The sequence below is a fragment of the Diplotaxodon limnothrissa genome, linkage group LG17, assembly GCF_057381915.1.
Source record: "Diplotaxodon limnothrissa isolate DT_005_m linkage group LG17, D_limnothrissa_male_GT1.1, whole genome shotgun sequence".
Classification (NCBI taxonomy): domain Eukaryota; kingdom Metazoa; phylum Chordata; class Actinopteri; order Cichliformes; family Cichlidae; genus Diplotaxodon; species Diplotaxodon limnothrissa.
The window spans coordinates 17256162-17324289 of NC_140612.1; the positions used below are offsets into that span (position 1 = coordinate 17256162).

The 68128-nt window shown below is 43.6% G+C and overlaps 8 protein-coding genes and 1 long non-coding RNA gene across 10 annotated transcripts in view; 4 read left to right on the forward strand and 5 right to left on the reverse strand.

Moving 5' to 3' along the window:
- drd4-rs (dopamine receptor D4 related sequence) overlaps nt 1-3224 on the reverse strand; it is a 6531-nt gene extending 3307 nt beyond the window's left edge. Inside the window, exons 1-3 of the mRNA XM_085375768.1 lie at nt 2985-3224; nt 2779-2891; nt 324-1012 (exon numbers count right to left, since the gene is read on the reverse strand). Of these exons, the coding sequence (XP_085231894.1) occupies nt 324-1012; nt 2779-2891; nt 2985-3224 (1042 nt within the window). The remainder of the gene's footprint in view (nt 1-323; nt 1013-2778; nt 2892-2984) is intronic.
- Nucleotides 3225-17465: 14241 nt separating this feature from the next.
- LOC146614820 (uncharacterized) lies at nt 17466-21442 on the forward strand. The gene is made up of 3 exons (XR_014907017.1): nt 17466-17553; nt 19238-19373; nt 20657-21442. It is a non-coding gene; the product is annotated as an uncharacterized LOC146614820 (long non-coding RNA).
- An 8608-nt stretch (nt 21443-30050) lies between these two features.
- Nucleotides 30051-31914, reverse strand: atp6v1f (ATPase H+ transporting V1 subunit F). The gene is made up of 2 exons (XM_085376255.1): nt 31706-31914; nt 30051-30440 (listed from the first exon to the last, which is right to left on the reverse strand). Exons 1-2 carry the CDS (start codon nt 31861-31863, stop codon nt 30239-30241), a joined length of 360 nt encoding a protein of 119 aa, XP_085232381.1. The 5' UTR covers nt 31864-31914; the 3' UTR covers nt 30051-30238.
- A 315-nt stretch (nt 31915-32229) lies between these two features.
- Nucleotides 32230-34001, forward strand: lamtor4 (late endosomal/lysosomal adaptor, MAPK and MTOR activator 4). The gene is made up of 4 exons (XM_085376447.1): nt 32230-32291; nt 32985-33068; nt 33443-33560; nt 33827-34001. The coding sequence occupies exons 1-4, from the start codon at nt 32289-32291 to the stop codon at nt 33922-33924; spliced, it is 303 nt and encodes a 100-aa protein (XP_085232573.1). The 5' UTR covers nt 32230-32288; the 3' UTR covers nt 33925-34001.
- A 3185-nt stretch (nt 34002-37186) lies between these two features.
- Nucleotides 37187-40523, reverse strand: LOC146614823 (ADP-ribosylation factor 4). Its single transcript, XM_085376389.1, has 6 exons — nt 40317-40523; nt 39718-39798; nt 38954-39063; nt 38250-38321; nt 38033-38158; nt 37187-37362 (listed from the first exon to the last, which is right to left on the reverse strand). The coding sequence occupies exons 1-6, from the start codon at nt 40381-40383 to the stop codon at nt 37276-37278; spliced, it is 543 nt and encodes a 180-aa protein (XP_085232515.1). The 5' UTR covers nt 40384-40523; the 3' UTR covers nt 37187-37275.
- Nucleotides 40524-41258: 735 nt separating this feature from the next.
- gcc1 (GRIP and coiled-coil domain containing 1) lies at nt 41259-44412 on the forward strand. The gene is made up of 4 exons (XM_085376160.1): nt 41259-41457; nt 41587-42038; nt 42162-42815; nt 42958-44412. The coding sequence occupies exons 2-4, from the start codon at nt 41673-41675 to the stop codon at nt 44215-44217; spliced, it is 2280 nt and encodes a 759-aa protein (XP_085232286.1). The 5' UTR covers nt 41259-41457; nt 41587-41672; the 3' UTR covers nt 44218-44412.
- Nucleotides 44413-45166: 754 nt separating this feature from the next.
- Nucleotides 45167-50089, reverse strand: dennd6b (DENN/MADD domain containing 6B). The gene is made up of 20 exons (XM_085375612.1): nt 49888-50089; nt 49046-49084; nt 48927-48969; nt 48734-48843; nt 48577-48657; nt 48387-48492; nt 48219-48298; nt 48079-48141; nt 47944-47999; nt 47733-47855; nt 47551-47646; nt 47316-47410; nt 47095-47160; nt 46958-47022; nt 46799-46888; nt 46640-46693; nt 46457-46566; nt 46275-46377; nt 46127-46201; nt 45167-45595 (listed from the first exon to the last, which is right to left on the reverse strand). The coding sequence occupies exons 1-20, from the start codon at nt 50038-50040 to the stop codon at nt 45464-45466; spliced, it is 1740 nt and encodes a 579-aa protein (XP_085231738.1). The 5' UTR covers nt 50041-50089; the 3' UTR covers nt 45167-45463.
- A 241-nt stretch (nt 50090-50330) lies between these two features.
- lta4h (leukotriene A4 hydrolase) lies at nt 50331-57375 on the forward strand. Its single transcript, XM_085375809.1, has 19 exons — nt 50331-50561; nt 52378-52508; nt 52586-52706; nt 53149-53217; nt 53372-53476; nt 53568-53620; nt 53703-53775; nt 53966-54106; nt 54200-54223; nt 54318-54388; nt 55021-55132; nt 55231-55375; nt 55453-55556; nt 55756-55826; nt 55906-55960; nt 56038-56133; nt 56199-56281; nt 56371-56475; nt 57078-57375. Exons 1-19 carry the CDS (start codon nt 50331-50333, stop codon nt 57214-57216), a joined length of 1929 nt encoding a protein of 642 aa, XP_085231935.1. The 3' UTR covers nt 57217-57375.
- Nucleotides 57376-60435: 3060 nt separating this feature from the next.
- Nucleotides 60436-68128, reverse strand: part of mical3b (microtubule associated monooxygenase, calponin and LIM domain containing 3b) — a 24961-nt gene continuing 17268 nt past the window's right edge. For both annotated transcript variants that reach the window (XM_085376879.1, XM_085376878.1), the window contains exons 20-34: nt 65251-65354; nt 64557-64623; nt 64247-64406; nt 63562-63719; nt 63406-63474; nt 62335-62910; nt 62186-62259; nt 61971-62045; nt 61767-61817; nt 61439-61684; nt 61271-61364; nt 61119-61169; nt 60940-61039; nt 60796-60869; nt 60436-60620 (exon numbers count right to left, since the gene is read on the reverse strand). In XM_085376879.1, the coding sequence (XP_085233005.1) occupies nt 60436-60620; nt 60796-60869; nt 60940-61039; nt 61119-61169; nt 61271-61364; nt 61439-61684; nt 61767-61817; nt 61971-62045; nt 62186-62259; nt 62335-62910; nt 63406-63474; nt 63562-63719; nt 64247-64406; nt 64557-64623; nt 65251-65354 (2084 nt within the window). The remainder of the gene's footprint in view (nt 60621-60795; nt 60870-60939; nt 61040-61118; nt 61170-61270; nt 61365-61438; nt 61685-61766; nt 61818-61970; nt 62046-62185; nt 62260-62334; nt 62911-63405; nt 63475-63561; nt 63720-64246; nt 64407-64556; nt 64624-65250; nt 65355-68128) is intronic.

Genomic DNA, 68128 nt, shown 5'->3' on the forward strand with positions numbered 1-68128 from the left:
TTAGACCTGCCACTATTTAAGATCTGGTCCTACTTTAGACTTGCTACTTCAGATCTAGCCCTGCCTCAGACCTGATACTACCTTTGACCTGATCCTGCCTTAGACCTGTTCCTCCCTTAGATCTGGATCTATATCAGACTTGGTCCTACCTTATACCTGTCACTACCTTGTCCTGGTGCCTCACAGTTGGACTGGAGAATCAGCTACAACTATGAGAAGGAAGAACTCTGAGGCTGGTCCTCCCCATAGTTCTAGGCGATTCCTGTCTCAGATTTAGTCCCACCTAAGACCTGGTTGAACTAACACCTGGACATGAGACTCACCTACAACCACGGGCAGGACCTTCATTGCCTTGCGCTCACGGCCGCTGACCCTGCTGGTCTTGCTCTGCCTCCTCCCCTTCTTTTTTGCAGCGCTGCCTTTCAGGCCATTCTCTCGACGGCTGCCACCCTCCCTCCTATCCGTGGGGTCACCATCCGACAGGCTGTCCATTTGAGTCGTCATTGGGTCACTGTCCGCCACCACTGCTATACCATCCTGGTGTTCCTCCATTACCGGTGTCACTGAGGGTGTTGCCATAGACACGGTGGAGGGAGACGTGGGGCTGAGCCCGGGGGGCGCTGTATATACCACTTTTTCTTGACTGCCAGCTGTCGTGGCTTTAGCTCGCCGTAGAGCTGAGCTGAGCTGTAAAGAGAAAACTTGCCGACCAGCCCGGCCTGCTTGGGAGCGGCTTCGCCCACTCCAACGCCGCAGGCCTCTAAATATCCAGTAATAGAGGAAGAGCATGACAGGACAAGGCACAAAGAAGGAGCAAACAGACGAGTACACCACAAAGCGATCGTCCTCTAATTTACACACACTCGGGTCACGATCCGGCACCTGATTCAGACCAAAGATGACAGGACTGGCCACACCCAGTGACAGCACCCAGGTCGCTGTGATGAGAGCCAGCTGACGAACACTGAACTGGTTCCTGTTGTACTTCAGGGGGACCACCACTGCGATGTACCTGCAATAGCAGAGAGACAGAGGAGGTTTTAGGTTTATAGGCAAGTATTTGGACTGACTTAAACCAAGAGATTAGTTTTTATACTGATCACAGGGAGAATCAGACCACATATAACAAAATCCATCTCTACAGGCACTCTACAGGGGCAGAATTACCTCAAGAGAGCAGCAACGACTCATCCAAGAAGTAATAAGAGACACCAGAACAACATCCAAAGAACTGCAGGCCTCACTTGCCTCAGTAAAGGTCAGAGTTCATAACTCCACCATAAGTATTGACTAGGCAAAATGGGTCTGAGGTCAAAGAAAAAAACACTGCTGACCAAAAGGAACATACTGGCTTGTCTCAGTTTTGCCAGAAAACATCTCGATGATCCCCAAGATGTGTTTTGGGAAAATATTCTGTGGACTGAGGAGACAAAAGCAGAACTTTTTGAACAAGAGTGTCCTGTTACATCTGGTAATGAAGCATTTCAGGAAAGGAACATCAAACTAACAGTAAAATATGGTGTTGGTAGTGGGCTGTTTTGCTGCCTCAGGGCCTGGAAGACTTGTTGTGTTAAATGGAACCATGAATTCTACCAAAACATCCTGAAGGAAAATGTCTGGGCATTTGTTTGTGACCTCAAGCTAAAACGCACTTGGGTTCTGAAACAGGACAATAATGCAAAACACAACAGCAAGTCCACCTCTGAATGGCTTAAGGAAAACTAAAATGTAGACTTTGGAGTGGCCTAGTCAAAGCCTTGACCTGAATCCAACTCAGATGCTGTGGCATGACCTTAAAAAGGTGGTTCATGCTAGAAACCTTTCCATTGTGACTGGATTGCAATAATTCCACTGTAAAAGTGCCAGTTATTCATTGCAGTTGTCGCTGCTAAGGGTGGCCCAACCTTGTATTAGCATTAGGGGACAATCATTTTTTCACACAGGGCCATGGAGGTTGGGATTTATTTTCCCCCTAATAATAAATACCTTCATTTAGAAACTGCATGTTGTGTTTACCTGCATTATATTTGTTTAATATTTAGATTGGTTTGATGATCTGAAACATTTAAGTGTGACAATCATACAAAAAGTAGGAATTCAAGAAGGGGGCAAACACTTTCAAACCACTATGTGTGTGTGTGTGTGTGTGTGTGTGTGTGTGTGTGTGTGTGTGTGTGTGTGTGTGTGTGTGTGTGTGTGTACTTTTTTCTGATTAATTCTGGAAAATGTTCTATACTAAGAATCTGGACACTGGATCCCCTCATTAGCTCTCAGGTAAACTGCAGGTGTGGGCAGAATGAGGCTGTATCCAAAATTGTGTGTGTGTATGAGGTGTCACCGCAGCCTCTTATCGGCTCAGAGGCTCTAAATAGAGACTGTAGCACCACTGGTAAAAATAGGTTTGGCGCCTGTAATCTCTGGCATATTTGACTCACTGTATTTCTTTTTCTCAACACTTTGTGTCAGTTGGTTCATTAACAGCTGCTGTCTGTAAAAATCAGGATGAAGTCACGTGTTATCTCATTAATGAGGTGTCAGCAGTGTGACTACAGCGACATGACTGAAATAAAGTTACAATGTGAGAAGAGAAGAAGAGCACACTTTTATTTAACGTGTCTCTTCATTAAAATCTATTAAACTGACTGAGGGACACAGCAGGTCACATGACTCTGTGATGAGGAAATATTTCCATCTCAGACAGTTCAAAATCTTAATTACACCTGCAGCAGATGTGCTAATGATCCTGTTACTTTGACCTGAATCCACAGCTGGACTCACCTGTCTACGCTGATGGCACACAGGTTTAGGATGGAGGCAGTGCACAGCATCACGTCCATGGTCATCAGAGCATCACAGATGTAGGTGCTCAATGTCCAGATCCCCCCCAAGAACTGCACACAAACAGAGAGAGGGCCTTCAGGTAAAACTGGGAGCACACCTAAGCTCAGAGCACACCTGAGCCCAGGCGGCTCAATCACACTGACCTCTGAATAGACGTAGAGCGGCAGCACGAGCACGGCCAGCAGCAGGTCAGCCACCGCCAGGCTGATGATGAAGTAGTTGGTGGCGGTTTTCAGAGAGCGCTCAGTGAGCACGCTCAGACACACCAGCACATTCCCCAGGATGATTACCAGGATCAGTGGCACCCCGAGAACCAAGGCCAGGTAGTTGTATTCCTTCAAGTCTGGCTCACCTGGAAGGGCACCAGGTGTCACATTGTCCATGATGGAGGCCCTAAGCACAGCTGCAGGGCTTTGCTCAACATCTGGACATGACACAGTTACTGTGTTATTGCTTCTTCGAAGTAATCTGAGCATTTAAACCAAGTACTCAAAGTAAGGCAGACTTACCTTGCTGCTTCCTGTACCGTCCGTGGTTTCAGGTGAGTTTCAGTGTCAGCACCTATTTGCTTCAGGTCTTTCTCTTTGTTCATCATTGTTGTTTTCTTCTGCAACTGTAAACAACAAACAATAACCTCTTTACATTAATTGTATTCATCCGCAGTTAAAAGTACTCCTGGTGTCTGCATCAGTGCAGGTGATGGGGGGGCACTTGTGTTGCTCTTATTTTGGTGGTTACATAAGGAAGTGGAGCCCGTTTTATTAAATGTCAGCCTATTGTTTGCTGAAGTGTCTCCTCTCAGAGACAATCACATCTTAGAGCCGCTCTCATCCTGCTCTTCATCCTCTGTTACCATGACGACCACCGACCATGGCGGCCAACATTACATGTAAACACACACACACACACTGAGATGTGTGTGTGCTTATTAACGGGCTCGATTTAACCTAAGGTTTTTTTTAATCAGCTGATAGATAATCAGCTGCGATATGTTTCTGAAGGATTTGTGGGCAACTAAGCTAACACGGGACATTTAACCATCATTTAACCATTTACAACAGGTGAACACACGATCATCTGCACACCTGAGACAGGTTTTTTTCACAACTGTTTGTTTCACAAGGGGTGGAGCCTGACCCACCTGACTCAGCAGCATATGAAAACACTGAGTTTGTGTGAGGCTGCCCTCCAACAGCAGCACAGTGAAGTGAGGTCAGGCTCTAACTGTGAACATCTGTGCAGCAGATTAACTATGTTAGGTGGAGGGAGCTGAGCTTGCTTTGTGTTTATGTTCACTGTAATCCTCACAGCAGGACAACGTCCAAGAAAGCTCCTCTTCCTACCTCCACCCAGACTCCCAAACACAGCAGGACGATCAATAATCAATAATGATGAGAAAGAAACACCAACAGCCTGTCTGTCTCCAGCACCTGCTCTCTGTAGGTCCAAGTTAGCATTATTGGGGGCGTGGCCTCTCTGACTGACAGGTGAACCTCTGAACTGTGTGTTGTTGGAGCCTTCTGGAGCATTTGTAATGATGTCACCTGACCAGTAATGTGGCTGCTGTGAGGTTATTGGACTATCTGATGTTACTGATCAGCAGGTGTGTGACTCTGTGAAGGAAAACTGATAACCAGAAAATTACCTAGCTGTCAGCTGGCGTCACAAAAATCTTTTACATACAGTCTGTGAGCTGAGGGGTAAAATAAACACAGGAGTTTAAAATCTGCACATAGGGCATTTTCACTCCTCGCCTCCTAGAAAGGTGCATCTGCATTTGAGCAAAAAACGTATCAAGTTATCGGTCTGTACCTGTGGATCTTTTATCTGAATATAAGCTAATACAGATCAACATCAGTTACCATGGCAATGTAGCAGATAAGGCCCACCATAATTGTTAAAGACCTTCTCCAGCTTCAAGGTGCTAAAGCTTCTTCCAGATGTTCTCAGTGGGGACATCCACACACTGAAACACAGTGCCACCTAGTGCATAACGTCCTCTGGCAGAAATCCTCCTCCTCTCATTAACAAGCGAATAAAAACAATGCTTCACCAATAATAATTGATAAGCTGCTGTCAGATGGTTTTGAGCTAGCTCCTGAAAAGATGTGACAATTTGTGAGAAAAAGCTTCATCAGAGTCACAGAATTGCTCCTCTAAAGACAAGAAACAGGCAAACAGCGCACCCACATGGCTGACTCTATGTGACTGTGACCTTTTTCTGCTGTCATTAGAGAAGCACTAATTTAGTTAAACTTTATTCATACTTATTTGGTTAGCGGCAGCTGGTTCTTCACCATGTAGCTACCACACACAGATTCTCTCTCTCTCTCACACACACACACACACACATGGACAGGTAGACGGGATGAGTCTGTCATGTTTTCAGCACGCTCCTTTATAAAGATGTCCTGGCAGGTTTGTGATCAACCTGTTGATTGGTTCTTGTTAGGTTTGTTGTGCCAGCAGCACACCTGCGTGTCAGGTAACAGCAGCCAGAGAGAGAGAGGAGGCGAAGAACACTGCGAGGAGCGTCACCTCCAAAATAAGAGATCTTTTTCCTAACAGAGGAGGAGGTGGACATGTTAAATCTCTGCGCTGAGAAACCATAGCAACTGACGTGAAGACGTTTCCACAAGTTAATCAGAGTGTGTCACGGAGGAAGAGTGAGGGCGTGGGCCTCAGAGATGAGCAGAGTATGTGCAGGGAGCAGCTCCGGGTGGATGGACGTGAGAGGATGCAGCGTGGGTTTTCACTCATTGTCTTTGTGTTTTCATGCTTCCTCCGAGCTGCTGCGGTGGCCCTCGCTCTCAGGTTTACGTCTCGTTACCTGAACAGGTACACTAGGCTCACCTGCAAACATCCAAACAGGACCCGACATACCAACCCAAAACCTCCTGGTGAGTCTGTCATAATAAAGACAGCAGGTCATGATGTCACCAGGTCACATGACACAGTCCATAATCCATAATCCATGAATGGGTCATAATTATGTAGCACATCTGTCACATCTGTAATCTGATTAAATTTAGGTCATCTCATAATTTCACAATAAAAGCCTTTCTGATGATTTTTTTTTTAATAAAAACACTAAACTTTATTTATAATTCTTCATTGACAAAATGTACACAGGCTGTCAGCACCACATGATTAAACCAAGTCATCCAATCAGCGAGAGGCGCCGAAAACCGTCAACGAGCCTCAAACCTGCAACCACACACACGATCATCACAGACACGCTTTAACCAACCTCACTCTGAGCCAGCAAAGGGTTAAAAACTCTGAGTGCTGGAAATGAAGCCATCTGAGCCCAGTGTGGAGTCTTCTCAGATAACACACACACACACACACACACACGTAGGTTTAATGTTGGTTATGAAATCCAGTTATAAAGCAATGAGATGCTGAATGATATATTTTCGTATAGTCTCTGAGTTAATGCTTCACATAGTTTTGCTCAATGTTTCATAAAATCATCTGCATCGCGTTACATCAGGTGTCGATCCTGATTAAATAAGAGGACATCACTTGTCAGCTTTAAATCCAGTTTATAAACGTCACTCACTGACCGGCCCTCACCTGTGAGAATAATCCGTGGCCTTGCTCAGATCGTTAGCGTTATTTTGTGTGCCTGTAAACGCAGCAGCTACAGCTCTGTGTCTGAAGCGGTTTGTCTGTTTGCCGACATTTGTTGAGAAAAGTTTGTGGTTTTCTGAACTTACGTTGCTCCGCTTCTTTATTGCTAGCTAGATGCTGAGTGTCACCACTGCAGCTTTATGGACATCTGCACCATGAACACAGATCGATGGTGAGAACAGGTCGAGTATCTCTATTCTGTAGCTGGACAGACCACCAGGTGGTAGCTAAGGGAAAACTAATCCATTAGTTGGTCCAGATCATTCCGGCCCACTTAACCCACGGTGTTGTCCACCATTTCCACTGGCTGATTCTTCAATCGCCTGCCTTAGAGGTGACAAAGCTTGACCTCAGGCCCCACCCACTGACAGTTATGGAGTTTCCCATCGCTGGTATCGTTCTGGGTTACACCGCCTCCTGAACCTGACCAGAGAGGTTTCGTCTCATAGCTTAAAGCTGAAAAAAATTGGATCCTACATATGGATAACTGAGTGAGCCTCGCATGATGTCACAGTGGTGAGATGAAATCCTGAGGGTCACAGCAAGGAGGAAATCTGGCATTTATAACTGCAGTGTCTCTGCTCATATCATTCGGTGCTTATTTAAAGTTAAACTAAAATGAAACTAATTTTAAACTAAACCAGTTTGGGCACAATCATGCTACAAGATACAAAAATGGATGTCGTCCTCAGAAGTGAGGTGACCTCACCAGTCATAAAAAAACTCAGCCTGTGGGGGTGCTGTGATGTCAGAGAGGTTTGTGAGCATGATCAGTGTTTTTATGACCGCACACAGAAGTTAAATTTAAAAATTAAAGTGCGGCAGAGAAAACAAACATGTGATGATGACAATATCATTAAAATAATTAAAGGCTGTTCGAGGCGCCAGAGGCAGACTGATGGGATTAACTGAAACCTGCTGCCAGATTCATTCTCAAACATCACGTCAGCTTTAATGCTCGGGTGTAAGCAGATTCACTTCAACTTTATTATGTTACATGATCTAAAACAATTGTGTTATATTTTATTAAATATATTGTGCGATATAATATGATATTATGTTATGTTTATTTTAATCAAAGCCTAACAATATTGTGGACAAAGAAACAAACTCACGTTTCAGAGCTGAAGCAGCATCGTCTGTTCCTCCTCTTCCACTTCTGTGAGTCTCTTTGTTTTGTCTATGATCCAGAGTTTGGTCATCATCCTCCTCCTCTTCCTCCTCCTGTGTGAATATTTTTCTCCTTCTGTGAATCTCTTGCTCCTTCCTCTCTTCACGTCTCATCTGACAAACTTTTGTCTCCTCGTCTATAAAAAGCTACCCACCCACCTCCTCCTCCTGGTGTTCCTGCTCTCTGATTGGCTAACAGTCAGCAGTGATATACTGACTCTCCTCCCTTCCTTCCTCGGTCATCAGGTGCTTTTTCTTCTTCTTCTTCTGTGGTATTTTGTATCTGCTGCTGTCATACCTGTGTGCTGTCAGGTGTGTGTGATGGACAGGTGTTCTGATTTTTATGGATCATCATTCAGATGAGATCAGGTGACCAGTCAGGTGACTGTTGATGTCTTTAAGGGCATTAAATTAAAAAGAGGTTTTCAGTGTGACTGAGGAAGGCTCCTCCTCCTCTGTGACCTTTAGCTGCTGCCTGATGGATGAAGACCGTCACCTCCAGCTGTGTCTGTCAGACCCCACTGCAGGCGAAGCCTAAAGGTGCCTGAGGATGCTGAGTCAGCATTGCTTATTTTTTTTAACTGTAGCCATGGGAATGGCACCAACCTGCAGGTGTTTCTGACCTGGGATCAGAGGCTGAAAGGCTCTTCATACTAATCTTCTTTTAGAAGTGCCAACGTGTAGAGACAGGAAGTGACATGGTTCTGCTCTTTAATTACCTCATCATTAACAAGCTGTTCACCTGTCAAACTTTTCCCCTGGACTTTCACGTTCATCTGTAACTCCACCTACTCCAACTCCTCTGGGGAAAAACCAGGCAAGAGTCCCAGCTCTCCTCCAGGTGGACAGAACACCTGAGTGAGCTCCAGTGACCTGGAGGTTCACGATCGATCGACAGCTCTCTGTTCGCCGCAATAGACCAGCTTGGAGGAAAAAGTGATGGGATGAAGACAGGACAAAGACATGCTGAGGAAGGGAGCCAGAGATTAATAATAACTAATGATTAAATGCAGAGAGCTGTATAAAGCCATATAAATACTCAGTGCATCATGGGAATCCCCCAGCAGCCTATACCTATTGCAGCATAACTAAGGGAGAATTCAGGGTCACCTGATCCAGCCCGAACTATATGTTTTATCAAAAAGGAAAGTTTTAAGCCTAATCTTAAATGTAGAGATAGTGTCTGTCTCCTGAATCCAAACTGGAAGCTGGTTCCATAGAAGAGGGGGCTGAAAGTTGAAGGCTAAATTCTGGATTTAACAGGGAGCCAATGAAGGGAAGCCAATATAGGAGAAATATGCTCTCTCTTTCTAGTCCCTGTCAGTACTCTTGCTGCAGCATTTTGGATCAACTGAAAGCTTTTCAGGGAGTTTTAGGACATCCTGATAATAATGAATTGCAGTAGTCCAGCCTAGAAGTAATAAATGCATAAACCAGTTGAGACAGGATGTTTCTAATTTTAGAGATATTGCACAAATGGAAAAAAAAAAGCAGTCCTATATATTTGTTTAAATATATGCATTGAAGGACATATCCTGGTCAAAAACGACTCCAAGATTCTTCACAGTGTTACCGGAGGCCAAAGTAATGCCAACCAGAGTAAGAATCTGGTTAGATACCATATTTCTAAGATTTTTGGGGCCAAGTACAATAACGTCAGTTTTATGTGAATTAAGAAGCAGAAAATTAGAGGCTTCATGGACAGGGGCGGATTTAGAGAAATTTTCTTAGGGTGGCATGAGGGTGGCAAAGAAATCAAATGGGGTGGCAAAATCAAAGCCTTTTTTTTTTCAAACACATATGCAGGTGGTTACGTATGGTTAAAATAATTCAAATGCAGTAAGTATACACGTTTTTCATATAAATATAGTCTATAACTTAATTATTGTCTGTAGCCCACATAATTACACACTTTAGTTACATAAAACATGTGAGTTTTGATGTTATGTGCTGTATAGCCTGTATAATAAATAAATATGTAGCCCAATAAGTATAAAATCCAGAAAGCTACACAACATGGGGCGGTTCATTTACAAACACAAGTCTAACTTAAGTTTCACACTGTTTTTTGTTAGAAAACAATCACATTGTTAGATGCTTAAATTACACAATGTCAGAAATCTGCACTGTCATGAAAATTTAAACCTAATTTTTCATGATTTGTTGGATTCACCCACTGAGGTCTGAAATACAAACGGCCATTTTTGACTCCTTTTGAGTTTACATTTGTATTTCACCCTCAGATTGTTTCATTTTATTTTTTTCCCCTTGCCTTGTTTGGTATCATTCTTTTTTTCAGCTCATCTGAATTTAGTTGTTTTTCACTGAAATACTGCATTAGTACTACTATTACTATTAATAGTACTATTACTGATCTAAAATCACACAAAAAACTTAAAATCCTAGTAGTATTTTTTACTGTAAAACAACCCCCCACCAGACATGTTGAGTAAATTTTTATAACTTGAAATGCAAATATAATATAATTGTACATTTTGTAAACATATACAACTATTTATCTAAAAATGCAGCCAATACACCTGCCGTTTTTTGGGGTTTTTTTTTTCATTTTCTACAACCATTTAAAAATATTACTAAAACCAAAGTGAGAGAACAATCAGGTGTTGCATTAAGATGCCCCACAAATGATGTGTGCCAGTAAAAAAAAAAAGAGAGAGAGAGGGGGGAACCGCACAGGGATAAACCTGCAGGCCTGACAACAGGAGGTGTATCACTCCGCTGGTTTTCTACTTAGTGTTTACGTTCCAAATGTGCCTTTGTGACATTCATTAGTGCCCTCACTGACACACAAAACAAAACGACTACACAACAGAACAGCTACACAAGACAACACAACACACTAAGAATCCACTCCACACTAAACGTCACAAATCTCCCACATCTAAAAACTCTCCCCCTCTCTCTCTCTCTCTCTCACTCACTCGCTCTGTCTCGCTGCCGTTACCGTCACTCCCAAAACGTTTCCCTCTTCCTAAACAACCAAATCCCATGTGTTGACTTTTTTAAAAAATTGGTCGACATGGTACGATAGGAAAGAGGTGGCTTTTTCTTCCTTTCTTTACTGTTTTCGTGCTGTCCTTAGAAAACGCTTAAAACACACACACACACACAAAAACGTGACGACAGTATTTAGAAAAAAGCGTGGCTTATATATATTATCACAATTCTGGATTTACTGGCCTGTAATTAAAATGTAAAAACTTTGAAGTCTGAACTTTCAATGTGGGCTGAAATAGAGAGTCAGCGTGGCTGCAGCTTTTTGCTATGTCAGCTTAGATCAGTCATGTGATTTGGAGGTGCAGCATGTCCGTGGACCACAGAGGGTTCATAACACTCACCTTCCTTCCATTTCCACAGTGTAACATCCAACCATCTGTGTAAAATCCGAAATTCCCATGGTGTTGTTCAAAATGTGCTCTGGCACAATCATAAACATGCTTGTTACTGAAAACAAGAAAAAAGCCGGTCCTGCTATGGGCTGAACCATTTGTTAATGGTGGAGGGGGGAACACTATGCAATGTATTCCATTTTAGCATTTATATTCACTGTTGAGTGTAACTACGCTCAAACTGTTAATGCTATCTTATTGTAATAAACAACACTGTTATATGCAAAACTCGCGTGGCACTTGGGGTGGCAAGGGATCATTTTAGGGTGGCACTTGCCACCCCATGCCACCCTTCTAGATCCGCCCCTGTTCATGGATAGATAAAGTTGGGTGTCATCTGTATACCATGCCTTCTGACGGAACTGCCTAAGGGAAGCATGTATAATGTAAAAAGAATTGGTCATAATTGTGTTTACCTTATACATGTCGATCACATGTGGAAACAGACAAGTGAGAAGTTTGTGTGTGTGCTACAGCTGAATGTTTGTGCCTGATCTCCTGTGTGACCCAGGGCTCCGTGTTGGTTGGAGATGATGTTATTGTTCACTGTGCAGAGCTTCATGATGAGAGCGCTGTTCATGTTAATGAGCTGTCATTTATTAGCATCTGTGAGAGGAAGCAGAGTCCTTTTATCCTGCTCATGCTGCTGCTGCACAAATGTGTCATACATGACTGATCTGGAGAATCTAAACAACGCTGTAACTCATTTGTGGATGAATCTGTCGCAGCGGGTGTGTTCTGGTCCTGATTCAAACAGGCGAGTCTCCGATTGCAGACATGAAAACATGCTAATGAGGTGCACACGGCCCTACTCACGCATTTCATTTGTTTCCTAATGGAGCCCAGCAAGTGCTGCCACTGATCTGCATAAAACCTTTGAAACAGTCTTAGAACCTCAGTTACTCCATCAGCCCTCACTGTCAGTTCATAGCGATGAAGCTCTGCTGGTTGAGATGAATTACGTCATTAATCGTCTTTGGGTCACACCTTAAATTTATTTATGTATGGTTTCTACGTTAACTCTGTGATGTTGTTCATATCAAGATAGAGAAAATCTCTAAGGAGCCTTTCCAGCTTCACGTTGAATCTGTGGCGTAAAGAATTATAGCAACTCTGAAAGAAAAAGGAGCACCACTCCAAGGTGTACTTAATAAAGCGGCAGGTGGGTATATATACCTGTCTGATTAGCAGTGTCATGATGTACACCTGAGATGCAAAACTGAGTACCTGCTTCGACCTGTATTTGGGGCGATCGTGGCTCAAGAGTTGGGAGTTCGCCTTGTAATCAGAAGGTTGCTGGTTCGAGCCTGGGCTCTGACAGTCTTGATTGTTGTATCCTTGGGCAAGACACTTGACCCGTTGCCTACTGGTGGTGGTCAGAGGGCCCAGTGGTGCCAGTATCTGGCAGCCTCGCCTCTGTCAGTGCATCCCAGGGAGGCTGTGGCTACAATGTAGCTGCCATCATGTGTGTGTGAATGGGTGGGTGACTGGATGTGTAAAGTGCTTTGGGTCCTTAGGGACTAGTAAAGCGCTATACAAATACAGGCCATGTACTTGCTCCACCATAAGTTTATATGCATTTATACACCTCTCTGCATTTAATCATTAGTTATTATTAATCTCTGGCTCTCTTCCACAGCGTGTCTATGTCCTGTCTTCTTCCCCTCACCTCCAACATGTTGCAGGAGATGGTCGCCCCTCCTGGTTCGCCTGGAGGTTTCTTCCGGTTAAAAGGGAGGGTTTTCTTCCCACTGTCACCAAGTGCTTGCTCAAAGAGGGAATTCTGATTGTTTCGGTTTCTCTGCATAATTCTGGGTCTTGACCTTCCAATGTAAAATGCTTTGAGGGGACTGTTGGTGTGATTTGGAAAATGAAAAAATAAAACTGAACTGAACTTGGTTCCACTGAAGTGCAATCTCAGTTCTGACAGTGTGTTACTCATAGTTTGAAGTAATCTGACTGAAAGCAGAGATGGATTCAGGACTGTGTGTGTGTCAGTCATATGTGTGAAACTATGAGAAAGGCTAATGTCTTGGTGAAAGCTGAGGATCCACTCGATGAAGAAGAGTGGTCTAAGCCCATCTTGCCTGTCTTTGCAGGACAATGAAAGCTGGTTCTTTCTCAGAGGAGGCTCTGAGGGTCTGCAGGTTTTCTCCAGGCTCTCCCTATGTGTGTGTGTGTGTGTGTGTGTGTGTGTGTGTGTGTGTGTGTGTGTGTGTGTGTGTGTGTGTGTGCTGAATCAGATCCAGGATCAGACCCGCTGGGTTTATTTATTTATTTATTTATTTATTTGTTTGTTTGTGGGAGGTGTGAGGACAGGAACGAGTCACATGACGTTCCATTTATAGTGAGAACAAAGATTCAGAGAGAACAAGCCTGTCCTCTTCATCCTCTTCTTCCTCTGTAATCAGTTGCTGTTGATCGTGTCAGGATGAACTGATTGATTTGATATGAAAACAGCAGGTGCAGACATGTTTGTTTGTTATTGATCTCTTCTAATAAATGAGCTGTTAGCCTTGCTGACAGCGTCTGATCGATTCAGGTCCATCAGAACTCTGACTGATTCAGTCACAGCGTTTCATCCACTCACCCCTGACTCACGTTCGCCTGCACTGACTCATTTACACTTTTAAATCACTCTGTGTTTGGAGGTTCGAGGGCTTAGCCAATCATTTCACTGCTCACACAGTTTCACACGTCATTTACCCAGAATTCAGCAGCTGCTGTGACAGGACGCTTTGAACGGAGCTGACAGAGTTTAAGATTTCACTGATTCCCCTGATCAAAGGTTGCTGAAGCCAAGCCAGCTTCAGATATATTACACAGCAACAGTCACACACCTCAGAGATGACACCTGATAGGCTCACCTCTGTACACACAGCAGTGATCCTACAGAACTGCTAACACGGTCACTACTCATGAATGACAAAGCTCATATCTGACCTCTTGACTCCTGTAACGTGGCCGACTGTACCAGCAAACACTCCCATTAAACTACATTTATTCCACTCTCGGACTGGAAAGTCCTTCCTAATGAGTGATTTAAATACCAAAAATGATCCTGATTATGTTTCTAACTGAATCCCAGGTAAATTTCTCTCTGCTGCTGTCTGCTCGCCCTGTGTGGGTGGGATTTAAGCAGTCTTGTGTAGTAAGCCTGACCCCGACCCACATGAACGTTACTCAGACGTTTCCAGTCAGGTGCTGGAGTGAGTGATAATTAAAGTTTAATTAATCTCCACACACTCTGCTCATCTGGTTTTTAAAGCTTACTCTGCCTTCATCATCCTCATCATGATTGCACCAGCTGCTCCTCCTCCCGTACTTCTGATAGCTCCTTCAGACAATTATCCAATCAGCAGTGACTCAGTCTTTCTGAGGAGCTGCAGCTGCACATGCTCACAGAATACAGGAAAACACATCTCTGTGTCAGCAAAATCAATACTGATTAATACTGATAATCTGATGGGCTGTGTGTGGTACAGTCCACAGTTCAGATTGTGACAGTAGAATCACAAAGTGGACTCTCACACTGATGTTTCTACTGTTCCTGTGCTGCCACCTCCAGGACAAACACGTTCTTACACCCAGAGGTGCCGCTATTGCTTAATTTTGAACCAGCTTTATTAACAAACCTCAGTCAAAACGGAAGAAACAAACCCTCTGATGAACTCCAGCAAGGAAACCGAAATAAAAAGAAAACATAATGAAATGTGAATAAATGAAATGAAAGATGTTCTTCTTTGTTTTTGTGCTTAGTCAACATAACACACACTCAGATATAACAGTCTGCACTTCAGACTGTATATCAAAGATGGTTAGTGTCTTGGAACCTGGACAGGAAGCTGAGATGTTCTTAGGGACACTCAGAGAAGTTTAACTGCCAGGATGAAAAATTCTTTTAAATCCCAAATTTGTGACAAGTCAGAAAACCTTAATGTGTTTTTATCATTGACCCGTGATACACGCAGCTTTTATATCACAGCCACGCATCACAGTGATTGTCCAGAAGGGCTTCAAGCTGCACTTTTAATAATCAATCATAGACTGTAAATAAAGATTGATGTAGGTAATATCCAGCACAGGCCAACTCCTCTGCTATAGAAGTGTAGTTGACCTTTGACCTCTGACTTTTACCTGTAGTCAGTTTTGTACATGCAGGGAGAGTCAAACTTTATTTAATACTTTATTGGAAACAGATTTTCTTTACATGGACACATTTCAGACTGTCACATTTACAGGTAGGCATTTTGCACATGCTCAGTGTGACTCCGACCAGCTCCACAGAAACACCAACAAACTTTGTTAATTAATAGCTTTGTTTAATTTCTGTCTCTGATGTCAGAGACACAAACTGACACGTAAAAGGCGACAGGAAAACTTCAAGTGATCAGCGACAGGCCCCTTCAAAATAAAAGTATAAGATGTAAATACATACTGGGAGGAGCTGAAAGTCATCGAGTCTCTGTCAATCATGTGCTGGACCATGTGACCACAGTTGGACTCAAACAGGTGAGACTGAAGATGGTTCTCTTTGGTTTCCACCTGTGGTGGCGTGCAGCTCTGTCACTGGATGTTTGTTGGTAAGATGGATCTTGAGAATTGTAGTTAACTTCTTTGCATCCTCAGATGTGTGAAGGTTAGGTTTTCTTGTGTTTTTCTCTCAGACAGGTGAGTGTGAGGTGGAGCTGATGATGATGAAGATGATAAAGTAGTAACAGGTGCCTCCCTTCACTTTTTCCCAGGACCAAAGGGGTCTGCGGTGGCGTCGCCAGCCTTCTCCTCTCCACCCTGCAATCTGTCAACTAGGTTCGCTGTCCCACAGGTGGCCAGGACACACCGAGCACCTTTGGCCCCATGAATCCTAAGAAAGGCACAGGTAATTGATTAACTGATTGATTAATTATCTAGGAACACCTTTAATAATTATTGATACTTATTTAGACTCTTTCTTTTTGATTGATCTTTCTGAGTTGTACTTCAGTGACTTCTTCCAAATAATCAGCGTGTCTTTCAGATCCCACACTGCCTGTCTCTCTGTCTGTTTTTCTTTCTGTTTGTTTGCCTGTTTGTCTTTCCGTATGTTTGTTTATCTGTTCACCTGTCTGTCTTTTTCTTTTGTCTGTTTGGTTTTCTGTTTTAGTGTTTGGCTGTCTGTCTGTGTTTGCATTCTGTCCATCTGCCTGTCTTTCTGCTTGTCTGCTTGTTGCTCTGTCTGTTTTGTCATCTATTTTTTTGTCTGTCTGCTTGGTAGCTTGTTTGTCTGTCTGCCTGTCTTCTGTTTGTCTATCTGTATGTTTGTTTATCTGTCTGCCTGCCTGTCTGTCTTTTTCTCTTGTCTGTTTTGTAATCTGCCTGCCTGCCTGTTTGTTTGTCTTTTTCAGTTGGCTGCTTAATTTTCTGTTTAGGTGTTTGGTTGTCTGTTTGTCTTCTTTTTGTCCATTTGTCTGTCTGTCTGTTTGTCTTTTGGTCTGTCAATGTGTCTGTTTGTTTGTTTGTTTTTCTGTTTGTCTGTCTGCCTCCCTGTTGTGACTTTGTGTCTGACTCTCAGGTAATTTTTGAAAACAAAAAACATCAGCAGGCTCTCTCCCTACTTCTGATGGTGTTTTCTTGGCCAATCAGACCATGTGGTGACAGATACATACACTGATTCTGGCTTCCTGAAACACAGACAGAGAGCACCTGTTCAGACCTGAGTGGGCTGCAGGTGAGTGAGTGTGTCAGAGTCTTACAGGTGATCCAGAGGAAGAATCAGTCTTGAATACAAGCAGAGGCCCTCTGAACTGGATTCACACCTAATACTTGATTTAGGTGCAACCTGAGGTTACTCACAAAAGCGTGGGGATGCTGTTCCCCATGGCATGCTCCGTGCTGTTCCCCATGTGGGTTCCCATGTTTTTTACTGTGTTGTTCCGCACAGCAATCTCAGTGAACCCCTCTGCACTGCTGTGAAAAATAAAACTTTAAACAATCTGATCCTCATTAAAGTTTTCACACAGAGTTGAAACAGCTTCACAGGTGTGACTTTTTTTTAGCCTCGAGTCTGAAACAGGAAATAGACTGGCTACATCAGGGGTGTCAAACTCAAATACACAGTGGGCCAAAATTCAAATCTGGAACAAAGTCGCGGGCTAACGTTAATATTTATTGAAAAAAAAATCTTCCTCCAGATATGAGAATGAATCTTTTCTTATGGACTCAAACAAGTTTTGCTGAAAAACTGAATATGGAACAAGCAAAGCTTAATACTAAACAATATACACTGTAAAAAAAATCCGTAAAAATACAGTACAATCTACTGTATAAACGTGAAGGAATTTTCCGTATTAGTCATTTACAGGTATTTTTCTGTATTTCTCAACTACTGCAATGCATTGTTGGAAAAAGAACCTGAAAAGGAGGGAAAAGTAAGCGCAAGAGCAGCCATTAGGCTTCTTTCAGGCTTCATCTGGATTTTGGATTCTGAAGTTGGAGAAACTGCCTTCAAATTTCTGTGGTAAGTATTAAAACTCATGTTTCGTTTTATTAAAATAATGTTTTTCAAAAGACTCCGTGTTTTTATTTAGAAAGAATTGTTAATTTATTTGTTAACTGGTTTCGGCTGTCTCCAGACAAGTCAGGAATATTTTGCTGACTCATTTTTTAAAATAATTGTTATTTAGGTTTAACATGACTTAAGCTTTATTTTAGTTAATGTTAAAATAATTTTTACTGTGATACCACCAGTTTTGCCCTTCAGTGGCTGAACCAGTTTTCATAAATATTATAGTTAGCTGTCTGTGTCTCTCTGGGTATTACACAGCTGTGACTGCTAACTAGCTAATTAGCAAAAGTCAGCGATGTGGATAACTGGGAAAGTGAGAACTTCATGGTCCTAGAAATTATTCTAGGACTCTAATAAGTACTGTATCAATACCTGTGTTTTACAGTTGGCTCTACTGTACACTTTAAAGGGTTTCAGGCAAAGTTACACTAACCCTAGTTTAAGCCTCAGACCTTCCTGGCTGACGCTAGCAAATGCTAATGTTAGCCTCTGATTTGGGCTGCTAAAGTAAAGACTTTTAGCTAGCTGACCAGCATAGATTATTTCGGTGGTTAACAGACTGTAGTGGTAAAATTATTGAAAGTATAGTTTCACCTCAGCACATTTACAATTACAGTATGTCTATTTTGTAGCACATAGAAATGTTTAGTTAATATTTACAGACAGACACATTTTCCCTGTAACTGTGTTTTTACTCCAACATTTGTTGAAAATGTAATTTATGAAATGCTGAGCAGCATTTCTTGTATGTGGAATATTTTTGTCACCCCACTGTGCTAATGTGATTAAATACTAAAAATTATTACTAAAAAAATTCAATAATAAATCAATAATAACTATTTCTTGATTGAACTATAATGTTTGTTTTTTTTGTTTGTTTTTTTTTTTTTGCCTGTCCCATTTGGTTCTTTAGCCATCAGAATTGTTGTCTGAAGACCAACAAGGATACCCAATGGATTTACTTTGCCAAATGGATCATCGTGGCATTGCCGTATTGGTCCATTTGGTCGATCTTTGTTTTTATTATTTATTATATTTTATTTTCAGATGTTACAGACGGGACAGACATGAGTGAGGGATAGGAAAGGGAGAAAGAAAGAGGAAGGAAAGGAAAAACAGAAGGGGAGAGGGACAGTGAGAAAGGGGAAAAAAATCTCCTGGATCACCTGTTGAGAGAAGAATAGAAAACAAGCAGAAAAAAAACAAAGCAACATACTAAACACAACACCATCGCATTAATCTAGCTAAGTGTAAACAGCAGTAAATACTAAATATTCAATGTTGTTGTGCAGCACGCAGGACAGATGTGCTTCGAAGTAGCAGCCAAGAAAGGTGTAATTTGGGTCTACGAGCAGTGAACACCCGTGTGCATACCTGTGTGGATCAGCGCGCTTGTATTCCAAAGGTTGAACTATAATGTAAGCGCAGTGCTGGTGTGCAGGGGCTCTATATGCCTTGTCTATATCAAGCTTTTAGCCAAATATAAGCAGAGATATTTGTATCTTTCTTAAAAATCCAGATCCTTACAGATTATTTGAGAAATGGATCAACAGCTATCACTACTTGAAGCACTTTAAGTCCTGCAGTGGAAAAATATCCCTTATTTCACCTTTGATCACACACTTTGGTTTTCCAGTGCAGAGCAATGGCCAAGAAAAGGAAAGACTTCCCCGAGTGGAAAAAAAAGATGAAGATACAAGCTGGTGATGATCCAGAGCAGCTGGTCTCAGGAAATGAAGAAAAACCCTGATCACCTTCTCTACAAACACAAGGTGAGTTTAATGTTGTGGTTGATTTAGTTTTTCAAGGTATGTATGTTACTTTAATTATAAACTGCTTTTGCTGCAACAGAATGGTGTTATGTGTATGCAACTCTACGTGAATTATAATCCTTTGTAGGGCTGCGTGATATGACCAAAATCTCATATCCCAATATAAGACGTATCTCTCCTGATAACGATATATATCACAAAATAGTGCATTTTCTGTAAATTCTGTGATTCTCGGGCAACTCGACTTATGTGAAATGTTTTCAGTTGGGCGTCGTGTACCTGGAGTCGAGTGTTTTGACCGATGCATGAAACTATACATTTTTAGACATGAGTTTAAATTGCCGCCATTTTCTTTCTGAGTATTTATTACACGGCGTGCTGCAAGGAAAAGCCTGTTCTAACGTTTGAGTCTAAGGATTATTTTGAGCACCTGACGACTCTTTTTTGCTTTTCATTCGTAAACTCTCTCGAAACTCTTTCATGTGATTCTTGTGTAGGTGGTTAAAGAGGTTTGTCGTGTTCGAGTGGTGGTGGGGACCAGTTTGTGGCATAATTTGCATAGTACAGTTTTCTGGGGCGTGTCAGACTTTTCATAACCAAACCATGTCCATGCTACAGAGGTAGCCCCTCATTTAACAATAAGGTCCTCGATTTCTTTTGACTGGTCCTTCTGGTTCTGCCTCATCCTTGCTGGCCATGCTGGTATTCTCTGTGCCTTCATCTGCGTGGTGACTGTAAGTGCCATTTATAGTTACTTGATGTTTTTATTTGAGGTCATTTGTTTGATGCATATTCTGAAATTTTATGTTTGAGAATAATGTATATCATTTCAGTTTAGTTTGAAAAGTCTCAACAGAAACTTGAGCTTTATTGTGAAAGGTTTATGTGGAAAATAAACAAGCGTACGGCAGAGCCACACGATGGTTTTATCCTCATTGTTGGTAACGAAAGTACGCGTAAAAACAGTCACTTGTCCGTCCATAGTGTGGTTATTTTAAGTATAAGAGAAGGAGAGAACTTTAAGAAATAATATAGCAGCTACAGTGACCATCAAAACCATGAAAAAAATATTGCCGTAAACAGTTTATTTTGCAACACCACAAAACAAAGAATAGTGTATAATATGAAACGATAGACATTTTTATATCGTAATCTGATATATATCGTCATATCGCACAGCACTAATCCTTTTTTTGTTTATGTTGTTTATGCTCTAGGTAAAAAAAAATTATAAAAATACAAACTTTTTAAAAATGTCTTGTTGTTTCTCTTTTTTTCCTCAGAATAAATTGCGACTAGTCTCAATGGCTGACACGGAGGAGCAACACAGCGACACGTTAACTCCGACTGCTGCAGTTCCTGTATGAACTGAGCAACTCTTAAAATCCAAGGAAAAGCTGAGTGTATTTTACTTAAAGCTCAGATGGACCTTGATGTACTAACATGCAGGCTGCATTCAGGACTTTGTCACACTGTTATATGAAGAGCGGTAACAAGACTTTGTAGTAATTTGTCTTACTATTGTCTTATTTGTTGTGATTTAGGGTCTGTGCGCACAAGCAGAGGTTTTTGTTTGTAACTGTAACCTCGTTTTCAGAGCCTTGTCTAACATTTAATGGTCATGAAATATGTCAGACTTTTTCCTCTACTTAACCAGCTTAGAGAATTTGAACACCGTGGAGAAAAAGGTGTGCATTAAGGATTTTGAACTATGATGTTTAAGTGTTGTCACTGCTGAGGATTCGTGGACACAGATCCTTATTCACTATGCTGCTGTTTACAGTTTAACTTTTCATCAGAACAAGCACTTCTAATTATACTTTGCTCCTCACTGACAAAACAAGTCCCGTAAATACACTTTTATCTTTAAGTTTGGGACAGTAATCTGTCTTAATTTATTATGTGTTGTAGTTATCATATGGGGAAAAGTCCTGTGGTTATCCATCAGTCCTGTTCGAATAAACCCAAAGTTCAGGAACATCTTCTTTAGATCTGTTCAGTTGTATTCATGTGGCACCACTTAAACAGTCAACAAATTTTGACTCAAGTATGTTATATTGTAAGGTAAAGAGCCCAAAGAGTTAATCTCAGACAAATGTTCACACAAATGTGAATTACATTCACTTCATTAATGAAGTGAATGCAATTCAGTAATCAAAGGTGTTTGGCTATAACTGACTACATGTGTATACTGTATCATAAGTGGACAGAGATGGATGTAAACCACACCTTAACCATTTGGCTGAGGCAAAACTACCACAAGGCAGTGATTCTAACTCAAAGGTACTCTGGATATTATTAAATGTGAACATGTCGTTAAATATGACATTTTTTGTTTGTCAGGTGTCCTGTTTGAAGAAAACACTTGGTAGCCACTTGAATGAATGTAAATAAACACATTTACATGAGGGCAACCTGATTTCAAGGAAATAAAAATGCTCAAATTTGAAAGCTTGTGAGTTATTTTGTTCATGTATCAGCTGTTTAGTAGTTTTATGACAAGATGGATGCTGTCATTATATTTTAGTATAGTGTTTGAGTTAAGGAGAATAAAAGAATATTTAACATTAATTGTACCAATGTTGTTGTGTACGAAGCACAAATTAATTTAAGTTTTAATTTATGAATTTTTGAGTACATGGTGTACTAGGTTGTAATTGCATAGAAATGTACGTTTAAGGATATAAAGAACTATATTTAATGAGTTACAGTGAAAAGAAGTGCTTGGAAATAGTAATATAAACAGAAATTTCAATTTTTCTATTAACGGAAAATATCAGTTAATGATACAGAAAATATACTGTGAATAAACGGAATTTTCTGTTTTATAGCTGAAGGAAATGTCCGTAAATAGTACAGAGAGTATACTGTAAATCTACAGAATTTTCCGTTTTATCATTTACAGAAAGGTCCGTCAAACCTCCGTAAAAAAACAGAAAATGTACTGGCAGAAAATTACCAGGACATTTTCTGTTTTTCTACGGAATATTTTTTTACAGTGTATATATTAGCTGTTTAATACCAGTAGGCCAGCTCTAATAGTAATTTGGTATGGCTTCGCGGGCCAAATGTAATTAGGCTCCGGGCCAAATTTGGCCCGCGGGCCAGAGTTTGACACCTATGGGCTACATCATCTTCAACACAAATCCTCTCTTACTGAGGAGGTGATAAACAAGTGGATGTTCCACTGACCGCTCACAGCGATCATTGTAACACAATTAAATATAAGTAAACATTTAGAAACATCGTGTGACAACTCAGTCGTTCAACAGGACGTCCGCTTTATTCCCACTTAATTCCAGTGTATTTGTGGATTATTCTCTGAGACCCTTGATGCTCCGGTGCGAATTGATATTTTTATCACATGAACACTAATAACACACATAACACATGAAACTAATGACTAGTTAACATATTGATCATCACAAGTTTAAATGGTTACTCAGAAAGTAACTCAGTAGGTTCACTCAAACTATAGTTACTTTTCCCAAAAAGTTGATTCTGTTCATCTCAATGTATGTTCGTGTTGGTTCACAGTCTTCCAGGTCATGGTAACCTAAGAAGCTTGGAAAGAAAAGAACTGGACTTCTTTAAGCTTCACCTCTCATCCGAAAAGCTTCTTCAGTTCTAAGACCAAATAGTGGAAAGTCCCAGGTATTTAAGCCCTGATAAAGACCCACACCTTTGTGATGAGGCAAGGTCTCAATATAATAGTAATAGTTGGTTAATGACCCTCTTAAGGGACAACCCCCGATGGAGCTTAAATACCTGGACTCACCACCATTTCGTGTTTCCAGGCTCCTTTCAGTGATTCATTGGGATGTAGTGTTTTCAGTGGGAGAAACATTTCGTCACTTAAAGTTTGGCTCTCATCATCCACTGGGTGTCATCAGGACACTACAACATAGAGCAAACACCATCCCACAGACACAGTGGCCAGCATCTAAAGAAAACTCCAGGCGATCCAGGAGAGAAGACGCAAAACTGCTGCCTAAGCAAAAACCCTAGTAATCTCTTTTGTGTCAGGAGTAGCGGAACAGCTGAGACACATTTTCTCCAACCACCATGTCTGTGTGGCTTTCAAACCCAAAACCCGCTGCGCAAAAAAATGGTTCCGCAAGGATCCGGTCCCCCAACACAAACAGTGTAACATAGTGTACACTCTTGAGTGCGCACAAGCCATTTACGTGAAAAGGGAAAGACCATCTCTGTATCGAGGAGGGGGCCTAAACGTACATCTTTCACAATCTTACAATGTTGTAATTGCAGCCATTCCCCACCTCTTTGTGAATGGCACTCATGGCCATTAACCAATAATCAAGAAACTGGCGTCACAGCTCATTGTTCGTCTGTGGTGCTGGTTTCAGTCATTAAGGCAAATGTACTGTTTATAAGGTTAGAAATCTGCAGTCAGCTGAGACTGAAAAGGACACTTGGGTGAGTGATGAAGTGTTTCTCCCACTAAAAAGGCTACGTCCAAATAAACAGAATCAACTTTTCCTTACTAGGATGATTGAGCATGCATCAAGACAGTTACTTTTGTATCTGTCAGAGTTTCACACCTGAAGATCAGTCAAAAAGATTTAATGAACTGATGATCAGTGAGCTGAATGATTGGAAATTATTAGTAAACATGTTGATTCATCATTGATCATTTAACAATCAATCAGCAGGTCGATTGGTACACATTTACTCCACCAAGTAATCTGATTTCTTTACAACAAACATGTGAAATGAGTAAAGAGAAGAAGAAGACTGGGAGTTTATCTGGATGTAGTTTAGCAAGATGACATGTTCATACCTGATGTTACTTCAAAGTTCTAACAAGCTGGTGCAGGAATACCCAGAGTTTCTGTCAGACTCACCTGGTGTTGTTGTGATCGGCCAGATGAGGATTTGACATGTTCACATTTTCACGTCTGTGGAAAGAACAGAAAACATCTCTGTAATCAGCACACACAAACAGGAAGTCCAGCTGACACCTGTACCTTACCTGAGACGTCCACATGGAGAAGGAAGAGGTGTCACCAAAACAAAGACCACCATCATCATTATCATCACCATCATCCTCTGGAGTGGAGCAGAGAGAGTCGTCATCCTCATCAGAGAGAGTGACATTGAAGGCATCATGCTGCCTTTTAAACCTGCTCTTTGTTTACACAGAAACATGTCAGTGTCGCCTGAAGGTCGGCTGAAGGCCAGCTGAAGGCCGACGGGAGTGATGAGTCGTTTCACTATTTACAGTGGGTTTTATCAGCAGCTCGACCTCGGCGCTGTTTGTTCTTCACGGGGAAGAGATCATTGGTTCACACGCAGTGATCTCACTGCGATGTCATCAGTTCTCAGTGTCTGTGGGAAACATCATTAAACATTTGAGTCACCTGCAGGTGCGAACTCAGGTGTTTTCCTGTGAAGTCACTGTGAGGTAAGAGATATTCCTGTGTGTGTGATAAGGCTGCGCCTCCTCACAAGTCACCTGCAGTAATTCCTGCTGTGAGAACAGGTTCATCAGCTATTTGATGAACACCTCTGTCCCACTAAGTCACATGCTGACTTCCTGTCATACTGTGCAAGTCAACCTGCTAAAATGTTTCAACTAGTAAAGGGTCTTAATGGATGCTCAGTCATCCTGGTAAGTAAATCCCAAAAGGTTTGTTCTGTTCATCTGAACGTTTTCAGTGGGAGAAACATTTCGTCACTCATCCAAGTGATTTCTTCAGTCTCAGCTGACTGCACGTTTCCCCAACATTATAAAAAGTACATTTGCACAATGACTGAAACCAGCCCACTGAAAGAACAATGGGCTGTGAGGCCAGTTTCTTGATCATCAATATGCAAATTGTCATGATCATTGATCAAAGACCACTGATCAATTGCAATGAGTACTATTCACAGAGAGTTGGGGAATGGCTGCAATCACAACATCATAAGATGGTGAAAGATGTACCCTTAGGCCCCCTCCTCGATTCAGAGATGGTCTTTCCCTTTTCATGTAAATGGCCTCCTTGACTCTCCAGTCAAACCAGCGTTCCTCCCTGTCCAGGATGTTACGTCCTCATCATTGAAAGAGTGTCCACTGGCCTGTAGGTGTAAAAAGACTGCGGAGTCTTGGCCTGACAAGTTAGCTCTTTTTTTTGTTGTTGTGCCATCCGCCTCACCAGAGGTTGTTTGGCTTCACCAATGAATAAATCATGGCAATCAAGCTGGCACTTAACAGCGTACACTATATTACTCTGTTTGTGTCGGGGGACCTGATCCTTGAGGTGGACCAATTTTTGGCGTATTGTGTTTTGGGGTTTAAAAGCCACAGAGCCTGAGGTAGTAAAGGGTTAAAATACTCCATGGCACACAGACCTCGCTGTGTTTGTGTTTCCTGTTTTATATTCAGATCACAGTGCTGAACTTTGGGAAAACATCTGCAAGGGAAGGTCATGTTCCAGCCCCCAAGGAGATGTTTGTTTGGTCACCCCGTCACCCTGTGACAGGAAGCAGTTTATGTCGAACGTGAGTGCAATGTTATCAATAAGTAAATGGACTGATGCTTATATAGTGCTTTTCTACTCTCCCAGAGTACTCAAAGCCCTCTATACAACATACCACATTCACCCAAGAACCTTTTTTCTAAGCTTTTAGTGCTTCCTAGCTATCATACACTGATGGATGCATCAGAGAGCAGCTTGAGGTTAGTATCTTGCCCAAGGATACTTGGCATCCAGACTGGAGGAGCCAGGGATCGAACCACTAATCTTCCAATCAGTAGATGACCCAGTGTTGCCAACTCCTCAGTAAGGAAAATCGCTATTGGTTGTCCTAAAAGTCGCTAGAAGTCGCTAAATGACGTCATCGCCTAATTTGCAGAATTGGTCATGCTAATCTAATTGTAACCTATGTTGTTGGAGAGAAAAATAACATCGTGGAAGAGACAAAGTGAGTAAAAAACGTCCTAAATGCATTTAGAGTTTATTTAGAACTACAAATTAAATTTCTTTCTCAACAAGCAGTGGGTCCTGTAACGCAGTTAGTTCTTCTTTTACTCTTATGCTGTTTTGTGGATCACAAGGTTTAAAACTACTTATAAACACACACACACACAAAGTAACTCCACCAGAGCGCCTATTTCGGGTCACTTTTGCCGGTCCAAGCCCGGGTAAAGGAGCAGGGTTGGAATTGTGACATTAAAAAAAACAATAATTGCTAAAAGAAATTTAATTTGTAGTTCTAAATAAACTCTAAATGCATTTGGGACGTTTTTTTACTCACTTTATGTCTCTTCCACGATGTTATTTCTCTCTCCAACAACATAGGTTACAATTAGATTAGCATGACCAATTCTGCAAATTAGGCGATGACGTCATTTAGCGACTTCTAGCGACTTTTAGGACAGCCAATAGCGATTTTCCTTACTGAGGAGTTGGCAACACTGAGCAGACAGAGGAGAACTGAAGTTCGACCAGGTACCAAAGCAAATCATCCGTACTGTACAAATAATGTAAATATGACGGTATATCACGAAAGATTGATGTCAAACTGATCACTTGACCCATATTAGTTACTTGCTCTTCGAGTGAATCAACAAATGGCGAAATGAAAAGCCGAACAACAACAATGCTGTTTCTTTAGAGAGTCTTAGCTTACGTGTGTGTTTATTTCATATTTTCAGTTGTTTCCCTCTACGGCTAAATAAATCGGTTTCAGTAATGCACTGATATACAAGAATGGACATAAGGGGCTTCTTTCAAAGAAAAAACTCTGGTGGTATTTTATATATTATGCTTTGTATGTTGTTCAGTATATTTCTATGCAAAACAAGAGGAATTTCAATACACAGCAGTATATTCACAGTTGAAACCAGATATTTACATACACTTTATGGAAAACACAAGAACATTTTTTTACTGTACAACATCAATTTAGAGTAAACTTGTTTTGGTTAAATAAATATTGAAATATATTTTGAATTAGTTAAATGTCAGAATAAAGAGAGAGAGATCTGTCTATTTATTATCACTTTCATCAAATTTAGGAGTACATGTACACTAAGTTTATTGTTAATTAATAAAAAAAACTCCAGACGATTCCATTCTGAGCTGAAGAAGCTTCTGATAGGTTAGTAGAGTCCATGTGAGTAAATTGGTGGCACAGCTGTGGATGCATATAAGGCAAAACACAGAGCCTGTTTCTTTGACATGGGAAAATCAAGAGATGTCAACCAAAACACCTGGAAAAGAATTGTGGAGCTCCATAAGTGTGGCTCAATTTTGCATACAATTTGGTGCCATTTACAATTAAGAAATACAGATAGTTTCTCTCTTTACTCTTAAAGTTAACAAATGTGTTTTTTATATTTATCAATCTAAAAAATAAACATTTAGTCTGATTTGATGTTACAATTAAAAAAGTGTTTTTATCTGAAGAGTAAATATCTGGTTTCAACTGTATATTTGATGATTGTCAGCACAAAGAGGGAGAGAGAGGAACAGAGAGGGAGAGAGAGGAGAATGGGGACAGAACAGAGATGGAACAAGAGCAGGTGAGACACACATGTTAGTCAAATGGTTGTTTACCAAAAGTATCACCGTATCATAGGTACTCATGTATCTCGTACCTAGTGTTTCTTTTTAGGTTTGTTATTTTTCAAATTTTACATTTATTAAGTTATGCAGGCTTGTTTGCACAACAAAGCTAAATAATTATATAAACTTTTCTCAATCTAAATAGTGGACTTTGGTAGAATTAAAAAATAAGTGTAGTGCAGGTCTATGATGATTTTTAGTGCTACTATCATCTAGTTTTGATTCTTGTTCTGTCTTGGTTAAATCCCAAGTAGTCCTGATTTTGAACTGTCGTAGTCCTGTTTTAATTCTGGATCAGTTCTGGGTCTGGTTGAATTGGGGTTTAGTCCTCGTGTCTTGATACAGCCCTGACCTTGTTCTGCCTTGCTGCTTAATTAAAAACCTAGCTTAAGGTGTCCTGCATATGTGATATATTTTTTTTTCCTATATGAAGTCATTCTTTTTTGAACAAAACTCAAAACAGAGCCTATTAATCTTTCAGTCATTTCTACCCCCCCAAAAAATAAATAAAAAAATCCCACATGCATACTACCCTTTTGGGCTAAGCCCCGGGTGTTTCAAATGCCTGGCTCCGCCTCTGCCCCATCCCATAAGCGTGCAGACTTTCAGGTTAATGTGGACTCGCTCTGAGGCTGACGATACAAAGACACTGAAGCACACGGAGAGTTCACAGACACGTGTGTGATCGATCAGCAGGACTTCAGGTTTATGATTTATTGATTGTTAAAGTCTGATGTGATGAACACAGAGCAGCTTCACTCTGATAAAAATATAGTTTTCAGGATTTTAGCTCTAGCGCATCAAAAGCAACAAAAACACAGTTTCAAAGTGATGACGATATCCCATTGTCCTTACCCTCACCTGTGGTCATTAGTTCTGGGGAGTAGCCAAAAGAATAAGGTTGCAGGTACAGGCAGCAGCAATGAGCTTCCTCTGAAGGGTGGCCGTGCTGTTCCTAGAGAAAGGGTGAGGATTTCAGTCATTTGAGAGGGGCTTAGAGTACTGCCGCTACTTCTCCACTTTGAAAGGAGGTAGCTGAGGTCCTTCGATATCTGACCATGGCACCTCCTGCATTTGGATGAGGTCCCAAGGCAGACCCAGGACAGGCTGGAAAGTGTGTTAAATCTACTGAACAATACTTTTCACCTATTTTCATTTACAACATTTTTTTCTGACAGAAATGAGATAACTAAATAAAAAGTAATGCACAAGGACAAAAACTGTGACAAAATGTATCAACAATACGAGATCCAATCAGACGTTTTAGGTTGTGAAGAATCTCGCAACCAGTTTGGAAGTGATCCAGTCAGATGTAACTTCCTTGTACAGTAAGGTTAGATGAACACATCTGATCTGAAATGGTGCCGCTAGCTCGCCGTTTGTCATGAAAACACCTAGGAGGAACAGAAGAGCAGACATGGTGCTTTGTGAGAACTTATTGAATCAGCTCTGCTGTAACATTGGGATATTTACTCAACTAGAGAAATTAAGATGAATAATCACAACTGGTTGGGAAATGCCGCACTTGCCTCCGGATTAGCTGGTGGAAGAGGTTGGCAGAAAATGAACTATCATAAACAGCATCAAACATCTGGCTTACTCACACCTGTCTGCTGATTAGCTCATTTCTCCTCCTCCATTGTGAGGCTCAGGTGGATAACAGGGAGCTTTATTATGAAAATCCCATCAAAGACTTCCTGTTAGCTTCATTAAGCTCAGACCAAGCAAACTTTATCCTCAAGTTCTTGAATGACCTCTGGCCTTTGTGTAAGTTATTTGGGAATTTCTCAGGTCGTGACCCCTGCTGCAGCTCACAGATGTTCTGAGTTGTGGGTTCATGGATCCTGGTGTTTAGGCCAGGGTGTCTTGAAAGTTACTGAAGGACCTCCACACAGACACCAGGAGGACAAAAATACACAGAATTCCGGATGGCGCTGTGAGGAGTTTGTCTGCTGCTGACTGACACTGCCCATTTCTGCTGGTGTTTAAACCTTAAAGCTCATCACACCTGAGGCTGGAAACAAGGAGTAGACGTGTGTGCATCCATCAAATTAAACAAAAAATAACTTTAAACAACAAGTTTATTTATTCATTTATTCGCACATCTGTTCACGTTTATAAGTTAACACATCTGGAACAAACACCTAGGAGGAGGGGCAGGTCACATGACTCAATCGGGTTTGGTCTAAAAACGATCACATGGGCATACATCACTTCCTGGAAATAAAAGTAAACATCACAGCATAAACACATCAGGACAAATCTGTGAACCGCATCAGCGCAACTCGCTGTCTATCGGAAGTCTTCGGCAGAGAACATGCCCTTGGCACGGCGCAGGATGGAGTCCTTGGACGCATCGTACGGGTGCTCTTTGGACGGGATCTCCAGCACGGCCGGGATCGACTGCATGTGGGCATCAATGGCGTGCCGGATCATCTCAGCGATGAACTGATTTATCAGGATGATACCAATGTCGTTACGTGCCAGGAAGCTCCTGCAGAGGAGAAGAAAAAGAATAGCCCCGTCAGGCTGCCACGCCAAAGTCCAGTCACAATTTAACATCCTCAGAACCCGAGAAGAACCAGCGGAGGTGTAACAGGAAGTAAATGAAGGCGTGGTGTTTCTGAGAGTCTCGGAGGACTAACATTTCTCTCTGGTCTGTTTGTTACTGCTGAGCTTAACACAGGAAGTCAGACAATTCAAATTATTGTCAATTTAACATCATCCGTCTCTAACGGTGGGTTACAGAGGTTTAGATGTAAAGGATATTCGCAGATGAGTTTGTAGAGAACACAGGAATTCCTAATCTGAAACATCTCTGTAAGAGCTGGTCTGTTTTAAGATATCAAAAACATTTCCAAACTCAACAGTGATCATTGAAATCAGCTGATTTTTGAATGGAGTCTGGTGTGTGTCACACAGCACATGAGGCCATCAAGGAAAATTTCAGGAATACAACCCCAAAGCACCAGACCAACTTCTCTGAAACTAACTGATAAATGCAAGTCAACAATTAAACAAAAGGAAAAAATGTGTGAAGCAATCATAAAAGATTATATATTATAAAATATCATAATTAATATAAAGTATTTAAATTTTTGCTGATATTAAATCCTTCATTGAAAATGCTGATTTCATACAGATTTAATAAAAAGCTCTGGTTCTTCAATAGAGTCCGGTGTGAGAGCTAACATGCTACATTTACAAAGATCGCGATTATTTATGTGCAGTTTTAATGAAGTCAGAAAGACTGAATAACTATTAAAATACAATGATTTCTGAAATCAGGTTCAGGAATCCACAGAAACAGACTGAAGTCTTTTCTAATTTTACGGCATTTAACAGGTTAAGTTCATTTCATGGAGATTAGCTGAGAGCTGGATTAATATATTGATCGGCTGATCAATCCATTACACTCTATCCGAGATCATCTAAGGGCTGAAAACTCAGGATGCTGGATGTAGTTACAGACTGGGCCCAAATACACCAGAATCCATTCTTATTTTCATCAAAAAAAAAGCAGCCGGCCTCCTGTCCTACAACCAGTGTTTTTGAAGTCACCGAGGGGTTAATACGGTTCCAGGCTGGTGCCGTCCGAATTATAATAAAACCGATCTGACTTTTGACCCACGAGGACCACCGAGACCTTCGGTCAGGTGACACTGACAGAAACACGTGAAAGGAGCGTTAAATCGGCTGATTTTTTAACACATTTTGGTGTGTGTGTGTGTGTGTGTGTGTGTGTGGAGTCCATCTTACTTGAAAGTCTCCTCGATCTCGGTGATGCTTGTGTCCTTCTCCACCACCAGGAAGTTCGGTTTCCGGTTCTTGTTCAGTTCTCCGATCCCGCCGAGCAAGAAGCCCGTGCACGTGTCCTCGTCTCCGATCACGGCGATCAGTTTCCCGCGGCCGGCCATCACGGAGATGCAGGTGAGATTCCCGGAGAGAAACACTCAGCTTCACGGGACACGTCATGTGAGGGATCAGATGACCTGCACTTCCGCTTCAATATGGCGCCCCCTATAGAAATTAAAAAAATATGAACATCACTCGTTTATTTATGTGTTTTATTTTATTTTCATCTTTATCGGGCAACAATGAGGTCATATTTAGACAGCAACGTCCTCGACATTAATCCAAACATTCCTAAAATGTCACAAACGTTTATTCTTATTTATTTGATAATCGGGACAAGCACCGACCGTCAGTCCCGCACTGTGCGTGAGTGTCTGTGTCTGTCTCTTTTGTCCGACAGCACATGAAGGCCTCATCAGTCACGTGAGGCTCTGCGATAAAGACGGAAATGCGCAGCTGTGGGCTGTAGAAGCAGAAGAAGACGAACATGGTGAGTTTAAAGTTTTACTTTGATTCTCGTTTTGGGTTTTTTGTTTGTTTGTTTGTTTTTTAATTCAGCGTTCAGGGCCTCGGTGAGGCGTTCACGGATCTCGGACTGTCCGCTGTGTGCCGTTCACTAACGCTGTTAGCGTCCTCTTAGCCTCTCTATGAACAAGGAGGATAAACACGCGGAAATGCTTCCCTTCAAAAAATGAAAACCAGAGCGTTCCAAGGGTGAAGCTTGGAGCTCTCTTCAGAGTTATAATCACTGATAATCGGGCTCAATGCAAATACCTGCGGGACAGCAACAGCGCCCTCTGCAGGAAGGGAGTGGTACAAACAGAGAGGAGGGGGAGTGACGTTCGAAGCGGGTTTACCTGCGCCCTGGGGTCTCAACTGTGTTCCTGTGAAACGGGGAGTGTGTGTCATGTATGCAGGACGAATGTAACCATGGTAAACAAGAAACCATCTTTAAATGGGTAACCCCATTGGCACCTGAGGACCACAGGTCGTACCTGATGAAGATGCAGAATTATTACTGGACGAATGATCTAAGGCTGTTTAGTGAGTCTCTGAAGCTTCGACCTGAGGAAACACACTTCTTGTTCTGCTGATCTTCGTTTATCAGTGAACCAATGAGTCATCAAACATCACTTCCTTTTAGCTTCATAATGTTATCCTGATGATGTCGTCATTCTTTCAGGCCACAGCGGCGCTCACTGCGGGTCTGGAGCGGATCCCGGACCAGCTTGGGTACCTGGTCATCAGTGAGGATGGTGTCCTGGCCGTGAGTCTCTCTGAGCTTTCAGATGTTCAGTTCACAAAGAACTTCTTTATGAGTGCAGTTTGGTCTTTATTTAACCACGCTCATTGTTAAATAAGGTGATTTCTGCAAGTAGTCTGGTGCTCAGGCTAGTTTGGTCACACAGAGACCAGACTCCATTTAGATTTAAGCTCATTTAACATTTCTACAGGTTAAACTGAATTCACATTTGATACTGCGAGCTGAACTCTGCTCTTTTCTCAGATTATTCTGGATTATTAAAGTGCTGTAAACAGGGGGAAATATGGATCCTCAGATTATTAAAATAGATTAAAGAGTTGAGTTAAGTCTATTGATCAGAAGAGGATCAAAGTGATTGATTATTGATTACTGATCAGTCTGCAGGCGAGCTGGAGAATGACGAGCACACAGCAGGTGTCATGATGCAGATGGTTCGAACAGCAAGTCGCTTCAGGTTATCAGGATCAGCTGATCCACCTTTCAAACGCATGTCAGGTATCACAAATACACCTGCACGGTCACTTTATCAGCTTCAGTAAAAACAAACATGACTCAGGTGTTTTGCTTTGTTTTTCTCAGAACTGTTAATGATGTCATCACTGTCACATGATTCAAACCTGGTGCATCATCATCAGCAACGTTTTCATGTATTTGATGAGCATGTTGTTCATGTTGCATGATGGGATACAAAGCTCAGGTGGAACCCTGTGACTTCAGATGGACTAACCTGTGTGTGTGTGTGTGTGTGTGTGTGTCTGCAGTGATCCTGGACGACTTTGTGTACACGGTGACGGTCTCTGGTCAGAAGGTCTTTGTGGTCAAACGTCAGCACAACCAGAAAGAGCCAATCAGTGTGTAGAAGCTCAGCTGGGTTACAGAGTTGCCATGACGATGATGTTTTTGATGTTTAAAGTTTGTGTGAAATAAAAGTTTTTGAACATGAAACTTTTGGTCTGATCGAGTGGAACTGTGAAGGTGGTAATGCTGAGCATCCTACCTGTAGGACCTGCTGTGAGCAGACCCTGAAAACATGGTTTAACCTTTGTGCCCACCAATTTTCCATCCTTTCGACACCTTCGTGTACAAAAATGTAGACACACAAAGTCTGCCATAAAGTCCTCATACAGTAACATTTTGTTCTGCTTTCTGGGAAACGTGGCCGAATGTTCTAATCGTGGTCGTTGGCCCGCTCCCTTGGTGGCTCAGTTTGGCTGGGTGTCGGGTGGTCCTGGGTGCCTGGGGCCATGCTCTCAACTCTTACCAGGGTGGTTGGCCTCTACTCTAGCAGGATCGACTGTCCACTGCCTCTGGTCCTCTGTGGCTGTCACCCCATGTGGGGCCTCCCTCCCTTCTGCTGGGATGGGTGTGCAGAAGTCACCGGGATGTGTGGTCTCAGGTCATTGGTACATTTGGGGGCTGCAGCTGGTGCGGTTGTCCTGGTTCCATCTGTCTGCCTCGGGGCATCGCTGCAGTTTCTCACCCTCATTATACATTTGTGACAAAGACACAGGCATTCTCACACTCATCTACTCGTATATACTCACTCATATATAATGTAATACCTGAAATAACACAAACACAAATGGATAAATAAAAAAAACATTCACATGAAGGAGGAGCCTATTAGATTCTATCGAGTTATTTTTGAAAAAGCAAAATGTGTTGGGCACCAGCGAGCCATCACATAATTCTGATTGCAAAAGCATGACATTCTTGCATTTTTGCCAGTTATGACATGAAGCCATGTGACCACCAGGGGGCCCCAAGAGTAATTTATATGGAAATCAACATCTGATTCATCGATGGAAACAGAACAGACAGGCTTTGTGTGTGATGGATGCATGTGTGGGTGAGGATGTGCAGGTCCTGCAGCATGTGACCTGGTGCCCTCTACAAATAGACGGGATCCACTTGCAGGTGGAAGAAGAGCTTCTTTTTAGACCTGTGCAGAACCAGTACACATCTCTCTTTCTGCTCAAGCTGATGGTAGCAGTGACAGCATCTGTGTTTTCTGTGAGGGCAGGAGCAGAGGTCTGTCACTCTGCCACCATTGCTCCAGGTCTTTCTCCTTCTCTCATTACTAATGAAAGGTTTCCTCAGCCAAGCTGCAAGCTTATTGGCTGTGAAAGCAATCAGGTGCATAAACATGCTAACAAGAGTTTTTGTTTGAATACAGTAAAAGCAGGAGGCCATATTTATCCTGAAGACCCTCTGCAAAGATACATCTCTACAAGACAGGGGTGGGCAACTCCAGGGCTTGAGGGCCGGTGTCCTGCAGGTTTTAGATGTGTCCTTGATCCAACACAGCTGATTCAAATGGCTAAATTACCTGCTCAACATGTCTTGAAGTTCTACAGAGGCTGGTAATGAAGTAATCATTTGATTCAGGTGTGTTGACCCAGGGTGATGTCTAAAACCTGCAGGACACCGGCCCTCGAGTCCTGGAGTTGCCCATCCCTGCTCCAAGATGACCTTTATTCACCCCCAAATTATTAGTGCATGTTTACAGATTTACACACACTCTCAGATACACGCACACACTACACAAAAAATACTAATGCAATCAAATTGATTTTGTTGCTGATCTTTAACACGTCCCATCCCCATACTATTTATCATATGGAAAATATTTAGTTTTGTGAGTTTTTTTCAAAAATATTCAGCTGTTTAAACTGGCATTTAAAGGGTTAAAGTCCTGAAAATAATTTAACATTTGATCATTTTGAAAAAGGCTTATGTTGATTTAGTGATTTATGAAAAAAAAAAGCAGAAAAATTATTGCTGTATGAGGATTTTATGGCAGATTTTCTCCGTGTACATTTGGACACAAAGATGTCAAAAAGGTTTACAATGCATTAAAAGTATGGATGACATGTGAGAGTTAAAAATGCTTGATTATAAAAAAATTTGACCCAACATTTCCTGCAAAAGTTCATGCCACAAGCTATAACATAGACACATCGATTGGCAAATCAAAAAAAAAGTTGAAAAGAATGAAATGCACAAAGATGCCCAAGGAGGGCAGAAGGGTTAAACAAAACTTTTTGGACTTGACAGTAGAAGTCTGAGCTCCGCCTCCATTTTAATCCAGGTGCTCTTCAGACACCAAGACCAGGGGGGCATTCCAAAGGTTCCTCCTGTCTCCTATTCCTGACCCATTTTCCTTCACCTCACTGAGGTGATTAGGACAGCCTAACCTGTGAAGACCGCCTCACAGTCGACTCTACTTAATGACGTGATGCCGGATGTCCGATGGACTACAAAACACCTAGCTTACTTTGCTGTGTTCTGTTGTTTTATGGCGGTCACATAAATGACAACAGGCTGTGACAAACGTTCTTCATGAACGGTCAGATTGCCTCACGTCTCTAGCAGCACACTTAATGCTAAAGTGCTCACACTGGATTATTTTGGTTTGCAGGCCTGCGGTTCTCCTTCCTCTTGGTCTTTGAGCCGTCCCACTCGCAGCTGATTTTTGTTTTTTTTTACTTAAGTGAAGCAGCTGCATCTTCATATTTAAATGATAAATAAATATAAACAGAACATCCCGGAGATACACAGTCTCAATCATTTTCCGCACTTAGTAAATCAGTCCAGTAGCCCATAAAGTTAAATCCAATATGTGATTGGTGGATCAAAGGTCAGCAAGAGATCTTCAGGCCTATGTAAACATCTCATCGGGCCGTTAACGCTGAATAAAGTTTCTCAAACAGAAAGCAGAACACACAGGTGAGAAGAAAAAAAACCTTTATTGCATCATGGTCTCAGTTTCTCCTTCACTTTGATAAGGAATGACGAGGCTGCCATACTTGGCTCTATGGAATGAGTCTTCACACGACCAGGTGACCATCACCTGTCATAATTCCCGCCCCCAATGCCCAGGTGACTGTCACTTGCCGTAAGCCCCGCCCCTCCCCCTGTCACATGAATCTGAGTTAAAACATGCGGATTAAAAGAAAGAAGATCTAACAAACACCTGAAGAACAGAAGAAGAGGATGATGGGAAATCAAGGTGAGCTCAGAGTCCATGACATCACTTCCTCCTACAGACACACAGGTATAATTTAAAAAAAAAAAAAAAAAGAAGAAGAAAAAAAAAAAAAAAAGGAAACATGGAGCGATGACACGCTCCTCCTCCTCCTCTTCCTCATCTGTACACGGTGACATCAGCGGCTGAAATCAGTCTGCTTTCTACTTCCTGTCAGGTGGTCTAACGCTTCGACAGCTCATTGGACAGCCAGTCCAGTCCCTCGTACAGACCTGTGCCCTGCGTCGCACAGGTGGCCTGCACGTGCCACTGAAACACACACAGATCAGCATCGGTGAGCAGGCAGGTACAGGGAGCACACACAAGTGAGTTTACCTGTCTAAACAGATTTAGCTCCATGAGTTTGTGACAGTGACATCAAGACCCCTGAGTGGATTTTCTAACAACCAATTAGGATGCAACTGTAAAATTAAAACCCAAGGGTTCCGCCCACTGGCACTGACATCACAGATTACCAACAGAGGGAGATATTTTATTTCAAGCCAACATGAAAATACTCGCGATTACAAAGACATTATCAACACTTTACATGTACATCCATATCAGCCACCTAACTTAATCGATTCTGATGATTAATGGAATTATTTTTGCTCACTACCCACATGGCTTTAAATATATAATTTCCCCCTGCTGGTAGTGCAGATTACTGCAGCTTCAACATGAAGCTTTGTCGCGATATGGGGTTGGCTGATGTGCTCAGAGCGCTACCACTAGAACAATGCTGCGGGCTCATTTGAGGTCACCCCACTGTCTCCCGTTTTGTATACTGATTGACTGATTATTGATTTCACAATTACAGAACTGAGCAAGAAAAAAAGCTGAGAACTTAGATCGTCAGTCAATAAACCATGGAGGGAAACATGAGAAACAGAACTGAGTCTGTAGTACTGATCAGTGCGGGTGGGTTATTGATCCTTACGGTTCTGCTGCGCAGGCTGTGCAGACCCAGCTTATCGGTGAGCTCGCTGACACCCATGGCGTTCGGGAGATCCTGTTTGTTGGCGAACACTAGAAGTACCGCGTCCTTCAGCTCGTCCTCCTGGACCTGCACAGAGTCATGTGACATACAGTCAGTGGTTTCCATGACAATCATGAGTCTAATGATGCGTAACTGTAAAGTGAACAAAGGGACTGACCATCTTAGAGAGCTCCTCCGCCGACTCGGCGACTCGCTCCCTGTCATTACTGTCCACCACGAAGATCAGACCCTGTGATCAATACATCAGTCATCGATACAATTAATACATCAATACAGTGACTAATGGATCCTGCCCAGTGAAAGTCTGTGCTGTGTTTGTCGTGCTGCAGAGTCAGGGATCTAAAATAAGCTCCTCAGGTGTTTCTGAGGGGGAACGCAGCCGTGTTAGGATAACCTGCGCAGGTCTCATGTTTGACTTTGTAGACTGTTCAATAACTCATTTCTTTTATTAACATGCATATACACATAAATGTCACTTCTATTCGTACACATGTTTGACATTCTTCAATGTATTTTATACTTTTAGATTTATTTGTATAGAATTATTTCAATGGACAGCAAATCCACTGCAACTTCAATCAAATATGCACTCACTGTTCTGATAAATTATGCTATTCTATTCTATGTGACTTACTGCTAAAGAATGTATGGATATAAAGATATGATGAGATAGAGGATATAAATGAGGATTTTACTATAGATGAATATCTCAGGACAGATCAGATCAGTGAGGGGTCACAGAAGAAAACCTCTCATGTATGTCCACGTAAACATAACTGAAGCAGATCAACCTGAACGTCTCGTTCCTCAGAGAGAGAAAAGCCCCACACCTGCCTGCACCTGAGAGTTCCGCTTCTGTACCTGTGTGTTCTGGAAGTAGTGTCGCCACAGAGGTCTGATCTTGTCCTGACCGCCAACATCCCAAACTGTGAAGCAGATGTTCTTGTATTCGACTGTCTCCACGTTAAAGCCTGAACACACAACCACACACACACACAGAGTTGTGAACAGGTGACTCTTTGTCAAATTATAAAGAAAAACTTTTAACGACCTTCAAACATTCCAAGTCACAGGAAATGGAATCACTGACAGGAAACTACACATCCCATCAGCCCGCTGAGAACCAACAGTAAATATCACAGTACAACAGTGACTGTAACAGTATATAATGTTAGAGTGAAGCAGTAGCACTGAAATACCTGCACAGAGGAGGTCTATAAAAGTTTGTTTCAGTTCTCCATGATTGTAGTTTTAATGGTTACATATCTACAGCTGTGTAAACGTTGGTGGTGTGTATAAGTTTAGTTTGTATTTACCTGCTTTAACCGTTTGTTTTCACCATCGTGTGTGTTTGTCTGCACTTTCATCATTTGTGTTTCTTGTTTTGGTACTTTATTTATTCAAACTAACAGGTGACTCTTATTCTAAAAGGTCACTTGACCTGTAGACGCAGACTTTTAATTTGAAATGAGAAGTTTAAAGGAAATTGTGCAAGTGCAAGCACACCTGGCGAATCCACACTGAAACCGATCAGATCTGATCAATATGTTTAAACCACCTGACTACACAGCCGGCTGATTATTGATCACATGACCTCATCTTGTCCCTGAGTCCTGATGACGTACCGATGGTGGGGATGGTGGTGACGATCTCTCCGAGCTTCAGTTTGTAGAGGATCGTAGTTTTTCCAGCAGCGTCCAAACCGACTGAAACACACATCAAAGATTAATCCCACATTAATTAAATGTTTCACAGTGGTTCAAGTTTAACCCGAGATTACTTAAACCTCATACAGTGAATAAAGACTAATCTGAGATTACTTAAACTTAGATCAGAGTCCAGCTGCTGGTTTAAAGCTCAGATCAAACCGGGTTTAATGTTTTTTATGGACTTAATAAAATGACACCGGTACAGTTTTAAGCTTAACCCCAGATTAAAACATTTTAACCCCAGTTTAACCCCCGTCTAGACCCCAATTTAACTAGGTTTAACGGACTGTTTTCAGCCTGCTTCCTTCCGTTAGCTCCGAGCTAACAGCCTCTTGCTTCTCCGAGCCGGACTTTTGCTTCTCCCTGCACGGGAAGATCGGGCCCGCGGTCCGCAGGACTGGGCGAGCGGGTTCCTGGTAAAAATGAGTCGGTGTGTGGTGCTGGTGAGCCCGCGGAGCCGCTTGCAGCCGCCCCGGAGCCCGGCCGGTTAGCTCGTTAGCCTAGCCCCCGCTTACCCATCAGGATCCTCATCTGTTTCTTCCCGAACAGTCTGGAGAACAGCGACGAGATTGTGAGGCCCATGGCTGCGGAGAGGAGGAGGTGGCAGGTCACACACTGACAGCGGGTAGAGCCGGAGATCCGGGAGCAGCAGCGGAATGGAGCCGAGAAGGCGCGGAGCAGAGCGAACTGAGGGCGCAGCTCCTCTCGGTGCCACGTCCAGGCCAACGCGGAACAAATGACGTCACTGCTGCGCTTAAAAAAAAAACTTTATTAACAGCATAGCAAACACCGCGGCGTTCACTGTTCGCTCAAACACCGTACATTCGAGCTCTGCGCATGAAGTGAAGTTCATGAGCTGCGAGGAACACTTTCGGCTCCGGGACAGCCATTTATATTAATACGTTTAATTTATATGTATATATGTCACTATGGTCACGTCATTATACAACAGAACATAACAAAGTGAAATACACACGTACTGATTGTGTGACAGTGCTAAAAACATATATGTGTGTAGAATAATAAAGCGTTTTCTATTGAAGAACGGAGGAGCAGAATTTAATACACAGAATCATGAAAATATTTTCAATCAATGATCAACCAACAAAGTTAAAATTAAGTTCTAATAAGATTATTTTTAATCTATTATTTTGTTTTTTTGTTAATCATAGTTCATTTCTAAAATTTGTACAAAATAAGAAAAAAAATGTTTTCTCCCAATAAACAATCAATTCAAAATACTGTATTGCTTTCAGAAATGTTAAACATATTAATGGTAAATATATATATCTGCTTTATTGGTTGTGTTTGGCTGTTTATTTAATTTAAATCAGTGAGTTTTTAATTTAAATCAGCTAAAAAAAAATAAAAATCATCCTATTTTGCATTTTCCTGACGTCCGTGAACAAAGTAGTAAACTCCCGCCTCCTCCGTCTCAGTCCCTTCCGGTTCGATCCAACATGGCGGCTGTTGACAGATGAAGCTTTGAGTCGGATTTTACTCATCGATTAGGTCGATTATTGACCAACTGTGACGGACAGGTTGTGAGTTTGTGATCCGGATCGAACCGGTTTGTCGGCGCAGTGTGAGGAGAGACGATCAAAGCGGCGGAAAAATCAATCAGAGGGAGAAACAAACACTGAGAAACAGAAAGAGGTGAGAAACTGTTTTCCTCCTCCTTCTTCTTTTGTGTTCCAGCACAAAGTTTCAGCTTCGCAGAAACCATCCATCGATAATTGATCGATGAGTGCTCTGAACAGCTGTTCTCCGTTTCCCCTCTAACAGGAAGTCAATGCTAAGGTTCTGTTCATGTTCTGGTGTCTGTGATCAGAGGCTCACCTGGACAGACCTGGTCAGACCTGGACGAGGTCATGGAGAAGTTCGGGATGAGCTTTGGTGGCGGTCCGAGCAGGAAGGAGCTGCTGGACACGGTGGAGTCCCAGAAGAAGCAGCTGATCCAGTACCAGACCCGCTTTAGGGATGTGGTCCGGGCCTACAAGAGCCTCCTGAAGGAGAAAGAGGCACTGGAGGCCAGCCTTAAGGTTCTAAGCGTGACCCAGGACCTGGACCTGACCCAGAAGGGTTCGACCATCGCAACACAGGAGCTTACCGAGGATGGCTGCTCGCTGCACAGCGAGGACAGCGTGGACACGGCGGCGTCTCTGGACATGGCCAGTGAGACTACGAGAGGCGACCAGAGCGAGGAGGACCAGGCAGAACTGGGAGGAAGGCTGGTGGTATGTTCCTTTGACAACTGAACTTAAATCACCAGAACACAGTTAGAACTTGATGACATCACCATCGCCATAACGCTCTGATGATGTCATGTCTTATTCTCTGACTCCATGTTTGTTCTGCAGGGATCTGAACCCGATGGCAGCTCTGAGAGTGGCAGCGTGGGGACAGAGCAGCAGCAGGCTACACCCCCTCCCAGCATGGAGGCAGACCGCAGAGTCGCCCAGTTGAAGAGCCAACTGAGCACGCTCACAAGCTCACTGGCCACGGTGACACAGGAGAAGTCGCGAATGGAAGCAAGCTTCCAGGCTGACAAGCGGCAGCTGAAACAGGAAGTTGAAGAGCTGCAGGAACATCTGGTCTCTGTGACAACACAGCACGAGGCGGAACTGCACAACCTGCAGCAGCAGCTTGCTGAAAGTCGCGCTCGCATCATTACGCAGCAGCACGAGCGCGAGCAGGAGCAGGGGGACCACGCTCAGCAGCTCCGCGAGCTACAGAGGCTCCTGCAGGCCGAGCGAGACCTCCGGCAGGACGCTGAGCTCCACCTCCAGGATGCCAGCACCGCCTTGCTTGTAACATCACAGGCCGTGGACCGGGGGACGGAGTCCGAGGCTCTCCTGCACCAAGTCAAGGAAGAGAGAGACGAGCTGAGGCGGAGGCTGCAGGCTGTCGAGGAGGAGCAACGAATACCCGACCCCAGAGTGGACGAGCTGCAGCAAGAATTGAACAAGCTGAAGAACCAGGTCCAGGAGCAGGTCCAGCTCGAGACCCGCAAGGTGAGCCCAGAACCAGGTCCAAACAAAGTCCCAATCAAACAGGTCCCAGTGAACCTGGTTTAACCACATTAAACAGTTTAAGCTCTAACAGACCATGTAAACTAGAACAGGAAGTGAGGTCATGTCTGTGTTCGTGTTGCAGGTGTGCGATGCAGAAGAGCGCGCTCGTGAGCGTGCTCAGTCGGCAGAGGCTCGGGTGGCGGTCCTGGAGCAGCGTGTATCGGAGCTGTCGGAGCTGCTGGGCTCGTGTGAGAAGGCGAGGCAGCGTGACCAGCAGGCAGCGCAGAGACTCCGCGATCGTGTGCTGCAGCTTGACACGGAGAACAAAACACTCGCCATCGCCGCCTCGAGCAGGGTGACCTCTGACCTCGGGCCAGACGAGCAACTGGATGTGGGGGCGCTGCGGGAGAAGCTGCAGAAGGTGAAGAAGTTGCTGCTCCTTGCGGCTCAGAGGAACCCCGACCAGAACATCCAGGACCTGGAGGTGGAGCCGGGTGCAGATGCGGCGGCGGCGGCTCTCGCCTATCAGCAGGAGCTGCGGCAGCTCAGGGATGAGTTTGAGCGCTACAAGGTGCGAGCGCAAGTGGTTCTGAAGAACAAGAACGCCAAAGATGGCTGCCAGGCACGGGAGCTGGAGGAAGTGCGCGACCAGCTTGCTGAGCTGCGTGAGAAGTACATAAACCTCCGCATGCAGAGTGACGAGGCCGAGGTCTGCCACCGCCAGCAGCTTGATGAGCGCCAGCAGCAGGCGGTGTCGCTGCAGCAGGCACACCGGCAGGAGGCGGAGCGTCTGGAGGCACTCCACCGTGACGAACTGTTGCAACTGGAGGCGGAGCTTCACAAGCAGCGTGAGCGCACTATGGCGTTGCTGGATGAGAAGGACCGCGAGCTGGAGAGGCTGCGGGCCGCTGCCGCCACACTCAGCTGGTCCAATCGTGCTCATAACACACCCGCTGACCCTAAAGAGAATGGCCCTGACACAGAGACCGACGCGATCAGCCAGGCACTGCGGCAGGCCACACCCAATGAGTCAACACTGCTGCTGTATGCTGAGCAGCTCGCACGTAAGGAGGTGGAGGTGGGTGCACTGCGGCGGCAGAAGAACCAGCTGGAGGAGGACACGCGCCAGCTGCAGGCACAACTCATTACAAACGCCGAGCGCCATGATGAGGAGGTGGCAGCCCTGCGGGACCGCCTCGAAAAACTGATCCGGGACCAAAGCCGCGAGGGCGCCAACATGGAGTACCTGAAGAACATTGTGTACCGGTTTCTGACGCTGCAGGACGCCAACGGGCGCCAGCAGACGCTCACTGCCATCCTCACCATCCTGCATTTCAGCCCACAGGAGAAGCAGGATGTCACGAGGCTGCAGGGCAGCACCTGGTGGGTGGGACGCAGGTAGAGCACCTGAGGAAGAAAACACTCACCTGCAGGAAGAACACCTGGACATCTGAGCCATTGAAGGCATGGCTTTGTGCTGCGCTTGAGGGCATTGTGTTTTTCATCTTCCTGGTGTTTCTCTGACGGTTTGCTGCTCTCTGAGCGTCTTGTGACTTCAAACACTACAAACACGTTAACATGTGACCTTCGCTGGTCAATCAGCTGATGTATATTTTTGATTCAGATTAAAATATTTTTCCTGCTTCAATCTGTGTCTGAGCGTCAGTGAAGTGCCTTGATGATGACACAACTCTAAATACGATTTGCCTGGTCCAGCCTCTTCAGGTGAGATCACCTGTCTACAGCTGCAGTTCCTGCTTTTACCAGCCTCTGATTGGCTCTGGTCTGAAAAGGTGAAGCTAAATTCACTTAACAGGTAGAGCGCAAACTGTACACGATGGAAAAAGTTGATTTGTGAGGAACAGTGAACACACCTATGTCAGATTACAGGTAAAGGTGTTTTTGAAGCCTGAAGCTTTGTTTTATTTCATGTTTCTGACAGACATACACACGTCACACTGATCAAATACTTCACCACTGAGCTTCTCTAACATCTGTCCACATCTACAAACACTGCCTTCAGGTGCACAGAACAAAGACAGAAATGTTCATAAATGTGTTTGCACTGATCTTCACTCAGACGTTCAGATGTGGAGCCTTAATTATTTTTATATAAAATAAATAAGGAAAGAGAAAGAATCAGGAGGTTTCCTTCTCGAGGTCTGAAACTGAAGCATTAAAGAGCAGCAGCATGAAGATCAAAGGCTTATGATGACGCCGTCAGACCACAAGAAGTTACATTTCACCATGACATGAGAGGAAACTTAAAGCCTTTCTGTTCAGTCTGAATCCTGGAGGACATTAAAATAAAACAAACATGAATAAAAGTCAGAGGACAGGAAGTGCTCAGACTTTAATTTCAAAATAAAGGTTTACAAACAAACAGAAAGTGGAGCTTCATTCTTAGTGTTACATTCCGTTTGTGGAGATGATAGAAAAATACGACTTCTGTGAAACACGAACAGCCTGATTCCACCGTCAGAGAAACCAAAACACCAGAGCAGCAGCTCGATGGAGACAGGTAATAAAGTTTAAATAAAATTTAAATATTCCAAAAACTGAAGATTTGAGCCGATGTTGGTTTTTCTGTGGAGTGTGAAGATGCTGATGAACACAAGCGTGCGTCCTGGCTGTGGGGTTAGCTGTCGTCACGGTGACGCGCCTGTGCCGAGCACAATCTGCAGGTCGGCAGGCAGCGAGCTGATGATGGAGGAGATGAAAGAGTCGAGTTTGTCCATCACACCGTCTCTGAGCTGCAGCTGCTGACGCCGAGCTTTAATCTGAAAAGCCACACACACTTCCTGTCCTCAAAAACTAGACTTTTGACATGAAACCAACAAAGAAGAAGCAAACGATCCTAGTTGCAGGCCACCACCTCACTTTGGATTAAACCCAGATAAGGATCCTGAATTATTATCATAGCTTCATTTTCATAACAAAGTTTCATCTCTAAGCTTTAAAACAAGAAACCAGAAAATATTTTTCCCCCAGTCTCCTCTGTGGCCCAGGGCAGCATCATCTCCATCACAAATATGATGGATTTTACCCCAAACATGAACTTTTATTACAGGCAGACGTCCCAGCGTTAGTGAACGCTTTAGCGTCCATGGTCAGTGAACGCATTGTCAAGTCCAGCTTCAAACTATCAAACCATCTCACTTTTGATTTAACTCTCAGGTAACTAAAATCTTTTTCACCTGCAGTTTTAAGTTTTACTTCTTCAAATTAATTTTTATCCTAAGCTTTTTATCGGTAACACAATTTTACATGACACTTTTTTCCTGTCTAACAAACTTCCTGTTGGAACTCACCAGCTTCTCTCTGAGCTTCAGAATCAGATCCACAACCTCCACCTCAGACTTGTCTTTGGTCCATCCCAGCAGGTCCTGCAGAGGACACACCTGGATTAGGGGCTGCACAGCTGGCTGATGGTCGAGCATTTTCGCTCAGATAACTTACCGCATCGCAGATGACCTCCAGGTGGAGACTCTCTAGCTTCTGTGTCATCTCTCGGTGGCGGTGACGGTACCAGCCGTCAAAGTTTGGAGACCTGAAGAACTTCCTGAGATGGAAACAGGAAGTAGAAACTTAAAGACAGGAAGACAGAAAACACCTGGATCACTCACACCCGTGAGGCTCACCTGTACAGTCCTATCCAATCACCTCTAAGCAGAGAGGTGAGCTGCGGGCCCGCATGGTCCAATGTGGACAGGAACTCGTCCTGACTGAAGGGGCGGATCTGAGGCGGAGTCTGAACGGAAACAGGAAATGTGTAACACAAGACAGCACTGTGACCTCATCACCACCACTCATTTCCTGTTTACCTTCCAGGGTGTAACGGATCTCTGCAGGGGCATCAGACTCGCCATGTAGCGTTCCTATTAGACAAAACACGCTGCTTACTGAGAACTGCTCTGTGATTGGACAAGTTATGCTTACATCATAAAGTACAGGCAATGCGAGCTGATTGCGCAACTACTTACCAGGGGGATAATGAAACTCTGCGTGAGCTCCAACAGGTGTCGCCTCAGGATGGCGCTCTGCACCTCCGACGGCCGCTTCCTTTGGATCCCCTGCAGGTAAACAGTCAGTCAGCGACACTCTGCATTACCTGTGTGTGCGGTGTGCTCAGGTGTGCTCACCTTCAGCAGCCTCTTGATCAGGATCTTGTCCTTGTGCAGAAACGTCTTGTAAGCCGTGTAGATTCCTGCCAAAACAAACCTTCAGCATGACAGACATCTACCTGAGCTCAGGTACAAACACGCCCCCACCGGCTTACCTGGTTTGGTGTCAAGCGTTTTCAGCTTAGAAAGTTTCTTCACCTTCACCTGCTTCGGTAAATCACCTGGAAGACATCAGAGACAGCACGCATACGTGATTAAAAAGGTCACAACAAGAACGGCGAAGACGATCTGAACAGCACACGCCTGACAGCCATGGCACTTCACAGAAACAGGAAGCTCACAGTGAACACGCAGGAAGAGGAGGAATACGGCGTACCTGCCATCTTGACCTCTCCCAGCCGGACGATGTGAGGCCAGCTCTGAAACGTCTTGATGAAGAACGGGTTGGTGACGCCCAGCACGACGCTTGGTCTGAACAAGAGAAGAAGAAACAGGTAATCACACGTGAGGCTGGAACATCTGTCGACCGCTTTCCTAAACTTAGGCTTTAAGTGTCCCAAGGGTGTGTTTACAGCACAGGTGTGTTCAGGCTCCAGGTGAGCATGACTCACGGCGCCTGCGTCCTGGTGGTGTACTCCCTGAACTCGCTGTCATGGATGGTGAAATAGGGTCGGAAGTCGCAGCAGAACTTCAGAGGGCTGATGGAGCTGTGGACACACATCGTTATCATGGTAACAACAGAAACACCATACTCTGATTGGATGCTGGGGGCTCGTTGTGACCCCTCAGTTACCTGATGAGAGCCAGGACTGTTTCCGAAGAAACGGTGGGAGATGGAGCCATAACGACAAGCGGCTCCCCGAGCAAGGTAAGTTCCCAGAGCATCTGCAGGTGGATTAGAATGGACTGGAAACACCTGAGCAGGACACAGGTGAGACTGAGATTAACCAATCAGAGAGCACACCTACACTTGAGAAACATAGAACACCTTAACGAGTACTGACTTAAACAGGTCCAGCTCGTGGATGGTGGGCAGAAGGGTCGGCACCGGCAGCAGGTTCTGAGCATGCATACAAAAAACTTTATTAACAACAACAAGAATAAACATTATTAACAAGATCAAAGCAACAAGACCTCACCTCTTTAGCCGTCTGTCGCACCGGACTTCCCCCAGGTTTGTCGAATTTAGAAGGAATCCTCACCTGAAACATGAGACACACAAACACCTGTAAACCACATCCCTTCTGTCACCTGTGAGCCAGGCCACTTCTCTCCTCACCTGTAAGATAACGCCCATTACGGGCAGGTTGAGGGTCTGCCCAGGTACAGGTGAAGGCCATTGGTCGATCTCGTTACAAACTACAGGGATGAGCAGAGGAAAAACACGTTAAGGGCCATTCTGAAACCTGATTGCCTCCCAGATATGATCCAAGCATGATGTGATTACCTGCTTCAAGGCAGGGCTCATGCTTCTCAAAGAACTCAGGTGCAATGGTCTGCATCAGCGAGTGGAACAGGTGAGTGTATGGCAACCTTGACACCAGCACCAGGGACTGAAACACAGAGTCAAATGACTATCACCATCATGACCACCTGTGAGCAGGTGAATACAGGTGAACACAGATGTGTTTGGTGACCTTCTGGAAGTAGCCCCTCTTCACAGAGACGTCCTTCACTTGTCTGAAGTAGACGTAACCGAAGAAATGCGCCGTTTCTCTCTGACAGACAGAACAGAAATGTTACGCACCTGTGAGGCTGAAGCAATCAGCCATTCAGGAACCAGGTGAGTCTCACCTGCAGTGTGACGGGAGCGTCACGGTTGTAAAGGTCGTCTCTGAGCCTTGATGTTCGGCGACCGACAGACTGACGGAAGCGGAAGCTAAACTGAGTGTCCCCAAGGCACCCTGGGAAATAACAAACAGCCCACGTGACCTCTGACCTCCAACCTCTGACACCTGCAGTATTAATTAGCATTACCTCAGCTTACCTGAGTACGAGTCGGGGAAGGACAGGTAGCAGATACTGGTTTTCTGTCAACACGAAACAGAATCAGTGAAAGTGTAATCAACAACACTTACAGGTGATCAGGAAGCTGAAGATATTTACCTCTTTCTCTGTCAGCTTCACATCTTGAGGATAAACCAGCTGAAAGTAAACACAGGGGAAAATATTTCAGAATCTGCAGAAAATTCTGACGTTTTTAAGTTTTTCCGATCTGAGATAGCAAGAGAGGATTAATTAAACTTGCATATCGCCCTTCGTTATCCACAATCTTCTGATAAGCAGTTGCACAAAAAGTATAGTCTATAATATTTGAAACACTTCAGGTAATCGATTGGTTCTATGATGAGCTCAAGAGCAGTCTGATATTGTTATTATTTGTATTATATTACAAAATCTATCAGAATAATAATGAGAAAACAATGCGTTTTTTAAAACACGGATTGGTGCTTCTAGGCCAACATAGCTGTCTTTAATCCACAGACACAACTCCTTGAGTCCCACCACCAAACCCAGAATCCTGCTGATTTTACTTCTGCTGCCTTCCACGGATCCTTAACTGTCTCCTCCATTCAGTGTCTCAGTCATTACCACCTGTCCTTTACAGAGTATTCACATTTTAACACAGCATTCATCTTTATTTACCTCCACCATAAACGGAGCAACACCAGGTACAGGCAGGACAAGGCGAACACCGAGCGGTCAGATTTTTACGCTGATTGAATGAAAGCTGCGAGACGAGAATGTTTTCAGCCTGGTGTTTACCTGTTCAGGTGCGTTTCTCCACAGGTCACATGTGAACAAAGAATTCGGGGGGTTTAAATGGAGTTTGGTACAGACAGAGGAGCGGCTGTTTTTCAACTGAAATTACTCATCAAACCTCCGATCATCAGTGATCATTCATCATATCGATCACTAGCTATGCTAGCGATGCCAGGCTAACGTACCTCAATTGCTTGTCCGAGCTCCAAGTCGAACGTAACGACGCACGCGCACTCCAACCAGGAGGAGAAGCGGGCCCACCGGCTGCGGCTTTCCGCGCGCCCCGCCTCCTCCTGCTCCTCGTGTCGGGGAGAACCGGGACCGTCAAATGGGTCCATCACGACCGGACCAAAACGGCAGCAGCTCTGCGCATCACCATCCGAGCCTCCATCACCATCAGCGGGCAGAAGCCGGAGAGAGCTCCCCCTGTTGGACAAGAGAGAATGAACCCACACACACCGCTGCTGGAGAAAATCAAAGGCTGCCGGCTTTTATTTATTTATTTTACTAGTTTCTACTGATTTTTACTGCCTGTTACCCCAACAAATACATCCACACAAGTTTGATCTCTTATTATGAACAAATCACTGCTTTCTGTAACTTATTACTTTTATTGTGAAAAGGCCGGATGCGTGCGCAGCGTGTTCCGGTAGATTACCGGCCGCGCTCAGCTCGGCTCTCCAGTCTCTCAGCTGTAACCGGACTGAACGTCATGTCTGACCCGTGCTCCTTTTCCTCGTTCACCAGGTGCGTCACCAAGCACCTGAACCTGCACCTGCACCTGGACTTCGACAGGCACGTAATCAGAGGGAGGGTGGCGCTGACTGTGGAGGCGCTGGAGGACCGATTCTCTACGCTGGTAACGTCAACGGGACGCGGGGGGTTAGCCTCGATCTAACTGAACCTTTAGTGCTCACCAGAGTCCAACTAAAATCCGCTGGATTTAAGGGGAGTGCGTGCTTAGAGGCGAGCACGAAGAAGTAACGAGCCGGGTCACACTGACGGTTCCTCGGGTGTTCCTCTGTGATCCGGCACCGTGCAAGCGTTAAGGTGTGCCTGATGATTAACTTTAACCTCGGGGAGTACCGGTGTTGTGCCAAAAAGTGATTGTCTGCCAAAAAGTGATTTCCAGTGTTTCTGTGTATTTTTTATGTGTAATATCTTTACGTATGTTCGTAAATAGACTTCGGTGAACAGGGGATACAAAGGGGTTACATAAAGAATTAAAAAATTATCTGTTTTTTAAGTATCTTTACAACTTGTACTTACATTATAACCATATCTGGTCCTTTATCCCCACTTAACATATTTTTACAGAACTATTGTAATATTTGCTGCCATTTCTGCTGTGCTCTTGGCCAACTTACTCTTACAAAATACATTTTTAATGTTAATGAGATTTTTTTTACTGCATAAATAAAGGTTATATAAAAGTCACTGCCAAAAACTGATTGCGGCTTGTATCTTGCTACACGAATGTTGTTTGTGGCTCAAGATGACTTTATGTCATCCATAAGGGATGCATTTGACATTATGTTTAACATATTATAGCCCAACAAGTTACTTATAGCACTTTAAATATGAGCAATCGCTTTTTGGCAAATACCGGAAATCAGTTTTTGGCAGACAATCACTTTTTGGCACAACACCGGTACCTTAATTCCAGCTGTTTTTAAATGGAGTCTGGTGTTAAGGCGTTTTTACAGACTTATAAAAACAGTTTGTCACTCAGCTTTAATAAACTAACCTTACTGTTTTAAAGTTTTAAAACGTGATTTTACAAACTGAAGCTTCACATATTTACGATCTTTAAAACTCTAACTGTGATATAAATCATTTTTACTTACATTTTTACTTAATTATTGATCTTTATTCACGTCGCATTTAAATTGTGACGCTGTGTGACATCCTCGAGCTTCGGGACTGATCGGGTTTAATAACTGCTTTATTAAAACAAACTCGTTAACTTTAACCTGTTGTTTTGGAAAAACTGTGACAGGTGAGTATCTTTCAGATAGAACAGGTGTGTCCAGGCTAAGTTCTTTAAATTCCACAGAAGCCTGCACCCCTACTGGAAACTGTGGTTCAGTTCACTGTCTGTGGTTATTCTTGCGCTTTGTTACTTCACCATCGACTCTCACCCGTGAGTGTCAGATTTCAAATTTTGAATCAGTTCTGTAAATATATTCAGAGCATAAAAACTTAAAATGGCTCTTTTCTGGATGGAGTTTGGCGTGACACCAGTCAGCTGAAGCCGTAGACTGAAGTTTAGTAAAACAGGTGTGCAGGAGAGCAGACTTTTCACTTATTTGTTTTTAACAGTTTTCATAGCTCAGGTTTGATTCTGCAGCTGCAAGACGGTCGCCTGTAGAAAGGTAAATGTAACATTAAGCCCCCAGTGGTTTTCTGTCTTTCTACCTCCGTAATCCCCTCCCTTTTGCACCCATCTTTGGGTGCATGGTTGCTTAAGAGGTTAACCCTCACCTGTCCATAAGGCAGACAGATAGACACACAAGTAAAATAAGTTTTTCTTTGAATGGACTCTGGTGTGACGTGGCTCAGCTTTAAGACAGAGTGTGTAAGGTGACCTTTGTGCAGGTAGGACAGGTGAATATTTATCAGCAGGTTCAGGTGCTGACACAGCAGCTCGGTAACTGGGGTTTTCTGTACCACAGACTTTGGACAGCAGTGACCTGAGCGTGGTGTCGGTGACGGCCAATGGGCAGCCGGCGCGCTTCAGCCTAGGGCCCAAACACAGCTTCAAGGGGACCCCATTGGAGATCACGCTGCCCTTTGACCTCTCCAGGTGACTCCGCCCTCCACTCTCTCTGTCCTTATGGCCTGTCTTTTCTAATTAAATTCTAACGTCTGCTGTCCAATCAGAGGGCAACATGTGATCGTGGAGGTGACCTATGAGACGTCTCCATCAGCAACAGCACTGCAGTGGCTCACGCCTGAGCAAACTGCCGGGAAAAAGCACCCCTACCTGTTCAGCCAGTGCCAGGTGAGCCATTTACCCTCACCTGAGCTATATCCAATATAAATGATTAAAATTTTCATGTTTAAATTTGAATTCAGAGAAATTCTAGATTTTTTCTCTTTTGAAACCTTTTTTAAGTTATAAAAGGTTAAAATAAAAGTTTTAAACTGAAGTTTACTGTAAACATATTTTTGGTTGATTACACCTGAAACGCTGCATACGAAAACCTTCAACAGAAAGAAAAGTTCCACTTTTTGTGGTTTTTCTGTGAACTGTTGAAACTTTGTGAAACTGCAACCATTAACAAACTACTTCCCTGTTATTCTCGTTTTCTACCTTCTTCAAACTGATTTCACTGCTTTGTAAAGTTTAAAGCCTCAGTCTGCTGCAGAGCGTCCTCTGTACAGACCACCCCTGAACACAACATGCAGCTAATAGCCTTGGTGCCCTCTGTGCTGTCTTACAGGCTCATCACTGCAGGAGCATGATCCCCTGTCAGGACACCCCATCCATCAAGCACACCTACTATGCTCAGGTAAACAAACACCACTGACATATTATTGATTATTAAAATTATTAATAATTGTTAAAAAAAAACACCTGAACAACATTCATAGCATCACCTCAGTGCCCAGAGCCTGATATTAGTCTCTCAGGTGTGTACTTGTGTGTGGGTACCTGTCCCTCAGGTGTCTGTCCCTAAGGACCTGGTGGCGGTGATGAGTGCAGTGAGAGATGGACAGGAAGTCGATCCTCAGGATAGTGGTCGGATCATCTACAGGTTCAGGCAGACGGTAGGGGGAGTCTCTTTCTTCTCTTCATCACCTGACATCATCATCACCAGGCCTCAGGCGTGACTGTCCTCTGTTTGACCTCTGATCTCAGGTGCCTATGCCTTCCTACCTGATAGCCATTGTGGCTGGAGCTCTGGAAAGCAGGTACAGATTGTCTTACCTCTTCTGATGTCACAGCATCAGCTTCAGCAGGTAAACTTAACTCTGTGCTCTGATTGGTTGGCAGGGAGATCGGGCCAAGGACCAGAGTCTGGTCGGAGAAAGAGTTTGTGGACAAAGCAGCGTTTGAGTTCTCCGAGGTGAGAACCACAGACACACTGAGGCCACGCAAACAATGGAAAGAAGACACAGAACATGAGAACATACAAACATGAAAATATGAGAACATGTAAAACATACAAACATGTACAACATGAGAACACAAAAAAATGTAGAACATGCAGGACATAGAGAAGCTGGAGTGATGTTCGGGTGTTCCTTGTCTTTCAGACCGAAGCCATGCTGAAGACAGCTGAGGAACTGGCTGGACCGTATGTTTGGGGTCAGTATGACGTCCTGGTTCTCCCTCCATCTTTCCCCTACGGCGGCATGGAGAACCCATGTCTGACCTTTGCCACGCCCACCTTGCTGGTACGTACAAACAGGGGGCCAATCAGGTTGTTCATGATGTGTCAGTGTCATGAGACTGTTAGTTCTGATCAGCTATTTCCTGTCTGTTTTCAGGCTGGAGACAAATCTCTGTCTGGTGTGAGTACAAGACTCTTCCCACCTCACCATGTGATCATGCATTATAATTAAATTACCTTCCATTCCTGTCTGTGACTGTGCATGTGTCCTACAGGTGATTGCCCACGAGATCTCTCACAGTTGGACTGGAAACCTGGTGACCAACAAGACCTGGGAGCATTTCTGGTAAACAAACAAACAGGTGGAGCTCAGCTCAAGGGTCTCAGGTGTTTGCAGAGACGTGTAGAGAACCCATGGACGCCTCAGAAGATAAAATCTTAAAACCAGTTTTGAGACATGCTCTAAGTCACAAAACCCGATGCAACAGAACAGGCCCACATTTGCTCAGGTGTCCAGGCACTGTGTAGGTTTTCAGAGTGAAGTCACAGCTTTGGGACAGACACTTTGTGGAACTTATGGGTTCTCTGAAATGGGATCAACTCATGGTGGGGTTGGTTTACCTGGAAAGATTCACTCTGAGGTTAGCTGAACGAAAATCATCCAGGGTTCGACTTCACAAAAGCAGAAATCATTAAGAAATACCAGCGTTTGAGGGTCAGGTGATGCAACGTATTGGCTGACCCGTCCCCACTGCTGACCCGATAGCTCGCTGAGACCGTCCTTTTGAAAATCTTTGATTTACTTTGGTTTTCACAAGGAAAAATTCAGACAACTGTTACAGCTGATTGACACACAAAGTGGTGGGAAGTACTGTAAAGGATTACCTAGGCAACCAGACATTGCATTTTCCACTGTCGGCTCCAACAAGATGCTTATTATTACGTCATTATTTGATGTCAGCATGTTTGTACCTTCAGGCTGAACGAGGGTCACACGGTCTACCTGGAGAGGATGATCGGCAGGTGTTTGGAGAGCGAACAGTTCAGGCAGTTCAAAGCCATCGGAGGCTGGAAGGACCTGCAGGACTCGGTGAGAACTCAAACATTATACACCTTCACCTGTGTCACATCCACAGTCTGACATGAGGCACGTTTTCCTTCCACTCACCTGTGCTCATCATATCTCAGGTGAACACCTTTGGAGCCAACAACCCTCTGACCAACCTGGTGCCCAGCCTGCAGGACGTCAGTCCTGACGATGCCTTCTCCTCCGTGCCGTACGAGAAGGGCTTTGCTCTGCTGTATTACCTGGAGGAGCAGCTGGGAGGGCCAGGTAACACCTGCACACTCCTGCACACTCACCTCTTTCCTGTTCAGTTGCTGACACACCTGTTGATCTGTTTTGCTCAGAGGTGTTCATGGGCTTTGTGAAGTCGTACATCCAGCGGTTTGCCTACAGCAGCGTCACCACAGAGGAGTGGAAAAACTACCTGTTTGCCTACTTCAAGGACAAGGTGAGGAACAACTGGACACTCAGGCAGAGTTACAGTGACTGGAGGGAAGGAACATCAGCTTGGCAGGTTTTGGTCAGAGGTCAGATTGTTACAAGAAAAGACAAATATTTACAGGGTGATCAGGCAGAAACTCCAGATGTGATAGATAGGTGGGTTCAAAGGTCAAGATGGAGCCTTGAGATGAGTTTTTGTGTCTCAGGTGGACATCCTGAACAAGGTGGACTGGAACGCCTGGATGTTCACACCTGGGATGCCTCCTGTTAAACCTCAGTAAGTACTCAGACTTCCATCTGGTCTCTGATTTCTAAAAACAATCTGATTCCTTTGTCCTGATTGGCTGTTGTTTCAGATACGATACCACGATGGCTGACGCCTGCAACGCTCTCAGTCAGAAGTGGCTCCAGGTGAGACCTGAATCTGGTGAGGACTCTTGAGTGATTTTATGTTCAGGCTCAAAGCTCCATCCTCTGTCCCCGTTCAGGCTAAAGACCAGGACCTGAACAGCTTCAAGCGGTCCGATGTGAAGACTCTGTCATCCCACCAGGTCATCGAGTTCCTGTCACTGCTACTGCAAGAGGTAACCACACTCCACATTAACTCCCTACAGTCCACTTCCGTTCACTCACCTGTTCCTTCCTTCAGGATCCGCTCCCTCTGACTCACGTGAAGAAGATGCAGGAGATTTACGATCTCAACGCCTATATGAATGCAGAGATCCGCTTCAGGTGAGTCTTTCAGCAGGTATAAATGGGACTTTCATTTTAAAACCTTCCCCTCCTTAAAGCCTCTTGGTGATTGGCTGTGCTCCCTCCAGGTGGCTGAGGCTGTGCGTCAGGTCCAGGTGGGAGGAAGCGGTTCCACTAGCGCTGAAGATGGCGACCGACCAGGGCAGGATGAAGTTTACACGACCACTCTTCAGGTCCTTACACTTCAACAGTAGTTTCACTAGAACAAAACTCCACATCACTGACCTTCATGTTTGTTTTTACCGTTTGTTCTATTGTTTCTTCTGTGTTTTTACTGTGCCTTTACCATTTTTACCCTTCCACTTTAAAGACTTATGAGGTATTATCGTCACCCTCCCGGGGACGTGGCATGAACACCTAAGTTTGTGAGTGTGATAACTCGAGAACAAGATGACATAAGAGTTTCAAATTGGTCCCATAGCTGTATCTACTAAAATTCTCAGACGAGATCAAGCTGACTGACCTTGGCCTTATTGCCAAGGTCAGAGGTCAAGTTTTCTAAAACTCTTGCAATGCAATAACTGAAGAAGGTTATCTAGGGTTTTCAAATTGGACCATAAGTTTCTACTAAAAATCTTGGATAAGTTTGAATCTGACTGACCTCAATCTCAAGGTCAGAGCAAGTTTTCTGAAAATCGTGTTAATCTGATAACTTGAGAACACGGTGATGTAGGGTTTTGAAATTGATACCCGAGGTGTGTCTGCTAGGAGGCAGCACTGATTCTCTTACTGTGTTTCTGCTGTTTTAATCATTGTGGCTGTGCTTCATCTTCAGGGAGGTGTTTAACTTTGAGAAGTTTCGTGATGAAGCTCTTCGAGTGTTTCTGGCTCATCGAGCGGGGATGCACCCGGTCACCTCCGGACTCGTCTCGAAGGACCTGAAGGTGGACGTCAGCAACGCCGCCAGTCAGTAACAGCAGAAACGAGTCCAGAACCAGTCAGAGACCAGTACCGATCAACTTCAGCGCCAAAGCAATATTATATCACAGCTGTTATTTCTTGGCTGGTTCTCTCTGATGAAAGTTTAATTGAATCCTCTTTTTCCTTTTTATTCCTTTCAAATATTTCGTCTTCAGCAGAAAAACAAGACGATTTTATAAAGAAATAAACTGAGTAAACTTTGGATTCTTGTTGTTCATTCAGATCTCAGCTGGGGTCACACAGGTCATGTGTGATCGTATGCTGTTTGTAGTTTCAGTGTTTACATTTTCACTTTATTCTAATTGCACAAGTAGAAAATCGCTGGGGTTTTTATTATTTTAGGCATAAAAGGTACAGAAATGTCTGAAATACTTAAAAGCAGGTCTTAAGTGTTGCTTTAAGCATTCATGGAGGATGATTTGTGTTTCACACTGAGCTTAGCATCCCTCACACTGATATGTGTCAGGAAGTATTCACACTGATGCAAAAAGAAGACCTGCAGTAACTGGCCAGAGAACATACAGGAACAAAGAGCTAACAAATCAGTCATCTGGAATTATACTTTTAAGGTCACCTAATCTGGTGATCAGTGTATCTCAATATCATGAAAAATTACCTCAAATATTTGAATTAAATCTCTAAAAGGAAGTGTGCTGTTTCTGACCACTCCAAGCGTCAGGACATAGCTTGTTAACTTATTTAAATGTTCATTCAGATCCAAAAAGTCTCTGTTTACTCTCCTCTACCTGACATCCAGACTCACTTTGAGTATAAAAGCCACCTGTTCTGAACTCACAGTGATGGAAACCTTAAGATAAAGGAAACATAACCATAACAGTGCTGTGCTGTCTTCACTGCTTTTAATTCTTTTGGCACTGAAAAGTAATTACCTTCAGATGACGACTTTGATGTTTGTAAAGCTGCAGTGTCAGACCCGAACATGAAGAAGGTTCACGTGTTGCGATAGAAATCTCAGAGCTTACCTAACACCACTGAACAGACAGTTTGAGGAAGAAAACAAAAGAATGACAACATTCAGAGGTCAGAGCCTGTAATTCACTTCCTCTTTCAGTTGGAGCATTAACAGGACAAACGTTTCACCATCATGTGTTGGGAAATGTGAAGCCACAGAAATAGTTACACAAGCATGCTCGAGAGGAGGAAGGAGAGCCGGGGCACCGCTGAGAGACAAAATATTTTAAATCTTCTAAACTGAAACCTCTGACATCAGACTGACATCTGCAGAAACAGGATGCTGTCAGAGGGTTTTCAGGCTGTTCAGAAGAATTAAACATCTGGTCTTCAGTTTCTGTTGGAAACACAGAAACTGCCAGACTGGAAGTTCAAACTACTGGAACATCTGGTGATCCAAACAGCTGTTTGTTACTAGAGTACAGGCTCAGATGCTCTACATGTACAGCTTTGAGCTTGAGATCTGTGGACTCATTTGTCGCTTTTAAAAAACAGCTAAAAACTCATCTTTTTAAACTTTCTTTTGGTAAATTTTTTGTTTTTATGTTTAAGCTTCTGTGAAGCACTTTGTGATTTTTATCTTGAAAGGTGCTATACAAATAAAATTTTACTTACTTACAAACTGAGGCCTGCTGGAGGACAACCAGCATCACCTGCAGGCCAGGTGATTTATTTTTTACTCTTCTGTGACTGAAGCTTCCAGATCTTTCTCTCACTGTGCATTGAATACAAAGCTGTAGAGGAGTCACAACTTATGTTCAACAATCAAATGTTATAAGGGAGGAATGGTTCATCGATCTTCTCAAAAAAGCTTAATGTGTTTGTATTTAATCATAATAATAAAATGTAATTTCTGAGCAGAAATGAGCAGAAAATGAGCCAGAATGTCAGAAATGAGAGGTTTATTTCACAGCACAGAGTTACAGTAATAACCATCATCGCCGCATGAACACATGTTATTGATCAGGTGGCAGGTAAGGCACACAGGTGATCTGATGGCACAATCAATAATCAATTAGATAAAAATGTCATTGAGGCTGGGTCACATGGTTCATCGGATGTTTTAAAACATTTTTTTTATTAAATATTAAAGTTTGTGAAATGCTCAAACATCTTTAGTGAGTCTTAGCTTATTTTAAGAGTTCCTAAACTTTATAAAAGAGTTTTAAAAACAGTGATATGAGACCAGAGGGTTCGGCCTCAAAGGATTTAAATACACTGTTTTAAATGTTTTAATATCAGGTTTAATATCTAAAATATTAGGAATGGGTCCAGTTCCTGTAGACAACCAGTTTCTAGTAGAATTAATTTGATTTATTAGTCTGCCTGCCTATTGAGCCCACTTTTGAGTTCTTGAACTCTTGCTGTCTAGTTTTTATATTTTACTCCTGACTGCTGGGGTGGAGCCTCCACAATTTTGTTGTGCATGTACAATGACAGTAAAGGGCTATTCTATTCTACTGTATTCAAACATTTGACACACAGCATGTAATTAATTAACTAGCATCTGAGACTGTAAACTCCTCAGGAAAGAGTTTACTGAGCTCAGATCAGAGGAGTTTACCCCTGTTGTCAGTAGAAAGAATGGAGTTTTAAGATAGCTCAGCACTGAGAGCTGAAGTCCACCTTTGTGTTCTCTCTCGAGGAGTTAGAGATATTTAAACTCTGCACCAGGACAAGCTGCACAAACACATCTTCATTTAGATTAGCTTACTTTTACTCCAGGTAGCAACAGTGGGTTATGGTAGCTGGTTAGCAGTAGCAGTAGCATGGTATTGGCTAGCAGCCATGTCAGTGTTCCATCACTATAGCTAATACAGGCTGTTAGCATTAGTACTAACTCCTGCAGTCAGAAAAGTGGAGGTTTTTTCCCCATCTTCTCTGGCGTGAATGACATCATCACACCTGATTGGATGGTTCAGTTCAGACCATCCTGTATCTGTTTGGGTTCTGCTGGATTTAATCCATCAAGCTGCTCTGATGACTAACTTCTAAGGAAACATTAGAGGTCAGCTGATTTCAGACTAAGACATCCTGTTTCTGCTCATGGGTAGTTTTTATGAATCAGTTTTAAAAAGTTAATAAATGTAATTGTTTCTCTCCACCTGGACTGTTTACCTGCACTAAACCAGACTCTCCTCAGGTCAACTCGACAGTTTGCAGTTTTAAACATATCATCCCTGCCTGCGTCCAGGTGGGTTTAAAGACCTCTGACAGGTGAGACAGAAAGTCTGACCGCCTCAGGTCCAGGTGAGTCCCAGTCCTCCGGACACCATCAGCTGCTCCAGGTCCCTGTCTTCCTGTCGCTCCTGCAGTCTCTGCTCCTCCAGCAGGGACACCAGAGAGTCTCTCTGCTCAACCACCTCCAGCATCTCCTCCAGGATCAGACGCTCCTCAGCCAGCTGCTCCTCGTCCTTCAGGTGGTCTGCATGCGCGTGGGAACACACACACACACACACACACACACACACACACACACACACACACACACACACACACACACACACACACACACACACACACACACACACACACGTGATCATCACACAGAAACACACAGGTGAGCAGGTGAGCTTGAGCTCTGATCTTGTCTGTGTTACCGTCCACAGCCATCCTCTCTCGGAGCTCCTGCTGCAGGCGACTCTGCCGGTCCTCCAGCTCCAGCTCTCGGGCGCTGAAACACAGCCAGAACCATCACACCCCAGGAATCTGCCCAGGTGAGAGGTCAAAGGTCACATACTCACAAGATCATGAGCTCAGCTTCATATCGGACCAGAGCGTTCTTCTGCTGGACCAGCTGGAACCACTGCTGCATCAGCGGCGGATTATCCAGTTTCCCGAGCCCTACACAGAAAACCGGGTTCAGCGCCGCATAATACCTGCTGTATATGTACTCCACAGGTAACCGGATATGTGAACTGACCTCCCAGGTGAAGCTCCATGTCTGCGCTTTGGCTGGATTCTCCCCAGTAATCTAACAGAAACACAAGCACAGGTGGATTAAAGTAGAAGCACACCTGAGTTCAGGTAGAACCAAGTAAGTTCAGGTATTCCTTTGGCCTGTATTTTCAGTACCTGCTTCTCCCCTCAGAGCTTTCTCCACCATCACTCCTCTCTCCTCCAGCTGCCTCTGTTTCTCTTCCACCTGCTGCAGCTGCCTCTGGATCATCTAAGACACAGAACGCATCATCAGGTAATCTCACCTGAACTCAGGTAACCTCAGCTGGACACAGGTAACCTCACCTGGGCCTTGTGGAGTCTTTTCAGTTCTTCCTGTTTGGCCTGTCTCCTTGCGGCTCTCTGAACCCGTCGCGTGATTCTGGTGTCCAGGTCATCGTCGTCATCCTCACGCTCCCTCTGGAACATGGTTTCCTTCACGCTCAAACTGGATGCCTCCTTCGGCTGGACCACGACCCCCACCACCTCCGTGGGGCAGGAAGACTGGCCGTCAGAGTCCTGTAGCGGGACTCTGTCTTTTAGGGGGCGTCTCTGAAACAGCAGTGCGTAAGCATCAGGACAGGAAGTGAAACTGCTGGACCACCACAACCCTCAGAGGATCAGGTGTGTGTACCTTGATGGCGTATGATCGTTTGAAAGCCAGAGCGTGAGGAACGTATGGCGGCTGATTGCAGGAAGAAGAAACACGGAGGACAGAAAACAGTCAAACTGATAGACGAGACGTGAATCTACGTCCATTTAAGTCTCGGGTAGTTTCAACAAGTCGGTATGTCGGTCGAGTTTAAAGTCAGTCTGGTCATTGTGTGTCAGGTGATACCTCCTGGTTCTTCTCCTCCTCCTCGATGGCAACCCTCTGAATTTCATTGGTCAGGTCAAGCAACTCCAAACGCAGCTGCAAAAGAAGACTTCAGGTGAGAGACCCAGTCTAGGTGTTAGTCTGACCCCTATCCTTATCCCTTAGTGAGTCTGGGTATGATTTAGGTCTCAGATTGGTTGGAATAATGCTGAACTCTGATTGGTCGGAGTGCTTACGTTGTTTTGGGGCTTCGGGGAACATCTCTGCAACACGGTGGATGAATCAAGATCTGACACCTCTGCTCTCACATCTGGACAAAGAAGGTACAGGTATTACATCATCACAGTGACATCACACTGACTAAAGGTGTTGTTATTATGGTCACCTGTGAATCTCTGACTGGCTGTTTTCTCCTTCGCCCTCTCTGCAGGTAAAGTCCCACCCCCCTTCTTCTTCTGCTCATTCTTGTTTCCAGAAAACACAGTCTTTAATAGATTTCTGGCTCCAACCCCTCCCAGCTCCATCTCCCCAGGGGGAGGAGCCTCTCTGAGCATCTTAAAGAGGAGAGCCCTGCCCCCAGGCTGCAGGGGGGGGAAGAGGAGTCTAGGGGGGAGGCTATGAGCTTCTCGCCGTCTCGTCGTCCTCCTCTTCCTCCTAAATGTCCCTGGGTCCTCCTCTGACCCCTCCCCTTTCTCTTGCAGGAGGAGGGGCCTATTTTGCGGCAGTTCAGGTGTGATGTTGTCAAATGAGCACCGCCCACTGGCAGCAGGTGTCTCCATGACAATGGCAGGTTTGAGTGGCGCTCTGGCTCCATCCTCAATGTGAGGGGAGTCAGGTGTGGTGATGAAGGAGGCTGTGCTGGCGGTGGTGGCGACAGGGTGTGGAGTCACAGATGAGTTCATGGAAGAGGTGGAGTCAGGCTGAACAGGTGTGTCAGAGCTGTAAGGAGCAAGCTCCGCCTCTGAAGGGAGGAGATAGTGTATGAAATAATGTGTATATGCACTCTGTACACACACACACACACACACACACACACACACACACACACACACACACACACACACACACACACACACACACACACACACACCTTTTACTATTAATGTTTATTGATGTGAATGAATGTGAGGCAGCGAGAGTAAAGATTAGAACGACGGCCTTTAGAAGCAGCAGCTGAGCTCACAACGAAAAGGAAGCTGACTTTGAACTTTGTGTCACACACTCATCAGGTCAGTGTTTGAGTTTTAATAACTTCCTGTCCCCGTCCTCTGATCCTCGCATGGAGCACTGCTGTCCTTTCATTCCATTTTTAATGAAATTAGAATTTAAATTTTGCTGTTGTTACACACACACACACACACGCACAGAGTTAAACATTCATGTTAAACATGGTGGTTATTCTAAAATCTGAGGTTTTATAAAAGGAGTTTGGTTAGCAGGTTCAGGTAGGTGCTACCTGTCTCCTCCTCTAACAGGAGCCATAAGCCCGAACGGCGCTCCATCTCCCAGGGGTCGTACTCCCCCTCTACCAGCAGGGGGAGACAGACAACAGCACATCTCAAACTCAAGACCCCTACTTCACACCCAAAAACTCACAAAGACTTTAACTCACCATCGCTGGACTCCATGCCACTGCCTTCCTCCTCCTCCTCCTCCTCCTCCTCCTGGACTTTCAGGTAAAGCTGCAGCGTTTCTCTCGATGAAGATCTCGTCTCGTCTGAGGTTACACAGCCTCCTCCCTCTGCCTCCTCCTCCATATCTGACTCTGAACTGAAAACAGGAAACATAAAACAGTTGGGATGGAGGACCAACACTGCCAACCAAACAAACTAAATTCACTTTAATTTGTTTGGTGAAGCACAGCCACAATGATTAAAAAAATTAGAGCCATAGCTAGATTGATTAAATATTTACAGATTAGACTAGAATTTTTTTTTAAAAAGGCAACATTTTAAATTCAAAAGTCAAAACAATTTAAAAAAAATCCTACAAACATTTAAAATTTTGTGGGGTCTAAATACACAAATATAACATAAATTTTTTAAAAACAACTTCCCTTTTATTGTAATCTTTATTTTGATGTAAACATTTAAGTTTCTTTATTAATTCGTACTTTTCACACCACAAAATATTTCATATTGAAGTTTTTACAGTAAAACGTGTGTGACCTCCAGCTCTTTACATCCAAGACATGTTTACTGACCCCCGTATGGAGCGGTGATTCCCAGCATTCAGCAGAAAGGCTGAAGCATTATTAAAGCCAAGGCTGTTTTTTTCTATTTCCTGAGGATACCGACCTTCTGGACCTGGACCCTGTCTGATTGTCGGTGCTCAGGTTGAATAGGTTCAGGACCTCCTCGGAAACCTCCTCCAGCTCCTCCTGTAGCTCCACCTCTGAGCACCGGTGCCAGATTTCCAGCTCGATCCTCTCCGGCGTCGCCGCCATTAGAGAAGCAGCTGCCAACACACCAACGCAGCCACACACACACACAGACACACACAGACACACAGACACACTAAAGCCCACATCGATTCCTGTTTAAGGAGCGCGCTCAGTGTGAACACGTATGGACACTGAAAGCACACACACAGGTGAAGCTAGCTCACCTGAGGATGGTCGGCGGCCTGCTGAGATCAGAGAGTCAGACAGAGATGGCGCCGAGCTCTGGGACCCCTTCAAAGACAAAGATATGCGTTTATTTATTAGTCCTGTAATTATTCCAACTCTAAAACTCAAAGTTTTCAGTAACTCTGATTCTAAATTAAATTTACAAAAATAGTTTTTTTCACATTCTTTTTCTAAAATGAGTTTAGCAGATGAACTTTATTAAATCATTATTAGAATCATTATCTTTATTTTTCAAAGGCGAAATATTTGCTATTTAGGATTTAAAGGTTGAAAAAAACTTATACAGGTGATTGAAGAAAGGTCTAGTTTTCCTTTTGTCATTATTTCTTCTGTTAATGTGTGTTTTTATTATTTTTGAACTGAACATTTCTGGCATGATCGATCTTCCGTACTGACTCGCTAAACAGTGATGATCCTGAACAGCTTACCTGCCGTGAACAGAAACACCTGAACTGATCGGTTCCACAGGCAGGTAGCTGCTCCTGTCAGAACTCCATTCAAGGTCCAGCCACACAACACCACCACCACCACCCTGACCTCCAACTAAAATTACCACCTAAAGAGCATCTGATGACCTGTTCTACCTTCCAGGGCTTGAACTAATAAATTGCCCACACCTGCAGGTCAGGTGCACACAGATAATATCACAATGAAAGTAAAAGTGGTTCTTACGATTGACGTTCGGTGTGACGTAGCTCTGTCAGATGGCGTCGGCCTCTTCCTCACGGCTTGAGCACTTAGGTGACATTCGGAGCGTTGCATGCAGTAAAACCTCCCTGAGACACAGAGGACGACAGACAGGATGTCAGGACAGGTGTGTGTCTCACACACACAGGTATCTCACACAGAGAGATGTAGAGCGTATCTTGCAGCCCTCGTCTCTGAAGGCTTCCCAAAATTTATGTTTTTATAGCAACCTTCACACCGACTCCCGCCTCGACTTCAAACTCATCGGTCATGTGATCACTGTGCTCTCATTGGCTGCTGAGCTGCAGAATTCAGCTGTCAGACCCACAATAGACATTTTGTGTGGTTAAAAATGTGGTGTGGAAATGTGTGGCGGCGAGGCTCGGGGCTCCGATCACATGACACCACCACCTGACAGTAATCAGAGTACTGCAGTGATGGGCAGAAAAATCAGAGCGAGTCTGCAGGGCAGGTTGTGTGTTGCTGGGGTCAAACATTTTCTCCCCACTCATGAATCGGCAGATCTGAGACTCAGACACTAATCAGATTGTTTTTGATACACGATTATGAGTCTGCTAACGAGTTACAGAAGTACGGAGGTGAGGGCGGACCTATGTCTCTGAAGGTTTCTGTTGCTTTTTCATTTATGAAATCTATCTTGCAAATAAAATGACTTCAAACTACAGGTGGCCTGATGCACAGCAGGGGGTCTGGGCTTCATCAGCTGTTCATTACCCGGTCCACTCAGACACTCAGGGGGTCCTTCTTCCACCCACAGCCACGGGAGAACCACCTGTTACCCTTCCGTACACGTTTATGGACCGAGTCTCAGGTGAGTCTGGGTCCAAGTAGGTAGTCCACATGAAAACACATTCAGACTGTGAGAGCCAGGGGCGGAGCGTGGGGGTGGCTTACTGGGCTTAAGCCCGGGTTGTTTTTTCAGAAGCCCGGGGTCTTTTGGAGGGTAATTTTTTCATAGTTAGATGCCTGGCTGACAACTGTATAAAACAAAAAGTACACACAATATTCGAAGCACATAGTGCACACTGTGGGAATTTACGACTGTGCGTGAATCCCCCCTGATATTGGTATGATCCGAGCTCAGGCACTAAGCAACTGAGCGAGGGGGCGAGGCAGCTGCTGCCTGTGAGTGCGCTGTTGGAGAAACGGAGCCAGCCATACTAAGGAGAGCTTAAGTTTGACCAGGTACCAAAGCAAATCATTCGTACCGTACAAATAATGTAAATATGACGGTGCATCACGAAAGATTGATATCAAACTGATCACTTGACCCATATTACGTTACTTGCTCTTCAAGTGAATCAACAAATGGCGAAATGAAAAGCCGAACAACAACAATGCTGTTTCTTTAGAGAGTCTTAGCTTACGTGTGTGTTTATTTCATATTTTCTGTTCTTACCCTCCCCGACTAAATCGGTTTCAGTTATGTACTGAAATATAAGAATGGACATTAGAGGGTTCTTTCAAAGAAAAAACTCGGGTAAATGTTATTTTATATATCATGCTTACTATGTTGTTCAGTATATTTCTATGCAAAACAAGAGGGATTTCAGTACACAGCAGGATATTCACATTTGTAACCAGATATTTACACTTTAGGGAGAAAACATAAAACATTTTTACTGTACAACATCAATTTAGAGTAAAGCTTTGTTTTAGATAAATATTGAAATATATTTTGAATTAGTTAAATGTCAGAATAAAGAGAGACAGAGCTGTCTATTTTTATCACTTTGATCAAATTTAGGAGCACATGTACACTAAGTTTGTTAATTAATAAAAAAAACTCCAGAGGATTCCATTGTGAGCTGAAGAAGCTTCTGATAGGTTAGTAGAGTCCATGTGAGTAAACTGGTGGCACAGCTGTGGATGCATATAAGGCAAAACACAGAGCCTGTTTCTTTGACATGGGAAAATCAAGAGATATCAACCAAAACACCAGGAAGAGAACTGTGGAGCTCCATAAGTGTGGCTCAGTTTTGCATACAATTTGGTGCCATTTACAATTAAGAAATACAGATAGTTTCTCTCTTTACTCTTAAAGTTAACAAATATGTTTTTTTATATTTATCAATCTAAAAAAATAAACATTTAGTCTGATTTGATGTTACAATTAAAAAAGTGTTTTTATCTGAAGAGTAAATATCTGGTTTCAACTGTATATTTGATGATTGTCAGCACAAAGAGGGAGAGAGAGGAACAGAGAGGGAGAGAGAGGAGAATGAGGACAGAACAGAGATGGAACAAGAGCAGGTGAGACACACATGTTAGTCAAATGGTTGTTTACCAAAAGTATCACCGTATCATAGGTACTCATGTATCTCGTACCTATTGTTTCTTTTTAGGTTTGTTATTTTTCAAATTTTACATTTATTAAGTTATGCAGGCTTGTTTGCACAACAAAGATAAATAATTATATAAACTTTTCTCAATCTAAATAGTTTACTTTGGTAGAATTAAAAAATAAGTGTAGTGCAGGTCTATGATGATTTTTAGTGCTACTATCATCTAGTTTTGATTCTTGTTCTGTCTTGGTTAAATCCCAAGTAGTCCTGATTTTGAACTGTTGTAGTCCTGTTTTAATTCTGGATCAGTTCTGGGTCTGGTTGAATTGGGGTTTAGTCCTCGTGTCTTGATACAGCCCTGACCTTGTTCTGCCTTGCTGCTTAATTAAAAAACTAGCTTAAGGTGTCCTGCATATGTGATATTTTTTTCCTATATGAAGTCATTCTTTTTTGAACAAAACTCAAAACAGAGCCTATTAATCTTTCAGTCATTTCTACCCCCCCCCCCCCCCCCCCCCCAAAAAAAAATAAAAAAAAATAAATCCCACATGCATACT

Excerpts from the sequence above, each read along its gene's own strand:
- atp6v1f (XM_085376255.1), bottom strand. The coding sequence starts at position 31,863 with ATGGCCGGCCGCGGGAAACTGATCGCCGTGATCGGAGACGAGGACACG. Across the intron at positions 30,441-31,705 it reads GAGATCGAGGAGACTTTCAA|GAGCTTCCTGGCACGTAACG; the intron begins GTAAGATGGACT and ends TCTCCTCTGCAG.
- lamtor4 (XM_085376447.1), top strand. Across the intron at positions 33,069-33,442 it reads GTGAGGATGGTGTCCTGGCC|TCTGCAGGCGAGCTGGAGAA; the intron begins GTGAGTCTCTCT and ends ATTACTGATCAG. Across the intron at positions 33,561-33,826 it reads ACCTTTCAAACGCATGTCAG|TGATCCTGGACGACTTTGTG; the intron begins GTATCACAAATA and ends GTGTGTCTGCAG.
- LOC146614823 (XM_085376389.1), bottom strand. The coding sequence starts at position 40,383 with ATGGGCCTCACAATCTCGTCGCTGTTCTCCAGACTGTTCGGGAAGAAA. Across the intron at positions 38,322-38,953 it reads ACTACTTCCAGAACACACAG|GGTCTGATCTTCGTGGTGGA; the intron begins GTACAGAAGCGG and ends TATTGATCACAG. Across the intron at positions 37,363-38,032 it reads ACAGCCTGCGCAGCAGAACC|TGGCACGTGCAGGCCACCTG; the intron begins GTAAGGATCAAT and ends TGTGTGTTTCAG.
- gcc1 (XM_085376160.1), top strand. The coding sequence starts at position 41,673 with ATGGAGAAGTTCGGGATGAGCTTTGGTGGCGGTCCGAGCAGGAAGGAG. Across the intron at positions 42,039-42,161 it reads AACTGGGAGGAAGGCTGGTG|GGATCTGAACCCGATGGCAG; the intron begins GTATGTTCCTTT and ends TTTGTTCTGCAG. Across the intron at positions 42,816-42,957 it reads TCCAGCTCGAGACCCGCAAG|GTGTGCGATGCAGAAGAGCG; the intron begins GTGAGCCCAGAA and ends TTCGTGTTGCAG.
- dennd6b (XM_085375612.1), bottom strand. The coding sequence starts at position 50,040 with ATGGACCCATTTGACGGTCCCGGTTCTCCCCGACACGAGGAGCAGGAG. Across the intron at positions 49,085-49,887 it reads AGCTCGGACAAGCAATTGAG|CTGGTTTATCCTCAAGATGT; the intron begins GTACGTTAGCCT and ends GTTTACTTTCAG. Across the intron at positions 46,567-46,639 it reads GATCCGTTACACCCTGGAAG|ACTCCGCCTCAGATCCGCCC; the intron begins GTAAACAGGAAA and ends GTTTCCGTTCAG.
- lta4h (XM_085375809.1), top strand. The coding sequence starts at position 50,331 with ATGCGTGCGCAGCGTGTTCCGGTAGATTACCGGCCGCGCTCAGCTCGG. Across the intron at positions 54,224-54,317 it reads GAGACAAATCTCTGTCTGGT|GTGATTGCCCACGAGATCTC; the intron begins GTGAGTACAAGA and ends TGTGTCCTACAG. Across the intron at positions 55,133-55,230 it reads GGAAGGACCTGCAGGACTCG|GTGAACACCTTTGGAGCCAA; the intron begins GTGAGAACTCAA and ends ATCATATCTCAG.